The following is a 72,089-nucleotide window of genomic DNA, read 5'->3' on the forward strand; positions in this document are numbered from 1 at the left end:
GAGATACATAAGCACGTAAGGGGTCCGGAAGGGCTCTTGCGCTTGCGGGCCCGTGAAAACGCAGAAGCACGCGCCAGCCTTTAAACCAAAACGAGTCCGTCGATGCAACTGCTTGGCCTTCCGTGGTTGCAGTCGCAGGACTATAATTCGGCCTTTAGAGGAACCATAACAAATCGCGGGAGTTGTTTTTTTCCAGAGTTTTTGGGTCGGTAGACATGCAAGATACCCAAATTAACGTGTAGTAGCACTACAAAAGTGGAATTTTCATAATATGTCCCCTTTAATGCTTGGAAGGGGAGGGTGAGGAGAGGCGATATCAGCTGCAACATGCAACCTCACCACTAGATGTTACTAAACCCCACACACTGAACCTTTAAGAGCAGTTCTTTCATGAGACACGATGAGGTGAAAGACAAAAAGCAGAGAGGGACAGCGGAGTCTGTGTACACACCTGTAAGATTCTTTTTTTTCTTTTTCGGTCTCGCATTCAAACCTTTCTTATTAATTTTCTCTTTGACAGGCTCATCATGGTTTGCAGAGCTCAACTCACACAAAGGAGCTACTTCTGAATTCCTCTTTTTGTGGTGTTGAGGCTCCTGACTGCTGTCCTTGTCAGCTCTTCTTTTCTTTTTGTCAACCAGCTGTAGTGTCTGCTTCTCAAACAGGTCTGGTCTCTGTTCTGTCAAACTCTGTTTCTGCTTCTCTTTAGCCTTCTGCTGCAGTTTAGCAAGCAACACCTGAGACTGAGATTCTTTTGAAACGCTCCCATCTTCCTCCATTCCAAGATACCTGTGAGCAACAAGACAACATTTTTCAAAACTCATATCTTTAAAACAGAAAAGTTCAAGTCTCCAACATCATTTTCTGTATTTGTGCAAGAGGGTTTGCCTTTGAAGGGTCAGTCACTGCTCTGTGAGGCTTTGAAACATCAAACATCAATTAAAATTAATCAAATTGTTAAGATGCCGTAAAAAACGAAAGTCATTAAAAAAAATTGCTTTAACTGTGTTCACACAATGTGGTGGAAAAGCAGAAATGAGACCAGAAAATCTTGGCGACGAACAGGACAGTACATTAAAGTTGAATCTAACAGATATAAAACACAATAAAAATGTTGATAGCTTTTCGAACTTCTTAATCCTAGAAAACATACAACATACAATTAGTAACACCATCACTAACGTTGGGTACATTTTACCCAATAATATATTAATGTACAACAATACATGGCAATTTGAAGTACTCTTCTTTTATTTTCCCCTAAACAACATCTCATAAAACGATAAAAAGGTATCATGGGGGGACCCTATAAAACGGCTCTAAAATTTGTGAAAAATAAGGGAGTCGTTATGAGAAATTCCCTAAAAATTCAATGATAGAGCTCGGAACTTGTTCTTCGGTCCAGCCGTTCCTGGGACCTGTCCGGTGATGGTACAGTCTCCCTGCATCATTTACAACTTATATTATATTCAAACAGGGATTGAAGCGGGGAAACTAGCCGACCTTCTATGACATAATTGAGCAGACTGAAGCTACCCAAGGACCCACGCCACTCAGACAGCAGCAACATAATGAAAATCCCATGACCACACTAGCGTGGGTAAAAATCACCCGGCTTTAGTGTAATAGAAACCTTTAATGCAAAATACTTATATCCGCCAGTATCATGCAGTATATGGTCTGAAAAACAAGCGATGTGAGCACAGAAAAAAAGCCTACCTGTTCACAATAAACAGAGACATGTCTGAAGCGAGATGAAACGCTCCTACTGAAAAGCTCCAAGTGCTTGTTTCAATTACTTTGAAAGTTTAAATTGACTAAATATTCTCTCCGTCCAGATTCGACGTTTTTTAAGTTACGTAATAGTCAGCCTTCATAGTCCCAAATTGCCTCGTGTGTTGGTTTGGTTCGCTGATTGCGCAGCATGGATTTCTTCTTTGAGGTTTATTGACTGTTGGCAAATAACGAATTGGTACATTACCTCCACCAACTGGTAGGGAGGGCCTCTTGCGGTTAATGCTGTAAATTCTTTGTTACTGGGTGCGTTTGACTTAAGGCCAATGTATGCTTCTGCGTTTTGACGGACACGGACAGATAGGACCGCCCTCTCCAACGTGGAACGCCCTCTGCGTGCCTCTCCGAGGCTCCTCGGAGAGCTTTTCGTGCCGTGCTCATTTTTCTAACTATACGTCGAAATGACGGACAGCCCACGGATAGCACTTGGCTGTGATTGGTCCGTTAACGCCAGCATTTCGGAATGGAAACTTCCTGTTCCATTCCCTACATCACAATAAACCAAAATCACAACTACGACTCTATGATTAATGTGACAAGTGTGTTAAGCCAGCGGCGTTGTCCGGCTGACGGTGGCTGGTTAGAGCACTTACAGCATGTGTGTACGGTCACATGAGGTTATAACGAACTTTGATAACGGGGGTAGCGGGCTAGCCACCATGCTAACTGCGGTGGGAACAGCGCAAAAAACCCGCTGACTTTAATCCCACGGCTCATGACACTGTTTCTCAAACACCGTCAGGTTAGAAGCAAACACTTGGTAGTAGCTAGTATCGGGTGTCCGTGCTGACTGTGTGTGGAAGCTGGGGGGGGGGGGGAGCTAGCTGCCTCCGTGTAGCTTCAAGCTGTTGCAGCTTTTGAATTAGCAACGCAGTTTGGAAACAAGACCGGGGAACCGCTGCGCTAAGACACGATAACAAAAGCATTTTGACCCGCTGGGTGTCACTTTATTCAGCAAAAACTGTCGCGTCATCAACATCCTTTTTCTGTTAGTTGCCATCGTTCACTGTGTGTGAGGAGCCGGGAGGATGTAAATAAACCAGCGTGGACTTCTTCTATATACCTCATGAGGTAGGCTTGTCTAAGCTCGACTTCCGTCTCGCCATCTACTGTTCTGGCGGTGAATTGTTTTCACAACAAAAAGGCTCGTAGAACTATAAATCAAAAAGGGTCCGTCCGATCCGTCCGTCCGTCATTCCGAAACGGACTCGGAGAAGCATACTGAGGCCTTTAAGGTGTTTTTTCCATGATAGTGCTATCATCCAGGCACGTGCACAGACATTCTGGGGGGCAGGGGCTCAAACCCCCAAAAAAGTGCACCCATCGCCAACATTATTTATGAAATTAAAAATAATAATAATAAATTCATTAATAATTATATAAGTTGATATTTTCAACTTATAGATTTATTTGTGTTAACAAACTAACTCAAATTATTAAATTGAATAAATAAATGAATAACAGGCAAAACAAGGCCAACTGACAGAGTTGAAGCATAAGCAGCATTACACTAATAATATACCACAATATACCTCACCAGACTGTCATGTAGCTCATCTTAAGATCTACCTTTCGTTTCAGTAATTACGATTTTAAATGAAACAAAACTAGTGAACTTGTCTAATTTGTAGAACAGTAAAACTGCCTTTAAATTATCTGCCTGCCTGTCTGCCTGCCTGCCTGTATCTCTCTCCCTCTCTCTCTTCAATAAACATGACAAACGTCAGTAAACAGCTGAACAAGGCTTTGAAATCACAGATTTCTTGAGTTTTTATTTTTTAGGAAACGCCGGACCAGTTGCGACGTAATGTTTTCAGCGGCGCTAATGTTGTGGTTAATTTATCACAAAACAATGTCGGGGGATTGCACAAACACCGTCATTACCTGTTTGTCTGATGCTGCGGGTCAGAGAAGAAGTAGGCTGCAGCCGTTTGACCTGGCAATCAGCACTGCATGAGCACTAAAGGCCGAATTATAGTCGGGTTGTACGCACGCACGCATGAACGCAAGACACGCAACACGCCCCTTTCGTGCCCTCTGGCGGCTTGCGTGCGTCCGCCAATTTTTCTAACTATACGACAAAGCGACGCAAGCCTCACACAGCCCGCCAGGCTTGTGATATGTCTGCGGTCGCAGGACAGTCGCAGGACTATATTTCTGACAGTCGCAGGATTATAATTCTAGTGAAGGAGGAGGAGGGAGGGGCGCGGCGGGGGCTTGTGAGCGCCGCGGAGCATGTCAGGGCGAAATTCTCACAGGAACTCAAATAAATTTCCCGCCGTCAGATATCAAAACACATTTTGGGGGGAAGTGATGACAGAGAGAGTATTTTTATTCTTAAATTTTGATGAATGAAGAAAAAATTGGGCTCCAGCAGAAGGGGCACTTTTCTCATCCAGGGCAAAAGGGCAGGTGCTTGAGCACCACTAGGGGTTCATCTGTGCATGACTATATGCAAGAGTTTGTTGAATTCATAGCGGGTATTTCGATGGATTATGATTATAAACCTATGGCTAAAGACTTCTTAAATCTGAGTTGGCAAACTGGCTCAAAGTGTAGATTTTCCTGAAAATATTTCACACTTGACTATTACAATGAGTCCATTCAGAAATTTCCATACGAGTGAACAGACAAAGGTAACCGTCCTCATGCTGTTCCCAGGACAGTCATGCTTAGAAAAAGTATTGGGGGAAATGGGCACGAAAAGAGCCTTCCATTTTTGGTTGGACAGTTGGTGCCCCAGATGAACCAGCCTGGCTGGTCATTTTGGACCTTAAAAATATTGTCAAACTAGTTGTTGCAACAGTGCACATTACAAAGTCCATTGCTTTCCTTGAAGCCAATATTTGGTACCATAGATATAGGTTAAGAGAGCTGTTTCCATGAAAGTATTGCCCAAACATCACTTTGTGGAACATTATCCACAGCTGATCAGATTTTTGGTCCAGTAGTTGGGATGTGGACGATGATGCAGATTGAGGCGAAAGTATTTTCAAACAAGTGGTTTGACAAACACGCTGCTTTGAAAACTTACTCTTGTCCCTTGCGGTTAAGCATCAGTTAATGATGGCATATCACTTGGAGTCAATCTCAGCCAAATCATCCATTTTGACTGTTTCAGCAAATTCAATTCCTGGCGTTGACGTTTTGCATCAAGATGTACAGAAGGTTCTAAAGCGGAAATACCCTGATAGCACTCACATTCAGCTCACAAGGAATGCATCTGTTAATGGAGTTAATTACATGGGTGGGGTTTATAAATACATCACAGCTGAAGCAAATGAAGGATCATTATAGAGTTCCAAAACGCTAAAAGTATGTTTCAACTCCACTTTAGGCCATATAAACTGTCAGAACAATAACAAAACAATATTATATAGGGGTTGAAAAATTGTGACATGGCTATCTTAACAAAATATACTGTTACACACAAATACTACATCATGCATTTTCTGTGTTGATTTTATGTATCATTCAACTCTTAAAGAAGTCACCCGAAGCAGAAACTTGCTCTTTGAAAAACCTTTAATTGATAAATTCTTAAAATCTTTGGGGGGTTGAATATTTCTGATTGCAACTGTACAAGGTTAGATAATCGTGATTTGTGTTGTGTTCGTTCGTTATATGAGTTAATACACTAACACTTTAAATAATGGCAACAAGAGGGCTGCCTCACATTTCATGCAGAAGGACTATTTTTTGAAATTTTCTGATGGAAGTCATTTAACATCTCCCTGTGCTAAATAACCCTAATTTTGCCATTTATAATACAAATTCTTGTTTAAATCTGTCAAGATGTTAAGAGTTGTGGATGATGAGGACCACAGAAGACTTGATCTAGCCACTGGAATGCCAGAAACTTTAGAAGACTTGTGCAATACAATTCGTGAAGCATTTTGTATTGAAAGGGTCTTTCGCATTCAGTTCATGGATCCTGATTTCTGTAACAAATTCCTGAATGTTACATCAAAACAAGACATACAGGACCGAAGTACAATCAAATTGGTGTATGTGGTAGCCCTAGTCCCTGCAAACTATTTGTTTGAGAATCAATCTTCTTCATCTGGAGCACCATTTAGCAGCCAAACATCTCTCAGTGTTTCTTCACAGGACACATCATTCCCAGTTGATTCGGATAACAATATCATTCTGCCACATTCAGACACTGAACTCACTTTCCAAACAATGTAGAGTTGCAGCTTCAGCATGGAAATGAGAGCTTCAGAGAATCTACCACTCAACTGAAGATCACTCCAGGGTTCGAATCCGACATTTTAAAATAAAAATAGGCTAATTACAGGACAAAGATGCGAGCCGTTGGCTGTCCAGAAGTGAAGGCTTTGAAAAATAAATCTTGTGACTAATGCTTCCCAGCCAAAAATGGAAATGAAAACTAAAAAGGTTGAAGTCAACTTTTTTCCTTCACTCCCCGCTGGTGAGATTGAAGAAAGTAAAGAAAACTTGAGACTTGAACTGTTGAATGATTTTAGATATAAAAACAGTGAACCACATGTCAGACAAACCATGTCAAAAACATTCGCCTACAGAATAAAAGAAGTGGTGCAGGTCCAGACTTTTGCACAACAGGTCTGGTCTCGGATTCTCAATAACCACAACACAGTCATGTTAATCATTTCCATCCATCATAGGGAGAAGAGAATCTGGGTTCAGATGTGGTAAGCTCTTTAGTTTTAGGTGGGGGCTTGATAATAATCATGCATTAGCCAGATTGACAAACTACTGTCATGTGCTGAGTAGCAGAAATGTTCAAGATATGCAAACCCGAATGGGGAACATGAACCACATAATCATGATACAAAACAATGGGTGAAATTTGTTTTATCTTTATTTTCTGTCATTCTTTTTCCCAATAATTTGTCTTCAATCTTGGGAGCAACAGCGGCTACAGCCTTGAGACAGCCAATCTTGCCAACAGGAGACAAGCATGACGGATGGTATGCAACAGGAAGATAATGACACTTGCGTTTCTGCACCAGGATGTTTCTGTACCATAACTGTTCTTCTCACAAACCTACAGGCAAAATGGCTGCCTGTGGGGGGCTAAAAGCCTTGTCCATCTCCTCTGTCCATTGTGATGTGGTCGACACAGCCTGCATTGTGGCGGTGCACACGATGGAGTCCTTGGCAGCTTACTCGTAGATTCAATGTTTGGAATAGTTCGCAATTCCCAAGAACAAGAGCATTTCCTTTCTCTGTTTCAGGCGGAGGCAATTGTTCAAGACTTAAACTCTCTCAACTCACAGTGCAGTAACACTGGTTTCAGGTCTCATTGCAAACATCAATGCCACTCAAGCTGTTAATGTTTGTATTAGGGTGATGGATAAAACAGTAAACAAAGCTTTAAAGTGTAAAGGGATATAAGGTCAAATTTGTAATTCTTTGATTTAAATAGTGTTTATACAAAATGTTCTGAGTAATGTAAGATAAATTAAAAATTTGTATCTATTTTGTAGAAAGCACAGTGAAACTACAAGTTTTAAAAGGATGATATATATATATATTGTTTTTTAAACAAAACTTTAGGATTAGTTGTTGAAAAGTTAAGTGATTCATTCAAATTCCATTATAATAGTTTGAAATTGGTTATTTATCAGCATTGATTATTTATCAGCATTTGATTTTAAATTTTTCCATTCACAGACTTAAAGACTGAATATTCCAACTCTCAAATTCATTCAACCAAATCACCAATAAGCATGAACTTTAGGTTAAATATTGTTTATTTTTTTCAAATGCAAAAATACACTGACTTTTGTTACCTTATTCTTTATCTGCTCTAGTTTCTTTAATCCCCTCTGATTTTGATCAACATAGGACCCGTGGTCGCCCCAGAAACCAACCAACCACTGGAAAACAGATTTAGTACAGACGTAGCACACTAGTACAGTGCATTATTACATTATTAATATACAAGACTCTCGTTGGGCATGAGGTCAGTCGTCCAAGAAAAGACGGCAGGCAACTCCCCTACACACACATACTGGCCTTTGATTGTGTGTTCTTTTTTTTACAGTCAAATAGCAGAAATTTTGCATGTTGTCTTTATGATCTTGTCAAGCTCTGACACGGTAAGGCAAATCTTTACTTTAAATTAGCAATTTACCGTATCGTTGCTGAATTGAGATCCTGTTTCTTAACACCAATTGCTATGGGAGTTTTCTGGAAGCTGGTGAATGGAGAACTCAGGCCGCAGCTGATGCTTTATGCCGAAGATTTTAATGTAGACTGAAACTATTTACAAACGCTAACACAGTAACATAAGCAATTGTCCCCCCCAAGTCTGAAGATGTCTTCCACAGCATCTCCATATATCTTCCTCTACTTGCATCACCCATTCTAACAGCACATCCATTAATGGCTAGAATTGCTGTCCCTCTCTATGTTACATGTAGGTGTTTGCATCCTATTTAATAGTTAAGCCTAAAGTATGCATAACTAAATCACATTGTGTCCTTGCATCTTGACACTGGTGAAATATGCAAAAGAGTTAAAGTCGGTGAGAGTTGAAGTTGGTGCCTCTCTGTCTGGAGCATCTGAATTAGATATGAAAGTCCCTCAACGTAGACACTACAGTGCATTGTGAGTTGGCCCTTTATCTATAACCTGACCTTTGGTACTGCTTAGAGAGCGAAGGGAGTATCTGTGGAATTTAGACAGGCATTATTCTCCTGTACAGATATGATGTGTAATATACAATATACATGAATATATACTGGCATAGACAGTCATGTGTGAGGATGTTAAAAAATTCCCTAACAAGTATCACTACAGTCAGTTTCATCCCACTGTCGAGCAGATCTTGTTTATGAAATATATGAAACACTATATAGAGTAAAACAAACTAAAGTAAGATTCATGTGGACCCTAGCTGACAGCTGCATTGAGGGAAATTAAATGGCAGACTCTCTCGCCAAACAATGCACTTAATAGGGAAACATCCATCAGGAAAGTGTGAATGTGGTTTAGGGGAGGAAACTGTGGAGCGTGTCATCTGAAAATGCCAAAAATATAACACAGAGAGAAAAACTGCAAAAGAAGCTGAGGAAATGTGGGGTGGAAGAGTCAAACCTGAAGAATGTGTTTAATATTGGAGAAGGAAATAACTAAATATTGTTTGTTTTTTTAAAAGACACTGGCTTACTAAAGAGGATATAGGTTTAAGTTAGGTTTTTGGTTTTGGTTTTGGTTTTGTTTGTTTCTATGTATTTTTCCGCAGACCAAACACTGACCCAAATTCCAGCAGGGTAGGTGGCGGTAATGCGCCTTTAAAGTTAGGTGCCACCCGCCATTAAACAACAAAAAGCATATCTATGATCAAAAAGAAGCAGAAGAAGAAGAAGAAGCAGAAGAAGAAGAAGAAGCAGAAGAAGAAGAAGAAGAAGAAGCAGAAGCAGAAGAAGAAGAAGAAGCAGAAGAAGAAGAAGAAGAAGAAGAAGAAGAAGAAAAAAAATTAAGCAGACGGCTCTGTTATCCACTGCTCCTCCCTGCAGACAGGCAGACCAGAGTAGCTATCTCCGATTTAGTCGGGTGTCCAATGTGGTCACTTCCTGGATAGACTGTTTTTCTTCATTTTTTTTTAATTTGAAAAACGCATATTGGCAGACTTCAGTCCACGAACCAAGTATACAATTCAGCCATCGGATTCCTGCGTTATTACTTTATTATTTTCTTTATTTGTTGGTTAACAGAGAGGAGATTGGTTAACGTTGGTCACGATCAAAGTTGGCGAGAAGCTAACGCTAACGGTAGGGCTGTGTTTTACTCAAGCCATGTCCGCTTCTGCTGGATGCTCCCCGGCGGGCCATAGCTCAGGCCCGGGCACCGGAATTACCATATTTCGTTGGCTAGAAGTGCTGGAGAAAGAATTTGACAAGGCATTCGTGGACGTGGATCTCCTGCTCGGGGAAATAGACCCAGATCAGGTCGACATTACGTACGAGGGTCGGCAGAAGATGACCAGCCTCAGCTCCTGTTTTGCTCAGCTGTGTCATAAAACCCAGACGGTCTTCCAACTCAACCACAAACTAGAGGTCAGCATGTCATGTGCAATTCACGGTTAACGATGCACTGTACTGATGTATCATGGAGACTGTGCGAGTCACCCTCGCACAGGCACTCTGACTTTTGGCATCCTGGTCCACTGATGTATTCTCACTTATCTGTCTGTTGTCTCTCCGGTAAATGTCCTCTTGACTGAAATATAATGGCCCGCTGCTGAGTGGAACTCTAAAGCCACGTTAAGAAGGCACATACTGCCGTCCACTGGTAGATATCTATTCCTTATTGTCCTATTGTGCCATGTAAAAACGCCAGGCCACTCATATTTAACAGGTGGAGATCCTGAGTAGAACATGAAGGGAAGTTGTCCCTGGCTTGATAGAGAGGCAGGTGAAGCCAGCCATATCTGCTGCTTGATAACTCCCAGTCTGATCTTAACAGAGCCCCTGAAGTCCCAAAATATAGTATTTTGCAATCGTGTGTGCACAAGATAAGACAATGTCTTTTGGGACTTCAGTGGTTCCAAGGATCCTCTAAATAAAGATGAATACCTTACAATATTATATAGAAACCCAAAAGTTCCAATAAACATTTTTCGCTGTGGGGGTTGGGGGCATCTGCCTGAGAAAAGAGAATGGGTGAAGGGAAGAAGCATGTATTAATTAATTTAGTGGTTTTATCCATAAAACTATAAAATGTCAAAGTTGCATTTTCTTTTTCTTTTAAGCATACAATCATCAGTTATGTTCATTGGATTTGAAAACTACAACACCAGCTTTCAGACCCTGGGGACATAGCTGTCATTACAATGTACAGGCAGTGATCTTACAGTGTTGAATTGTTGGTCATACATGTTGAAACCTTGTGACACGAAAAATGCCTCTCTCGTGTGTGTGGAAGGAGATTCACCTATTTAACTTTATAAAGGATGTTCACAATCATTCCTTGCCCTGAGTGATGTTGTTTGCATGACATCCCAAGACATCTGTAAAGCCAGGCGCATGCTTCTGCGATTTTCAGAGACACGCAAGGACGCGCAAGAGCCACTTGCGTGCCCCTTTGCGTGCTTGTGTACCCCTTCTTGCGTGAGTCACCCAATTTTTTTAACTATACGACAAAGCTACGCAAGCCTCACGCAGCCCGCAAGGCTGTGATTGGTGTGCTAACTACATCCTTTCCGGAGTCACATTTCCGGTTTCATGCCCCATAATACCGGCAGAAATCAAGGAAGATTTAGAAGAACGAATATGGACCTAATAGAAGAGCGTTTGGCAGAAGAGATCCGAAAGTATGACCACTTGTATAACCCTTCATTGACGGAATACAAGGATGCGCAGATGGCCTGCAATTCCTGGAAGGACATCTCGGCTAACGTTGTTTTGCAGGTCGACGGTAGCGACGTAAAGAAAAACAGTCGGCGTCAACTACCCACACAAAGAAGGAGTCTCTAAGGTCGTCTTTGACAAAAAACGTTACTCCACCTAGTGTTCTGGCGGTGAATTGCTTTGCAACACGCGCAACCCTTGGAGAACCATAAATTAAAACGAGTCCATCGACACAACTGCGTGAAAAGCCGCAGTTGCGAAACAATGCGCCGGCCATAAGACCAGTAGTGTCCCAGTGCAACAAACTGTCCTATTGAGAGGCCCCTCAAAAGGAACCTTGCTGGGACTATTCTGCTATTTTCAGCCAGAGGTCTGTTGCATCTGACCATATCTACCTCTGGTGTCCTTCCCTAATGAGCCCTATCTTCTTTCCTTCTATTGATCATCCCCTTCACTCTAGGCTCAGTTGGTGGACCTGCGTTCTGAGCTGACTGAGGCGAAAGGGGAGCGGGCGGTGGTAGAAAGAGAGGTCCATGACCAGCTCCTGCAGCTTCATGCTCTTCAGTTGCAACTTCACACTAAAAAAGGCCAAGCTGAGGACTCTGACACCATCAAGGACAGACTGGTAGGTGGGAGAAGGAGATGCTATTAAAGCCTTTAAACTTACTTGATAATATTTTTACATCAGTCACACAATTGGTTTACCCTTTGTATTTATAATTATAGAGCAAGGCTTTTCAATAAATAATTGTGTTTTTTTCCTTTTTTGCTATGACCATTAGTGTGTGAGGTTCAGGGGGCACACTGAACCCCACACAATACACCCAAGCAAACCACAGTCACATTTCTGAATTTTTATGGAACAGCCGCAAGCCACTTTTGTGTGTCTTTTGTAATTGTAACGTCAGTGATCTTGTCATTACTAAAACATCTACTTCATACAGAGGTTGTTTGTTTTTGGAATCCAAGAGAATGTGATGCATTGAGGCTTTCACCAGTGGAGTGATTGAAGTTCCATGGCTTTCATCCCCAGATATAATTTGAACGATAGCTTTTCCCTACATAATTTAAAAATGGCCCTAACGCCTATATATTTTCATATTCACAGCAACATTATCCTAACAGAAACATTTGCATGTAAATATCATTCGACCAAATGTTTCTTTACTGACACTGCTTTGCAATTCAAGTGTAATATTCAATCTTATGGCTTTCACTTTTTTTGAGCGGGATTTCTTGTATGAAAGCTTTTATACAAATAAATCCTTTGGAAATTATTAATATTTTCAAACAACAACAATAATGTGATACGCCAAAAACAGAATGACAAACATTAACCCCAAAACGGAGTGCAAAACATGTGAGATGTGAACTTGTCACATTTGTCGCTGCTGATTCTTTGCTGCCTATTCCTGCTCTCTCATTACTTCAAATATCTTCAATTATGTTTTTTCCCAACTCTGAGGTTCACATTTGCTATATAGCCACCTCTTAATTGGTTAACATACTCACAATCTCTGTCGACTGTATTTCTGTAATCCCTGACTTCTCTCTGGTCTTCCTCTTTCCCCCCTTAAGCCTACACCACCAGTGGAAAAGATGGTAAGTTCAGGGCAAAGGAGTTCAGTAAATATAGAGCTATATAGAGACAAACAACCATTCACACTCACAGTCAATTTAAAGTCTCCGATTCCCCGGTCTACATGTTTTTGCACTGAGAGAAAACCCATGCCGACATTGGGTGAACATGCAAACTCCTCCTAGAAAGACCGCGGCCGAACCTTCACTGTCTGGTCAGAATGGCAGTAACCAATGCACCACTATGCTGCCTGCAGTAACCAATGCACCACTATGCTGCCTGCAAGGCGAAACAGTTTCTATAAATTAAATTACACCATAGAAGACACTCTCAGAAATTACCCCCCAGAAATTGGTAAAAATGTCAACAACAATGTTAATGAAAGTGACAAAATTATAAACCCTGTATCAGCTCCTTTGTCTGGATAGGAACCAAAATTGAGTTATTTCTTGTTCCATATCTGATCCTTTCATCAAGTTTCATGGAAATCCACCCTGTAGTTTTTGCATGATCCTGCTAAAAACACACACAACCTCCTTGTCATTGCTGGCTTTTGTAGCTTGACTTGCCAGTCAGTGATACTTAACTTTCCGTCTCCTGCAGTATTGGCTACTACTTGGTGTACTTGTGTTAAGTTTTTCGTGCACTTAACCAATTTTGGCAAGTGCTGGAAAAACTACAAGCATGTGTATACTGAGACACTCTTGGTTAATGAGGTCATACCACCAAAATTAAGCTCAGGTGCTTTGTTAGTTTTATTCTATTCTCAAATTTAGTACAAATAGGCTACATTTATCAAACTGTGTTCTAATTATCATTAAATGGCAGTAAAACTACATTCATCCGGACAAAATTTCCTATGTTCTGATTTGCAGTGGAAGGATAGAAACATAAAGTGTGAAATTTTGAATTAGAAAACTAAAACACAGGGACTAGTCTTTACTTTTAAGCACTATTAAGGTCTTTAAAATTAAGAGGAGAAAAGTGCTTTATAAAATACAGACCTTTAAAAAAATCTGATGTTTATCTGACCAAAACAGAAGCTAAAAAGAAGATCAATATTTGACTTGCATTTGTTTTCTGGACAGAAACAAAACTAATTAATTAGTATGTTGCTGTGTGTTCGCTGTGTACAGGCATGGTAACAGACTAATCAGATTGGCTTAAAAACATTTAATTCTGGTTAAACATATTTTAACATTTAATCTGAGAGAAATGAATACTGTAGTCTCTAATAATCTTTTCCAAATCACTTTCCCTTTCCAAGTAGAAATTTCTGTGACTCAAGGATGTCTGTTTAAAGAACACTATTGTATGAACTGAAACAAAAGCATAATAATGAAATAGGTTGGTGTGAGTCAAAAGATGTGAAAACCACCTCTTCTATGAGGTGCTTTGTTTGACAACAAGAGTAGCACTGAGCCACTCACCTTGTGCTTGAACTGTGTGTAGTTCTTAATTGTGATGTGCTTCTTTTAGGAAAAGGAGCTGGAGGCTAGTAAGAAGGAGAAATTAGTAGAGGCAACGCTGGATGCTGAAGTGAGACTATATAAGAAGGAAAACGAGGCTCTTCGCAGGCACATGGCAGTACTGCAGGCCGAAGTGTACGGAGCCAGACTGGCTGCCAAATACCTCGACAAGGAACTGGCTGGAAGGTGAGGAGTTGTTGTTGTATCTCAACCACTAGGTTGAAGTTGAGTGTGCTTAGAAGTAATAAGTATTTTAGCTTAACATCAGTAATATCTCTCAATCTCTGTCCATAAAAACACAGAAAATGTGTCATGTGACCATTCGTGTACACTGGGCATGTGCATGCCGATGTAAACAGGAAGCTGATTGTCTACTCTGCAGTTGGTTGCATACTTACAGCAAATACAATCAAAGAGAAACAACAATGGTGAAAAATAAAATGAGGGATATGTTTTCTTGGACTGACAATGCATAATTTTGCTATCACTGCTAGGACTTGAACTGTGACTTATAAAAAGAACCAGGAAGGGAATGGCGGTGACCTCGTCAACATTTCCAAAAGTCTTTGTATTTGTCCGTCTAGACTACAACACTCCTCGATAGTTTTCAAACTAAAATGGGGCCAGCTCTGTTTCAGGCACTTAAAAACTCAAGAAGTTGGCAAAAATCTGTAATGAATAGAAAAAGATTGGAAATGGAAAAATGTATAGACAGGCTGAATTGACAAGCAGTTTTGTATGTTTTTTTTCTTTTAGGGTGCAGCAGATCCAATTACTAGGCCGTGATATGAAAGGGCCAGCACATGATAAGCTATGGAACCAGCTTGAGGCAGAGATTCACCTTCACCGTCATAAGACTGTCATCCGTGCATGTAGAGGTCGCAACGATCCTAAGAAACCACTCCCCTCTCCAGTGGGGCATGTGAGTGTAAAACTTCAGAGCAAGTGAAACTGTTGATAACTTTTATTTGTGCTATCAAATTTGCGTTTATGTGTGAATGTAATTACAGAACCCAGACATACTGAAGAAAACCCAGGGGGTGGGCCCTATCAGGAAGGTGGTGCTAGTGAAAGATGATCATGAGGGGCTGGGAATCTCTATTACAGTAAGATTTTTTTTAAATATTTAAAAAGATGAAAGTTTTATTTCCCTTATTGGCTGTGACAGCCTCTTGAAGTTACACCAACGATTTATTTTAAGCAGCCACCAATTCCATGTATTTTGATGCAAACATGAATACAAGTGAAAATATAGGTGTCAAGATATAAATTAAGCCTCTTACCTTAAAGGAGACACATTATGCTTGTTAATTTCAATGTGGCTAAGTACTTTAAAATGAATGCAGGCTCTAAATTTGAGAAAACACCTAAGTTTCTTCATACTGTCTATTTCTGCAGCTACTTCTGACGTTCTCTCTCTGAAATGCTCCGTTTGCGGTCCCTTCCCCTCCCTTGCACAAGAAGCTCATCTAACTGATTACCCAGCTTGGTTAGTCTCTTGTTAATGGTTAACTGCTTCCAACGCATATCGGAAGTGTCTCAACCATTGCGCATTAGCGAAAGTAGGTTACAGGCTGAGCTGCTGATCTGCTAAGGCTAAAAACAATAGTGATGAATTTCTAACTAGGCCAGTTTAACAAAGAGTCTGTCTATATAACGTCGCTAGAACTAATCCCATCCATGTTTTGATGGACAATGTGAACAGCCAATGATAATGACAGTGCTGCGCCGAGCCTATAATGTGGCTGGAATAGAGTTACACTTACATCAGGATAGGTTGACGCACACAGCACAGAGGGAAGGAGTAGCAGCAGCACAGCTGCTAATATTTGTGCCCCTGTACAGAGGTGGACGACTCTGCATCGATGCAGTGACTGAACATAAACATGTTTCAGCTATATTCAAAGTTTCAGCCATTTCCACAGCTAAATAATTACAACACCGCTGCTTCAGGACAAATGCTCATTAAGCATATGTCAGAGTCTCTGTCGGAGTCTGTGTCCTCCTCCTTCCTCCTCTGACCTGCTCTCACTTTACACTAGACCAATAAACACCATCACTGATCACAAGTTATAAGGACACATACAGGAATGAAGTTTACTCTGTGTTTGTTTTAGTTGCTCTAGAGTTTATGAGACATGTTTAAACCTGCTACACAACACGAGACGTGAAGTGCACAGTCAGGACTTCAGGGTTAAAGTGACCGGAACGATCCACATTCATGATCTGACTTTATCTATTAGTACGTTTAATAATCAGTTTGTATTAGGAGGGACAGAGACAAGCAGGGACACACACACACACACACACATACTAACACTCCTGCAGACAGAATTTCCTACTGCAGTTTATGATGCAGCGCTTTAAACTTATTGATGCAGAAGAAGCGACGCCTCGTTTATCCAGGAAGAGAAATATGAAAACATATTTCACTAATATCACAATATCACTAATGTGATGATTAAAAAATCATAGGAGCAAAGTCACTTGTGACCAGCGGAGTAATGCGCCTCAGTGGAGCCAATTTAAGTTTAGATAATATAGAAGCTGTACCCGAGGACAACTGATACCATCTTTGCAGTTATGATAGCCTAGTGGAGTTCCCAATGAGATGGTTTGCGGAGGGTCTGCTTGGCATCCCACATTGTAGAACATGCCAATAGCTGGTAGGTGTTATGGTAAATGATTGCATATATATAACGCATTTCTAATCTTGATGACCACTCAAAGCGCTTTACAGTACAGTTTCCCATTCACACACACATCAGATTATCAATCAAAGACACTCTTAAATCCATCTCCACACAGCAGTCCTTGGGGAAGTAAGGGGTAATATTTTTCAGGAAGAGTATTGAAAAATACGTTTTAACTGCTGAATCTTCGACTCATCATTGTTTGAAATTAAATACAGGGAAAACCAAACCCTTCTTGTCTTTGTTAGGGGCGTGCCAGAATCAGAATCAGGTTTTATTGGCCAAGTAAGTTGCACAAACAAGGAATTTGACATGGTGCAGTGGCTTTCAGTGTGCTTACATAGAATACACATCACAACACAAAACAATACAAACAGTACAAACAGTGCGATGGTCTAAGAAAAGTAAAGTAAAGAAGTGCAGGGATAAATATTGAACGGTATGAATATTACAGTTATGCAGTGAGGGTGAAATAAATAATATAATTAAATATAATTACAATATAATATAACTTCGGGAGTATTTGTACAGTGGTTATTAAAAAAGATCCAGGGTTATTGCTGTGGAGTGGATTGGCTATTCAGAAGTTAGAAGGCGAGGGGGAAGAAACTGTTTTTGTGTCTGGAGGTTTTGGTGAACAGAGATCTGTAGCGCCTCACAGAGGGGAGGAGATGGAATAGGTTGTGTCCAGGATGTGAGGGCTCTGCAGTGATCTTTCCTGCCCGTTTCCTGACTCGGAGATGTACAGGTCTTGGATGGTGGGCAAGTTGGCACCGATGATCTTTCCCGCAGACCTGACTGTCCGTTGGACTAGCATCTAGGCGTTCATTATGCTGAGGATAGGCAAAGTGATGTCAAAGGTGGAGACGTATTACAGAAAGTGATGAGGAGGTGTCTCGGTGTTTCAGCTCTGCTGCTGACTTTTTAAATAGTTTAAGTTATTCACACCTTCTCTTCAAACTATTTAACCCACTGGAGGAAAGGGAAATTATGAAAAGGCATAATATGTCCCTTTCAAGGTAGAGAAATGATCTTGGAACAATATCACCAACCAAGTGTGATTATTTTGTCTGAACCTATCGATTAATTTATCATGAGATGTTTTTTTCATGTGGTTAACTATTCCCTCTATTTTAAGCCACGGCCCACTCCATTTAGCTTCATGATTAAATTACTGTAGGTGGATACTTGCAGCCTTTAATGAATGCTACAGGGCTGTTGAGGAATTGGAGGAGGCTGTTTGTGGCTAGGTTTGGCCCATTTAAAATACAGAACCTTTGTGTTTCAGGTGGTAATTAGAGTGGCAATTGTTCACTGTCTGAAGGCATTTTAGAAAAGGAAAGCAAGCAGAACTGTTGACGTTGAGAGGAGCTGTGAGAATAAAACCAACTCTGACAGTATATTTCATCAATTCATATCTGCAAACAGAGACCCTGTAAAAGTACAGTCCGATTTGGTGTGAAATACTGTGAAGATAGACAAAAGCGTTGGCACTCCTACTCGACGACACATTTACCATTACTCCGACATACAAAAATGAAGACAATTTATACATCTTGTGCTGTTGAAAGTATCTGGAGCCAAAGTCTGTTGATTTCTAATCAAAATGTTACTTTTTTATTTGGTCCATGTCTTATTGACTAGCATGGAGGAGGCAGGGTTTATGACCTGAACTGCAGCCAACTAAAATATGTGTTGGGTACATTTTTGAGAGCTGTCATGATGTCATTGGTTAACACAGCTGTCAGATTACTAGAACATTCCTGACATCAACATAAAATTGCCTTAAAGTTGATGCACTCTTCCAGAGGAGTTAAGAGTTGTATGTGTTTTCATCAGGGTGGGAAGGAGCATGGTGTTCCCATTCTAATTTCAGAGATCCATCCAAGTCAGCCTGCAGACAGATGTGGAGGTCTGCATGTTGGAGATGCCATCCTTGCTGTCAACAGCATTAATTTGAGAGATGCTAAACACAAAGAGGCAGTCACTATTTTGTCCCAGCAGGTAATATACTGGAGGTGCGCACACATTTTCAAACTACTTTGTATGTCTTAACATGCTCATCCTGAATGTCTGTGTTAGCAAGGACAGATAGAGTTTGAGGTGGTATATGTGGCTCCAGAGGTGGACAGTGATGATGAGAATGTGGAGTATGAAGACGACAGTGGCCATCGCTACCGACTTTACCTGGATGAACTGGAGGACAGCAGCACAGCGCCAACCATCAACAGCTCGGCATCATTGCAGGGTATGTATTACAATCTTGGTTTGAACACTAATGAGATGTAAACAGACCCAGTGTTTAATTTATAAAATACATTTTATGTTTATTTAGGGAGCTTAACAATTGTGGTGCTTTCAACTACATATGTTGGATTGCTAGAGTTAGTGTTAAACTTATACCACAGATGGTGCAAGTATAAAGCTTGTTTATAGTCAGACGAGCCACAAAAAATATATGAAGTTCACATTTGAGAGAGATTCAACCTCAAGCTTACTCGTGTCCTGCTTATTGTGTAGATCGATAGATAGATAAACTATGTCTGTCAGAAAGTATCCCTTTGACTGGGCTCAAATTTTCACACATAAGTCACATTTTAAAGCCCATGGTACATAAATAATAACAACGCTCAACAATATACTCACTAGGTTTAAATGCAGTGTCTTTTTTTTAATTGTTCAGGGTGGTTATTGCAGAGGGAAGGAAGTATTTCTTCTTCTTTCATGTGTGATTTGGGGATTTTTGCCTGATGGAAGTGACAGGAAGGGTTTGGGGAGTGGGTGAGATGGGTCCTAGTTTGTCAGTGAGGCTCTCTTGATCACTGACCGAGTTTACAGTTTAGAAAGAAGAGTTTGGGGTCAACCAATTATTTTTACTGGCCCGATAAGTTAGACAGAAGTTTTGTTTTGTGTTTGTTTGCGAGGGTGTACCAGGAAGAGATGTTGAAGGTGAGAATAGGTAAAAATGTCCTTACTGATGTTGTGCACTCAACGGAGCAGATTGAGTCGTGTGTTAATAATATCCTAAAATATGACTGAATGTGTGTGTGGAAAGCGGGTTAGGAAAGGGAGAAAAACAAGAGAGCGAGAGAAGAAACATGCAACAAGCAATCACCACCAAAGGCAATATGTGGTGATTTTACCACGCAGTAAACTTTCGAAAGATTTTGAATTCAAGCAGCGCTTTATGACTTCAGGTGTTTCCCTGAATGAATGCGGGCACCCTCTTATCAAGATGCTGAAAACTCTAGCTCAGGTTTCTGGGGTTACATGTAGGCTAGGGCTGCTCGATTTTTGAAAAAATCATAATCACGATTATTTTGGACAATATCGAAATCACGATTATTCAAACGATTATTAATATGTGCCCTTATTCTGAAGTCTATGCTTTATTCTTTAAATGACTGTAACCGGAAGTACCAGTCACTTCCGGTTCCGGTAAATGTAAATGTCCCCATCTGCCCCCCAACTACAAGCACACAGACAGAGAGAGAAAGAGAGGGGTGGGGGATGGCTATGAGGACCATCATCATGTACCCCCGAACCCCGACATTGAACGGGTTACATACAACAACAAGCGGAGAATCGCGGGCTGACTGGGGCGGAGAAATGTGGGTCCGGTGTGAACAGCCAGGCAGCTGCGCGCTTGAGAATGGACGCTGCGCGGCAGCTACATTGTGTGCTGCTGCTCCTCGTGTTCCCATACAAGAGGACTTTTTCTAACCTTTTAATATGGCTGTCCTCCCTCTGCCATTTTCAACTCGCGCTGTTTTTTAAATACCGCCGGTCACCACTTCACGGCTGCTTGAGAGTGAGAGCCAGAGTACAAACAAATATAGGTAAGAGCATATTGATGAATCCAAGATTCGTGAATCAGCATTCATACAAACAGTTTAAGCACAGATCTGTGCGTACCCACTGTTAGCATATTAGGCTCATTGAATCCCAAATTTCTCCTGATGGCTGATTGATGTATAAGAAAGTGCTGCACATACAGTTGCAATCATAAATATTCAACCACCTCACCTCAAAAGACATCATAGTGATGTGGATGAAAGATAATGACAGTAAATTACAAAAAACCTCATTAAACAACAAAAGTTAAATTATTGATACGTATTTGAGTTATTTTGACAACAGAAGTTGACTTAACTTTGAAGTTCAAACGAAAAATGTAACTCCTTTAAGCTATGTGCATGTGCAGTATTATTCAACCCCAGCTTCAGTACTTTGTGGCGCATCCTTTAGCTTTTATAACTTCTAACAAACGTTTTCGGTAAGTGCGGACAAGCTTCTTACACCTCTCAATCAGAGTGTTTGCCCATTCTCCACGTGCAAAAGCCTCTAGCTCAGTGATATTTGATGGCTTCTGTGCTGCAACTGCCTTCTTTAAATCCCAAAATAGATTTTCAATCAGATTTAAATCTGGTGACTGAGAAGGCCACTCCAAGACGTTCCAGGATCTTTTTCTCAACAAAGCTTTGGTTGACTTTGAGGTGGGCTTTGGATCATTGTCTTGCTGAAAAGGCCAATGATCACCAAGGTTTAATATGTCAACAGAAAACATCACATTCCTCTTTAAAATGGCCTGGTATTTCTTGGAATCCATGATGCCAGGTACATGATCAAGATTGCCAGATCGCTTGTCCATATGTCCAAACAGTTCCAGTTTGGTTTCATCAGTCCATAGAACTGTCACCCAAAACGTCTTATCCAAATTCCTCCTGGCATATTCTAGTCGACTTTTGATGTTCCTTTAGGTCAAGAATGGAGTGCGTCTTGGAGTCCGGCCATGAAGTCCTTGTTTATTCAGTGCATGTCTTATAGTTGCCACTGAAGCACTTGTACCAGCCTTCATCAGGTCATCCTGTAGGTGTCTTGTAGACACAGGGGTTTCTCTGAGTTGTTCTGACTAGGTTGCTGAGGCCCCTTGATGAAATGTTGGGCTTTCTTCAATAGCCAGGCAGGTTTGCAGCTGTTACATAAGTTTTAAACATCCTTATAATGCTTCCAATGGTGTCTCTTGGAATATACTATTTTTGGGAAATCTTCTTATACCCAAGGCCCTTCAGGTGTGATGAAATAATCTCCTCTCTCAGCTTTTGTGGAAGCTCCTTTGTCTTTCCCATGATTGCAACTCACCTTGAATACCTTCATGGATGGGATTTATATATGCATCAAAGCTGAAGCAGATGAAGGATCATTATAGAGTTCCCAAAGGCTTTATTATGTTTCAACTCCACTTTAGGCCATAAAAGCTGTCAGACAGCTTTAATAACAACAATATTATATAGGGGTTGAATAATTGTGACATGGCTATCTTAACAAAATATTCTGTTACACACAAATACCACTTCATGCATTTTCTGTGTTGATTTTATGTATCACTCAACTCAAAAAGAAGTCATCCGAAGCTGAATCTTGCTCTTTGAAAAACCTTAAATTGATAAATTCTTAAAATCTTTGGGGGCTTGAATATTACTGATTGCAACTGTAGATGCACTGTATGAATGTGTGTGTACATGGGTGGATGGCAAAACTGTTCTGTAAAGCGCTTTGGATGGTCATCAGACCTGTGATATGTGAAATGTTTTAATACACAGGAGATTAGAAACAAAAAATAAGACACACCTGAAATAAGGCTGGGCGATCGATTATAGCACCATTAGAGCTCACTCCATCCATGTTTTGACAGACAGCAAGAACAGCCAATGATAATGAGAAGAGCGCTACGCTGAAACAATCCTGAGGCTGAAATCGAGTTACAGCCACGTCAGATTAGGTCAGGGATCGGCAACCTTTACTATCAAAAGAGCCATTTTGCCACCTTTTCACCAAATAAAATGTTTCTGGAACCACAAAACACATTTGATAACACAGCTTATAAAGTTGTATTCATAGTTATACTATGACAAACTTATGATCATGAGTATAGTTATTAATCGATGGTGTCGGATCATGTCTGCATGTTTGTCCGGTCATTTTAACACTGACTGAGTAATTTTTCATGATTTTTAAATGAACCCTCATAAACTATGGAGCAAATCAAACAGGTCCTGATAACTATTGATGAGTGGTTATTGGTTAAAGTGAGCAGGTCAGAGTGGAGGAGGACACAGGAAACTCAAGCATGGTACAAACCATCTGCAGCTTCTGCTCTGATCATTGAGCAGCAGCGCAGATTTTTTAAATTTTTCCTAAATGAACGTTAGAGACGTTCACTCTCTCTGGAGTGGACGCCACTTATGTTCATGTTCATCATTTGAAAACTGATTCGTTCAGTTTATTGAACGCGTCGTTCGTTCACAACATTGTACAGGGAGCCACTGCAGAGCGTCTGAAGAGCTGCAGGTTGTAGGCCCCAGGGTAAGGTTGACTCACATAGAGTGTAAGACAAGAAGCCTGCAGCAGCAACCATGCTAATGTTTTGGCTACTGCTGTACGTAGTGGGAGCGAGATCAAAGAGAAAACTAGAAAATTCCTCCTGCCGAGAAATTTCGAATGGGTGCCTAGATTTTGCCAGTTCCAGACAACGAACTTCATACACACTAATACAGGAATCTGATGAAGAGCCAATCACATTGTAGTTCAAGAGTTTCCCCCTGAAAGACAAAGAAATGAAAATCAATGTTTAATACCCACCAAGAGATGGGCAGTATTTCTATTACTTGTATTTCAATTACTTTGAGTATTTTGTAATTTGTATTTGATGGGGCCGATAGAAAATCTAACGTAATTTGTAACAAAATACTTTAGAGTGGGGTAATTTTGTATTTAAAATACCCAAAATACTTTCTCCACTAATCAAAAAACAATTCACGAGTTCACCCATTCTTCAAAATGCGCTGGCTACCACCATGATTGTCAGGAGTAAGGAGGTGAATCCACCAGTTTATGCTCCACTCAGCTGAAGATCTTGGCCTATTGGCAGAGAGTGAAACAGCTTCCTCCAACCTCCAAGATGATGAGGAAGATGACTTCTTTGTTTTCTCAGCTGAAGAAACTCAAGCCCAGGAAAGACAGGAGATCATAAGCCACAGCAAAGCTGAGTTAAAGACCTGCTTTCTCTTCAGCAATACCCACTTATCAAGGTCCTTTTTGTTCAATTTAACGATACCCTCCCCTCGTCAGCTATGATTGAGAGACTGTTCGCGTTTGCAGGACGTTTGCAGATATTCCATCTGCACAGGAGGCGGTTAACAACAGAAATATTTTAAAGTCAGTTGTTCTTAAAGGCAACTAAACTGGCTACTCAGTGGTTGGGTCTCAAGAACCAAAATGGAAGGATTATTATGTCATAAAGATATCAGTGTGAACCTGTATGAGACACTTAACACTGTAATATAGAACTATGTGGCCCACCAGGCCACTGGCCAATGTAAGAGAGAAACAAGTAGGCTACCATGCCACTGGTCAAGGTACAGTAAAAGAGAAGTAAGTAGGCTACTCACTTGTTAAGTTACCTGTTCATTTTTGTATTGATTTACTATTTACCTTTATTTTTATTCATTTTTCTGTCCAGAACTTGATGGACAGTAATTTATTTAGGCTCTTTACCTGTGAACAACTGGTTTTAGCTCTATATTTTGCTTTTATAGTATGCATAGGCCTAATGTGTGATGCTATTCATAGGTGATGAATATTTTCTTGTTGATACAAAGCCAACGTTTATGGGCTGTCAAGTTGTTTGTTTTAATAGCTCTGCTTAGTTACACTGACATTCTGTGACTGTCCTTAGTTTTTTGGGGGTTCACCAGAGCTTTTGGTACATTATATAGCCCAAACCTGAATGCTCTGCTATACCAAATTTTGAGAAAATCCAGAAAAAGTATTTCCTATATTTTAAAAACATGTTTTGTATTTTGTTACATTTTCTGGCACCAGTATTTTATTTTTAATAAATTTTGATGTATTTTTGCCCTTCTCTGGTCCCACCTACACTGGGACTTGAACTGGCCACCTCTGGGTCTCTATCCCTCTGCTCTACGCACTGAGCTGCCTACAGTGTTGATCATCAACTGTGAAGTAGTCTATAAATAGATCTCACTGTCCCACTTTCTCCCTCTGGCCCCCCTCCTCAGCGTGTGTGACTTCACTAACGACGCAGCTGTGACACAGAGACAGTGAAAGATTGGACCTGAGGAGAAGGTCCTGTACAAAATGCTCTAATTCAAAATCTATAACTCCTATCCGTGAAATGAATCACAAGGCTTGGACGAACAAGAACATACCTATATTATTGGTTAGAGTCAACAAATGAGGCCCTACGAGCAGTTTAGAAATGTAGCTTTCATTCCAAATATTGTCCTTCGAAAATGTACATTGACTTCAATGGAGCAGATTTATTTCCACACTCTAGCTCTCTGCTCAAACAAATACTTGTTACTCAAAAACTATAAGTCCTATCTGGAAAAAGAAAACATTTTGAGAATCACAAGGATTGACACTACAACCAGATATATTTATGCGCCAGAGCTAAGAAATGGAGCCGTGGGAGCGATTTATGTTTTATTTTTCAGTTTTAATCTTTTCAGAAAAATCTTCAAGATTAACATGGGGCTCCAATGAGAGAAGGATCCGGAAATAATTCCTTGTTTCTCGTTGCGGATATAAGCACATGTCCGAAAGATTTGAGAGTGACATGTCTGCGATGGAAACAGTCTCACCACCTCAAATATCAAAAAATCATGTCTGAGGACCTCCGTTTGGGGATCACACTTCATTTTCACACTAACCACTAGGTTGCTCTATCCCTATCATTTCATACTTACTAATACAGGAATCTGATGAAGAGCCAATCACATTGTTGATCAAATCATAGAGGGTTGTATATTTAAAGAGTTCAATAGTCCCCTTCTGAAAAACAATGTTGGAGTCTTGCCATCACCGGGACTTGATGTCACCACCTCTGGGTCTCTATCCCCCTGCCCTTCTGACTGCACCACCTATAGTATTTATTAACACCTGTAAAGTAGTTTATAAATAGATCTCACTGTCCCCTTTTCACCCTTTGGCCCCCTCCCTGTGCGTGTGTGAGTTCACTAACGACGCAGCTGTGACACAGAGACAGTGGAAAAAATTAGGCTGTACGAGCAGTTTAGAAACGGACTTCTCATTTCATAAATCTCCTCCGAAAATGTACATTGACTTCAATTGAGCAGATTTATTTCCACACTCTAGCACCCTCATCAAACAAATACTTGTTACCCAAAAACTATAACTCCTATCTGGAAAATGAAAACATTTTGAGAATCACAGGAGTTTACACTACAACCAAATATATTTATTATTCGTGAGAGCTGATAAATGGAGCAGTGGGAGCGATTTACGTTTTATTTTTCAGTTTTAATCTTTTCAGAAAAATCTTCAGAATTAACATGGGGCTCCAATGGGAGAAGGATCCGGAAATAATTCCTAGATTTTTTGATGCGGATATAAGCACAGGTCCGAGAGATTTGAGAGTGACATGTTTGCGAAGGAAACAATCTCACAAACTCAGAATCATGTCTGAGGACCTCCGTTTGGGGATTTGAGAGCAGTTTTAGTGACGAAAAAAGGGTCTAAAAACACTGATTTGCAGCTTCTCGGTCTTTTGGTAGAGAGAGCTTGAGATCTTTGAGCGATCTGTTGGACGAAATTCTTATAAAACACAAAGCACACCATTCGACGTAGTTCCGCAGGTTTATTTGTGGGTCTCGTGAATTTGCGACAATCTGTAGTAACAAGTATTAGTTTGATGACGGTGCTAGAGTGTGAAAAAATGTCTCTTCCATTAAAACTAATGATAATTCTCGGAGAAGAATTTATGAAATGAGAAGTACGTTTCTAAACTGCTCTTACGGCCTGGCCTCACTTGGTGCCTGCACCACTAGGCACCCATAATAACTAGAAATGCATTATAAAGACAGGTGTGTGCCTTTCCTAATCAAGTCCAATCAGTTTAATTAAACACAGCTGGACTCGAATGAGTGAGTAGAACCATCTCAAGGAGGATCAGAAGAAATGGACAGCATGTGAGTTAAATATGAGTGTCACAGCAAAGGGTCTGAATACTTATGACCATGTGATATTTCAGTTTTTCTTTTTTAATAAATTTGCTAAAATCTCTACATTTCTGCAATGAAACAAAGCGTGAAAAATGTAAAGGGGTCTGAATACTTTCCGTACACACTGTACATGAGAGCGAGGGCTCACAGATACTATTCTGTGCACTGGTATCATATGCCCAGTCGTAGTTTTTTTGTGCGCAAGACTAAACAAAGGCCATATGGGGGCCACATTCTGGGACTTAATTTGGTGAGTTAATCTTTAGGACATTTACGCTGCCTCATACCTTCTCTTCTCCAAGACTGAGATAAGAGTCTCAGTCTTGGAAGGTCCCAACAGGAGCAGAGCATCTCTCCCGAAGGTTGCAGAATGCTAGAAATGCTTGTTTGGCAATACAGGAGCTACTACACCCCATAGTGAGACATAGAACGTGTGTTAAAGCGATATGAGTGAGATACCTCCCCAGACAACCATTTTTGCTTGGGCTGATGAGAAGAGGTTGTTTTTGTCCAACCGCCTTGTTTATGCCAGGTGGAAGAAGAAGAACTTGGGTTATGCATCTAACCTTGAGTTAAACAGATTGATAGGTAGGTATTCATTGGACAGTTTTAGTGGCTGTCATCTTGCATCATCAGCATTCAGACTGTGTCTTAAAGGATACATATTTTACAAAATTTTCAGGTTCGTACCTTGAATTTGGGATTCTACTTGAAAAGGTTTGATTGCTCTAATGTTCAGAAAATGCTTCAGTTTCCTTATACTAGTTAATTGGTGCAGCTCCTTTGATGCTTGGTTTTAGCTCCTGCCTCCTCTCGTAAAGCCCAGGTTCATACCTTGAATTTGGGATTCTACTTGAAAATAATAATAACAAACAGGTTGAGAGGAAAGAGGCATCTTGTACAACAGCAACAAAAGTTTTAAATCGTGCCCAACTAAATTCTTTGGATGGTTCACTCAGTGCATGGTTTGTTTTAGGTTAACCAAGGTTAGGTTAGGAAGCTCTGTTACCAATAAGAAACTACAGTGTAGTTCTTAGAAAGTACAATATAACATTCGTTGAAACAGTGTAATGGAACAATACCTCCTCTCCCCCTCAAGCCTAGACACCATTATGTAACTGTTTTATCGTCATGAGAGATGCTTCTTGTCCATGTTACTTACGAATCTGTGTCCACTCTGCAGTGCTGGAGAAGATATCACTGAGCAGCGGAGCAGAGAATGGAGATACTGGGATCTCCAGTGAGACCCCTTCAGAGGAAACATCTTCAAAGCCTCCTGTGACTGACTGTTCCTACTAGAGGCTCAGCAAAGGTCGTTGGTATATAAAGGTAATGAGATTGGTTGGGAAAATTCCTCTCTAAGAACTGAATCAAAGAATTCCAAAAAGAGCCCAGTGAGGGACACGGGGAAATAAACAGGAGGTGTCTGTTTTTGCTTCTTTCTCTTGGTTCTGGAGTGGTGGGATTAGGGCATTTAGCCTTGGGTTGTGGCAAAGATTAGGTCTTAAAGGTCAGCAGACTTGTTAGCTATGTAGTGGGGGAGTGATGAGGAATAATGTGTAGCATTTTTGGAGATATTTAATGGAAAGTGGTGGTTATTGCTAGGGAGGCCTTATATGAGAAAAAACAGGGGTTAGATTTCACTAAGCTATCTTGTTGGTACAGTTACTCAAGATTCAAAATTTCAGGGAGACACTTCAAAAGTATTTGCATCAGTCCAGTGGTGACCCGAGGAGAGTGTAAAATATATCAAAACTGAAATTAATGGGAAAAAAAAAGATTTGTAATGACTCGATAAAATATATCAACAAAGTTCAAATTTAAAAAACATCTGAAGTAAATATTAAATGGAAAAATTCTGTTTATATTTGCCTGCCATCACGATACACATATTAACCATTTGTTAAAAATCTAACAATTTAGTAGCAATCGTTTTTAGTCCCTCTCATTTGACATAGAAATAGAGGGCTTTCAGGTGAGAATTAATTCACCCTACCAAAAAAACAGTTGCTGTAAAAAAGACAATTGTTTCTTGCCTTATGGATTTGTTTCCTTCATCATAAAGGGTTGATCAATTTCATTCTGGGGTTGCAGCCTTCTATTCTATAACTAGTCAGTGCATACCTAGTGTATTTTTAATAAAGTAATATCCCATACTACATTCATTAAGACAGATTCCGTATAAAGTCAATAAGAACCAGTTCTTGGCAAAGCAATTTAATAATGAAGACTGCTATATAACCATTTGGATAGAAAGGAATAGGTCTAGATATTTCTAAAGCATAAACATTAAGAAAGCATAGTATACAACATTTAATGCTTGACGTTGAAATTCCTCTCCTCTTTCCTAATGGTCATTGTAGTTATTGGTGACCGCACTTGTCATACGAGTTTATGACCTCATAACCCATTGCTGGTATTGTATCCTGTTAATGAGGTAGGGAGGATGTTCCACTGATATTATCCTGATCACAGCTTTCTAACCTAGTTCCATCCCTAACATGTGTTTGCATTCTGTTGGATATACAGGAGTGAGCACAAAATCACTCGAATGATGTAATGTAAGTGAATGCAGTAAATTTTTATGATGGGGTCTTTCTAGTTTACATGTATCGCTGTATACTTTGGTATTGTTTTCCATGTGTATCACAATTTTATTTTGTAACACTTTATATTGTCAAGAACACGTTACAATATAATGCAGAAAATGCAACTAACTGAATTGTTGTATCAGCGGCTCTCTGACACCCATCTTACCAGTGTACTGTTTATTGCAAAGGTGTTCAGTTCAATATTTTACTTTACTCAAGTATGTGTCCGCAGAACTGGTAGCTGCCAGTGGTCTGGCCAAAATGAAGTCAAGTAGCTTGAATCCGTCGTAAGCTCTTACTCTATGACCTAACAGTGTTGACATGTCCAGTTATTTACCTGTTTTTTTTTTTTGTCTATTCCTTTGCAGATTGATTTGTTTCTCTAAACTCTTCACATGTATGATGTGCATCTTTATATATTTATGTTCAAGTTTAACATTTTATTTAGCCTTAAATAAAGTTTGGTTTCGATTTGATTTGTTTGTAATACATTCTAAGAAATCCTTTCCTTTTAAATATTCAATTTGATTTCACTAGTTAAAGTCACCTCAGAGTTTAGAAAATATATAGGAATATTAACTAATCTTGCAAGCAATATTGAAGGGGACCATGTTATTTGGACCTAGAAAATAATGGTCCCAAAGGGACAGAAAAGAAATTACAGGAGGTGATTAAAGCTCTAATGAGCAGTTTGTGAACCGCTTGTGCAGAATCGTAGGAATAAAATTTTATAAACAGTTCAGCGAGAGCCACGTGCGAGGGATCCTTCACTGGAAAAAAACAACTCCCGCAATTTGTTGTGGTCCCGCTATGTCAAAAACTATACGCTAGAGTGCGTCGAAATGGGATTACGACCAGAATTTACGTCACAGTCAGTCTACATGGCATAGCGCTGGAGATCTGGCGGAGGAGGAGACCGGGGTAAGTTACGAGCCACAGCCACCTTCTCAGCTCGGGGCGACGGGTGTTAGCTGGGAAGCTAGCCGAGGGGGGACGCTAACCAGCCAGGGAACGGGGTGAGAGGCGGAGGGTTGGCCGAGAAGCAGAGCCTGCGGTTGGGGTAAGTTACGAGCCACAGAAAACAGCTGTTTTTGTGGGGCTTTGTTAGAAAATAGCACCGGAACGTGTTCCAGGACCCCCCCCCCCCCCCCGGTCTCCGGCTACAATGTGCCCGTGTTTGTACGCTCGCCCAGCGGAAAGCCTCTCCTGCGATGCCCGGGCGGCGAGGAGATGGGGGGAGAGAGCTGCACCTTATAACTTTTGTGGCCCGCACAGATTTGCTCCACACCCCCCGAGCTGCACGAACCGGTGCCGGTCACCAGAAGCTCGTTGCCGCCTCCGTCACTCGCTTTAAAATAAACTCATACCCGGGGTTTTAAGTGCATTTGGACGCAAAAGTTGCAGCAGTGTTAGCCTCCAGAGCTGTAGCCCCTCCACGATCCCTTTGTGTGTGTGTGTGTGTGTATTTGTGTGTGTATGTGTGTATGTTAAGGATGGGCATAATCAATCGACGATCGATGAATTGATCATTAAGAATTTCGTCCATGACGTTATTTTTTCATCGATGAAAACTATTGCAGGTTCGCTATGTGGCAGGAGGTCGGGATATCCGAGTTGCCCTGAACGCAGCACAGCGAGGATGTTAGCAGATGAACAAACCCCTGGATGAGAAAAGTGCCCTTCTGCTGGAGCCCAATTTTTTCTTCATTCATCAATATTTAAGAATAAAAATGACTCTCTCAGTCATCAATTCCCCCCAAATGTGTTTTGATATCTGACGGGGCATTTATCTGAGTTCTTGTGCGAATTTCGCCCAGACATGCTCCGCGGCGCTCACAAGCTGGGGGGCAGGTGCTCAAGCCAAAAAAAAAGGGCACCCATCGCCAAAATTATTTATGAAATTAAAAATAATAATAAATAAATAGAAAACACAGTAGGATAGTTTCAACTTCTATATTTATTTTTGTTAACAAACTAACTCAAATTATCAATTTGAATAAATAAATGAATAACAGGCAAAAACAGACAAAACAAGGCCATATTGAATAACCAAATATGTTAGGGTTAGTGATGTGATGGACTCCTCTGGACTAGGTAGGGTTGTTGATTCTCACTCATCTTTTTTAGAAGTTGATGGCCTGATCCAAGATAAAAGAGAGCTGCTACCCCGAGCTGCTTGCTGCAGTTCCCTGTCCTTCTGCCTTTGGCGTCTCTCTTTTCTTGGCATTATGCTGCAAATTTTCTAAATGAGATAAATCAATGTTGCGCATAATTATCAAGAGTGACTTACATAATCTCTATAAAGCTGACAACACAGTACACACAATTTAACTGTTTTCTGACAAAGTAAGAGTAAACAGCATTACACTAATAATATACCACAATTTACCTCACCAGACTGTCATGTAGGTCAACTTAAGACCTACCTTTCATTTCAATAATTACGTTAAATTATTTTAAATGAAACAAAACTAGTGAACTTGTCTAATTTGTAGAACAGTAAAACTGGCCTTAAATTCTCTGCCTGTCTGCCTGCCTGCCTGTCTGTCTGTCTTTCTGTATCTCTCCCTCTCTCTCTTCATTAAACATGACGTCAGTAAACACATGGACAAGGCTTTGAAATCACAGAGTTCTTTGTTTGTTTATTTTTTAGGAAACGTCGGACCAGTTGCGACGTAATATTTCAGCGGCGCTAACGTTGTGGTTAATTTATCAACTAACAACGTCGGGGGATTGCACAGGCACCGTCCTTACCTGTTTGTCTGATGCTGCGGGTCAGAGAAGAAGTGGCTGCAGCCGTTTGGCGCTCAGCTGCATGAGGAGGAGGAGGAGGAGCGAGGCGCGCGGGGGGGGCTTGTTAGCGCCGCGGAGCATGTCGGGGCGAAATTCTCACAAGAACTCAAATAACTGCTGTTAAGTTATCTTGGCTCGCGCAGTGTAACTTGGCGTAAAAAGTATGAGCGTAGCGTCTGTTTAAGTAGTTTATTCTCATGTGCACCGGCTCTATTCATCCGTCTCATGCACAGGTAACAAGGTAACTGACAACAAACGTCATACACACAGAAACCGTAACACCTCTAATAAACGGGCAATACTGCTACCGTAAAACAATGAGAAGAGCGTTCTCTATAATGATACTTTAACATCCCCACTCGCTCTTATCTTATAAGGTTGCATGAAAACAAAAGTAACAAAGTGTTGTATCCTTGATATTTAAAGAAACAAAATACTCTTTGCACTCTTAAGTACCAAACATGTTTCGTGCAAATCTTTTTAACTTTAGCTTAGTAGCTGGCTTTGTAAGGACATCAGCAATCATTTGCTCAGTAGGACAATATTCCAAAATAAACTTTCCATTGTTCACATTTTCTCTGATAAAATTATACTTAATGTCAATGTGTTTGCTCCGTTGTCTGTTGACTGGATTTTTGGCTAGTGCTATGGCACCTTGGTTGTCTTCATACACCTTTGTTTGTGCATATTGGTATACGTCTATACCCCTGAGTAGCTGTTCTAAATAGATGCATTCCTGTACAGCTGATGCTAAGGACACGTATTCAGCCTCACAAGTGGTTAAAGCTACTGTCGGTTGTTTTCTTGTTTTCCAGGATATCAAAGAGCTTCCCTCATTTAGACTGAGACAATAACCCGATGTACTACGCCTATCTACTGGATCTGATGTCCAGTTAGCATCACTGTAGACTCTTTGGCCTAGTTTTTCTGTGTCATTTCTCCTGAAACATAATCCCTGTTTTGTTGTATCTTCGAGTAAATTAAACTTCCCACTGCCTCCCTGTACTTTCTTGGTTCTTTCAGTTTTTCTGCGTCTTCTGTGTATCAAGTTTTGATTCACATGGAGTTTCTCTAGCTTTGCAATCCTGCATCCCAAATCGATCGAGAATTTTGCTCACATATCTCCCCTGTGACATTTTGACTACACCATCTGCTTGTTCGAAGTCTATGCCCAAGAAATGTCTCAGCTTTCCCAAATCTTTCGTTTTGAACCTTTCAGTGAGTATTCCCTTCAAATTTTTCTGAAAATGTTCGTTACTAGCTGCTATGACCAGATCGTCAACCCATATGATTAGGATTACTTTCTCGGTGAGCTGTTCTTTTGTATACACACAGGTGTTAGCTGGGTTCTGTACAAAATCATTCTCAATTAAACATGTATGCAACATAGTATTCCAATTCCTCCCTGATTGCTTCAGACCATAGATAGATCTTCGCAATTTACACACCAGTTTCCCCCTGTTTTTGACTTTTTCTCATAACCCTCAGGTTGCTCCATGTAAATTCCACGGTCAATTGGGGCATGCAAGTAAGCTGTTTTAACGTCCATCTGGTGTAGGACTAGGTTATCCTGTACAGCCTTTTGCATGACCACTCTCACACTTGACATATCAGCTGTGGGTGAGAAGGTTTGCCTGGTGGCAACTGAGTAAGGCTGAAAGTCTCATTCTCCTCCAGGGATTGCATCTCCTCTCTCATGGCATTCGTCCACTGCCTTGCTTTGCTTGATGCAATGGCGTCCTGGTATGTCACACACTGCTCTGTAACAAGCGTCTATGCATTTGTTTAGTTTGTCCTCCTTGTCCTCTGTCTCAAAATCCTGCAGATGAGCTGGTCTCTTTTTAGCTCTCGGTGGGTACCTTCTCATCACAGTCTCTGTGGCCTCACCTGGCTGTCTGTACTCAGTCTTTTCAGGTGAGGTCTCACTAACATCATTTTGAAAACTCTGACCTGGTACATTTTCCACATTTTCATCAACGACACTCTCTTCGCTGTTGTCAATAGTAGAGTGTATATCCCCGTATTCTATGTGTGACTCAGATGTTTGGGTTTCCCTTTCTTTGGTTGTTTTAGTGGTGCATTTCACCAACTTATGCTTTTAGATGTCTCTATGCCTCTCTATGTCTGGATAGTATACTAGATAGGCTGGGCTGTTTTTATCATAGCCTAGGAAAACACCTTGCTCACATCTGGAGTCCAATTTGCTTTTCTCTTGCTTGTAGGCAAAACACATCGATCCGAATTTTTGTAACTTGGATATGTCTGGTACCTTGCCAGTGAATAGCTCGTATGGCATTTTATTTGTATGCCGACTGTAGCATCTGCTTCTCACATAAGCTGAGGTCTGTACAGCGTAGTTCCATAGCTTATCTGGTAACCTGCTTTCTATCAGTAGGCATCTGCTCATATCATAGAGTGTTCTCCACCCTCTCTCTGCAGTGCCATTTTGGTGGGGTGAGTATGGCGCAGACGTCTCATGTCTAATCCTATTTTTTGTTACCAGTGTCTGGAAGTCTCGACTTGTAAACTCAGTCCTGTTATCTGAACGGATACACTTGACTTCTCCATAAGGAGCTATGTCTGCTAAGAATCTTTCTGTGGCCTGCACTGTATCACTCTTGGACTATAGAAAGGGTTAGGGTTAGGGCTTGTATAACCCTATACAAGCATAGTGCCTGAGTAGTCGTCTGTAAAGGACTGTGCATATCTGGGTCCTTCTATGCTTGGTGTCCGCATGGGACTGGCTAAGTCAGTGTGGACTAGTTCTAGGGGCTTCTTTGCCTTCCTATCTGGGTCCCTATTTCTTGTCTGGGTGAACTTTCCCTGTGTACACACATCACATAACTTATCCAACCCTACTGCACCTCCCTTAATCTCCATGCCCTTCACAACACTTTGCAACCTTTTCACATCGTCATAGTTACAATGACCAAATATTTCATGCCATGTTTGCATATCATGACATACTTTACATAGATCAACATCCTTCTCAACAGGTGGTAAGTAATACAAATTTCCATTCTCATGAATATCAAACCTGCTACTATCCTTGGTGATCATGCGACTGTTCCCCTTCTTGAAGGTGATTGTCGCTCCTTCATTTGTTGCTCTTGCCACTGAGAATACGTCATTTGGATACGATGGCATGTAGAGTGCATCTCGTAGCTGCGCTGTGTGTTGTCGTCCTGCGCTGTCTAGAAGATGTATCACCGCCGTTCCTCTCTGTTGTGCTCTTCCACTGCACTTGCTTCCGTCTGCTAACTCCACTGAGTGGGTCTCTGGCTGGAACAAGTTGTCGAAGCTCTGGAACTTGTTGAGGTCATTCACGATGTGGGAAGTCGCCCCCGTATCCACCATGATGCCTTTTATTTTCACGTTACCTGGTGGTCTTTCACTCTGAACATATTTGGCCATGAAGAGGTGGTCTTGGTCGTCATCTTGTCCCCCCTTTTCTTACAAAGTGATTGTGCATGCATATTGTTCTTACAGTAATTGCACCACACTTTTCTGTAACACTTTCTCGCCATGTGTCCCTTTATTCCACACTTGTAGCAAGTAATGTTGGCATCTTCTTCTTTTCTGCCACTGTGTGGCTTGCTGTGGCCTCCGCCCTGTCTTGTATACGTTTTCATCACATTATCTGTAGTTGGTTCTGTCATTTTCATTTTCTCTGACTCTTCATAGACTCGTAGTCTTCTTTTGAAGTCTGCAAACGTGACGCTGTCTTCATTTTGCGTCACATGGACGGCTAGCGGCTTGAACGAGTCTGGTAGCCCGCTTAGCGTCATGGCCACGATCAGTCCATCACTCATGGTCTCTCCTGCCTCTCTTAAGGCTGTAATGATGTTCTCTGCTCTTATTAAATAGTCACTAACAGTCTCATTGTCTGCCATACGAAGCTTGGTGAGAGATGTGTATATATTTATAATCCGTGGCTTGCTCTTCCCAGAATAATGTTCTTTGAGTATACGCAGGGCTTTCCTGCCATCATCAGCAGCCTCGTGTCTTACTAGCGATAGGCTCTTGTCATCTATTGGCCTTACCATCTCGGCGTAGCAGTTGGCATTCCTCCGTCCGTCTTCGTCGCTCGCTTCATCTGGTTCTCTTAAAATGGTATCTTTTAACTTCAGAATATGAAGGCAGCTTAGGAATCGAGTTTCCCAAAGGTCGAATTTTTCTTCAGACCCATCGAGTACAAGCTGGGGTGCTGGAGCTTCTGTAGCTCGGTTAGCGATCTTAGCTTCCCGCCACTTTCTTTTAGCTTCTTCTTGCTATCGCGTAATTCGTCGCTTTAAAACAATTCACGCTCGCTTCATCTTCCTCCCTTGGCCCATAACTTGTTAAGTTATCTTGACTCGCGCAGTGTAACTTGGCGTAAAAAGTATGAACGTAGCGTCTGTTTAAGTAGTTTATTCTCATGTGCACCGGCTCTATTCATCCGTCTTATGCACAGGTAACAAGGGAACTGACAACAAACGTCATACACACAGAAACCGTAACACCTGTAATAAACAGGCAATACTGCTACCGTAAAAAGATGAGAAGAGCGTTCTCTATAATGATACTTTAACAAATGCCCCGTCAGATATCAAAACACATTTTGGGGGAATTGATGACAGAGAGAGTAATTTTTATTCTTAAATATTGATGAATGAAGAAAAAATTGGGCTCCAGCAGAAGGGCACTTTTCTCATCCAGGGCAAAAGGGCCAGTGCTTGAGCACCACTAGGGGTCTATCTGTGCACCTGCTGGTCGGTGTGTGTCGGTAATAACTACCGTTCGCATCGCCATTACTGATGGTATCTTGCCTCCGGGTTAGCGGAGCTAAGCTAACATCACTTCTAACACATCTAAATAAAATACTAAACAGTACTTACCACAGAAACGAAAGGGCAGAAAGACGTCTGCACCATGTGAGTGGTGCGAGGATTTGTGTAGTTGTTTGTTGTTGTTTTCGTCTCTCCTCCTCCCCTTCTCTGTTTCCCTTGGCAGTTGCTGTGAGCGCTAGGGGCGTGGCTGGTTCCCTGCAGCGGACGAGGCGCACCTGCACTCAATCCCAATCATCCCCACTATAAAGATCTGGTCCGCTCAACAAGCCGGCGCCAGATTATTCCATAGATCTGGGTAGTTGTCTCGCTGATGCTCTCAACCTTCACGTCTTGTGTTATATCGTGGACTAATTCCTCTCTCTTGCTTGCTCCACGCAGAACCTCCGTGTGCCTCTTCGCTCGGCTGTCATCCTCGCCTCTCCGTTGATCCTCCAGCCAGCCTGCACCCTGCCGCTCCAGCCTGTACCTGCCTACAGTCAAATAAACTGTTACCTTCTTTTCACTACCTGCTCCTCCGTGTCTGCTTTGGGGTCCGAACACCACCACAAACCCTAACAAGTGGAAGCGTTTCCTCTGTCTCAGGTGGTGTTAACTGACCGGGGATTAGCCTGTTAGCCCAGGTAGAGCCGAGCAGGCAGCAGGCTAGGAGCGGCAGTCAGCGCACTGACTGTGACGTCACATGAATTTCAAACCTCTCTATCGCTTAAACTAGGGAGTTAGAAAAAAATTGTCATGAAGGAAGAACCTCGCGATTGAGACTAAAACCAAAGTTTGAACCATGCTGTAAACAGGTTTAATTCTGCTCTAAAGTCGGCCTTTTTAACATGGGCATCAGTGGGACTTTCTGTTTCTTGGAGCCAGCCTCAAGGGGGCACCCAGCGAACTGCAGCTTTTTACACTTCCGTATCAGCCTCATCGCTCAGCCCAGGATGTTGCCCCTTGGTGCCATCTCGAGTTTGTTTCATAATGTAAAACAATGTGTTACAAGGAATGAAGTCTAATGAGCCTTTCTTGACTTATGTAGTTTTATAACGTTTATAATATAGGTAAAATTGTTATTTTACAGATCTGACAAGGGGGGTGAGAATGTGATGGTTGCTCATTTCATGGTGATAACAAGAGTGGGGAACAGAAACTCTCCTATTACCGGAAGGAGTGTTTATAACCAGAGGTGGGGAGAACAAAAACGGCTACTCAATGTCAATCCCCCAAAAATATTTTTAAAGTTCCCAACAACAATCCTTTTTATTTAATTCATTTATAGGGATTTTGTCAGGCAACTGAAAAAAAAAAAAAAAAACTTGAAATACATATACATACAGTGTTTGGAGGGTTACTTTTGAAATGTGTTTCACATGAAACACTGTGAATGAGTGTGGCATTCAAACAGTAGTGCTACCTAAATTCCATCATCTTGTGTCGTGTGTGGATAGGTAGGCTACACTGCGTGCATAGTCTATTATAGTGCAGATACATGTTTCAAATAATGGGTGGATGGGAAAATAGCAATGCCTTTCAAATTTCAGAGAGAATAGAAAGTTACTTTCCTAAGTCATCTAATGATTTTTTTAAGAATGTAACTGTATTCTGAATACCACCAATTTAAATTGTAACTCATATTTTAAATTCTAAGCACGTACTCTAAATACATATATTTCATAACTCCCAAAAAAAGTGTTCGGGGATATGTACAGTCTCAAGTCCATTGGTGTTTTGATCTGGCAAAAATTGTCCTATAATGATTGCTTTTACAATTAAAGGATTAATTTTAGGTGAAAGGCGAGATGTTATGTTTTATGGATAGTGATATAACCGATGTATCGGCCGAACATTGTTAGCGGCCGATATTCCCCTCGTTTAGGCACACAGACGATGTTGACTTCAATGGTGGGATGTAACTAAATTAATCTATTACAAGTACTGTACTTCATCCTTCACTCCACTACACTTTAGTTACCAATTGCTTTTCAGATTACAAGTTTTCATACCCTGCAAACCATGCATCCCCATAAATGGTGTTTTTGTGTGTTTGTGATAGATTTAAGGATTACAAGTTCCTTTATAGGTGGAGACAATGCTCATACTTCTGCACCTATGTAAACTTTTCCGGGTTTAGCTGGAAAATGTTACAAAGCTGCATGAAAAGTTTTGACTTTTTAGAGATACATGGTTCTCACAGGACATGCTACAAACATATGAAGATGTTATTGAATGTCAAGTTGTTAAAATTAGCCCAACCTTAAACATCTACATCAGTAAAATGCAAAATGCACATTAATGCAGCAGTAATATTAATCCATAAACTTCATATAAAATTGTATTACACTGACAGGGGACATTTTACTGAACAATGATACATTTTACTTTGATACTTCAAGTACATTTTGCTGCTTTTACTTAAGTAAGTTTAAAAAATTGTATCTGTAGTGGAGTATTTGCAATGTGGTATTAGTAATTTTACTTAAGTACAAGATCTGAGTACTTCAACCACCACTGAATGACTTCACTTTGTAAGCAAAGAAATCTGTCTCCCTTCTATTATCTTGCATTTGGGTATAAAGTAACATTAATTCCTTGTAGTTTATTTTTGGTGTGTGGGTCGTGACATTAGCAGTTGCATCCTATCACGCAGCACTAACGATCCTCATATTAATAATTATGTTCTATAACAATTTAAAACCTTTCTGAATTCAAACTGGCTGAGTAGCTATGAAGGAACATAACTCACTAAGTTTTGGGATGCTTTCAACATGGCACAAGTTGACGTGAAGTTGAAACGACCACTCAGTAATTAGGAAATGTTACCATTAGCTTATGGCAGAACGGCATTACGTTTTCACAGAATGTTTCATCAAAATTTGTCATCCACAGAAACTATGTTGTACCATCTAAGTAATCATCTAAATTAAACGAATTGTTGTTTTCTTTAGCCTAGAATGAGCAATTTATATTAACATCGGGAGCATGTCCTCTCTACGAAGGCCACCATGTTTTTTAGAGTAGACCAGACTGGACAAAATAAACACCCATTGGGTTTTATGACAACTCAAGGCTACCACAGGTTTTTCTTTCATGTTTGGAAGGGGAGGGTGAGGTTGGGGCTATTCAGCAGTAACATTCAATTTCACCACTAGATGTCAATAAATTCTACACACTGAACCTTAAATTCATCTTGACGATAAATTTGGAGGCTGGAGTTTGTGTTGCTGTATTACCTGTTGATCTCCAATTATTTCTGTCTAAGGAGCCCTTCTTTAGCATTCACCAGAGTGTTAACAGGGTAGGAGGTCAAGGTCAGCATCTGTTAACATCCACAATTGCAGAGTAATTTATTAAGTAATGTAGTGACTTTACTATCCTCTGTAAGGAATAATGATTTATTTTCATCTCATTCAGACATGATGCACAACTTAATCTCACTGTATGATCCTCTACATATGACAGATACACTCAATCATTTCAACCTCTTACTGTCTTGGATGACATTTACGATGACAAAAGTTTGCATTATCTTTCAAGATATTGAGAAGTTTTCCATCTGCCCGTTTTCATTTTATTTTGGCAGTTCGGATCGACTCACCAAACTCATGGTATCCCAAGGCAATAAACTTTGCCCAAGCACCCACTTTAAGCTATTTGCTACACAGAGTAAAAACAGAGGTATACTGTCCACAGTTTTCAAACTTTATCAAACTTTCTGTCTCATGATGTGGGACTGTCCTCCAGCTTCAGGATCGCTCTGTCTGATCCCTCCCAGTGTCTGTCAGAGCTTATTGTGACCAAACTCAAAGGCACGTTGTCCATGACTAGCACAGAAGTCCAATAACAAACGACCGCTCGGGTTCAGATCAGGGAGGCCGTTCCTCCCCACCACGCCTCTCCAGGTGTCTCCATCGTTGCCCACGTGGGCGTTGAAGTCACCCAGCAGAACTACGGAGTCCCCTACTGGAGCCCCATACAGGACTCCATTCAGGGTCTCCAAGAAGGCCGAGTACTCTGAGCTGCTGTTTGGTGCATACGCACAAACAACAGTCAGAGTTTTCCCCCCTACAACCCTTAGGCGCAGGGAGGCGACCCTCTCGTCTACCGGGGTAAACTCCAACACCGCGGCGCTCAGCCGGGGATTTATGAGTATCCCCACACCCGCCCGGCGCCTCACGCCCTTGGCAACTCCGGAGAAGAATAGAGTCCAACCCTTATCCAGGAGTACGGTACCAGAACTGAGACTGTGCGTGGAGGTAAGCCCCACCAGATCTAACTGATAGCGCTCCACCTCCCTCACAAGCTCCGGTTCCTTTCCCCACAGCGAGGTGACATTCCACGTCCCCAGAGCCAGCTTCTGCCGCCCGGGTCTGGTCCGTCGAGACCCCTGACCTTCGCTGCCACCCATGTGGCTGCGCACCCGACCCCAACGGGTCTTCCCACAGGTGGTGGGCCCATGAGATGAAGAGAGGGGGGGTGCCACGTAGTTTGTTCGGGCTGTGCCCGACCGGGCTCCGTGGCAAACCCGGCCACCAGGCGCTCGCCATCGAGCCCTCCGTCTGGGCCTAGCTCCAGACGGGGGCCCCGGGCTTCCTCCGGGCCGGGTCACATCTCCTCTTTTTCCGATATTCATTGAGGCTTTTTGAACCATTCTTAGTCTGGCCCCTCACCTGAGACCACTCTGCCATGAGAGACCCTACCAGGAGCACAAGGCTCCAGACAACACAGCCCTCAGGTTCACAGGGACACGCAAACCTCTCCACCACGATAAGGTGACGGTTCCAGGAGATTCATCTACCTGAATGAGAGGAAGAGAAAGGGAAGTTTTCTGGCCAGCAATAGTTTAACACTTACGTATGTATATTCCAGGATACATTACGTTTGTACCAGGAAGAGAGATTCTTATGTAAAATAATTCCTTCTCGCCTTCAGATTTTTCCTTTCATTCCCATTTTGTCATCTTCCCAATTATCCTAATTCTGTTCTAACCTGGTTGATTCCTGGTTCCTGCTTATGTCACTGTTGCAATGACGATGACTCATCTCCACGAGAGCCCTTTATTCCAGTACCACTGATCTGATGCACTGCTTTAGGCATGTGCACCATCTGCTCAGTCAGCCACATCTGGGTAAGAACATCAGGCTGAATTGGGGAGCCTCTGTCAGACTGATAACCCAGTGGTAAATCTGCTTGTTTGGGTAAGCTGAGGTCATTAACCCGCCCACCTCCTGGACCCAGTTTCGTATCTAGTAAAGCGCTATAGCTCCTGTCCGGACCGATGTGTTTTACCAGGGAAGACAGAGCTGAGGAGAGGGACAGGCCTGTTTCCAATCCACTGAATGTACTGCTGTGGTGGTTGCACTGGTAGCAGGGGCCACCACCTGGTGAGCGCAGAGTATGGCAGTGCACAGAGGAAGATCACGGTAGATAAAGGTCCATATTTGAAACCAGGGGGTCATTTTTGTACTCATATAGCAGGCCTCGGTCCAGAAAGCCCTGTGAGGACCAACTCCGGATGAGCTGATGTTCCTTCATGTTCAGATACCTTGGAGCACCCAGGTGCATCTCAGGCATAAGCAGCTGAGAAGACCCGCTACAGTGAACTGGGCTGCTGGGGGGAGGAAGGTATTCTAACATCTAATTTGCACTTAGCATTTTGAAGCTGGAGGATACCATATTTGGATTTGAGGACTGAGCTGGAGAGGTACAAGGGGTGGGTCTGAACTCTAAACCTGAGGACTATAAACACTCCCATGACTTACAACACCATGGTCCCAACTGCGCCACGAGAACTGTAACTGCTAACAAAGTTAGCTTTCATGATCCGAGGTAAATTTTATAGTTAAGTAATCTAAAAGCTAGTTGTATACATGTCCATGTTACATTTCACAGAGAAGTTAGCGTGCGTGTAACACATATATATATAAATGTATTTTATATAATTGGCAGAACATGAATAGACTTCAGGATGGATGTGAGCTGCTATATAAACTGTCTGAGACTTGAGATGAATAATGGCTCCTTGTCTGTTTGCACCTTTCGTCCATTACATTCATTGCAGCCAAACTACACACTGTTGCACTGAACTCATTTTAAATGTAAGAACAGCCTCTGTTCCTCCACCCAGGTTGTGGACTTTAATCTAACAGTGCATAGAAGGCTGCACCAAGTGCTGTAAAGTTTTTATTAAGTACTACTTCACTATTGTGCTTTTTCAATTGTAACATTTCTATGGTCATTTAGAAGGCAAAAACTGGCTGTTCTTGCAGGAGCTCCAGAGAGAGGTTGTGGTGGAAATCTGGAAATGATGATCGCACAACAGACCTGTCCTTGTATATTTTAAATATAAGAAGCTTCAAACCTTTGCAAAGGGGTCAATACAGAGACATAGTCACAAAGAGTCTGCCTAAGATTGACAAAGTCTCTCTCTCTGTGAGAAGCTTTTATGCTCCCGATGTTATCTTGTAGGAAGGAGATGAAAAACAGATGTCCTAAGCATTGATAAGGTCTGCCTCTAACACAATGCTTTAATGATTGTTTTGCACTTTGGATGAGTTTATCAACTTTATGTCAGCACCCTGCAGTTTCTCACTCTTAGGTAAGCAGAAAGAGAGCAAGATTCCATAAATTCCATTACAAGGCAGAGAAGGGGAAATGGAAATACTGCAGTATTTTTTTTTATTTCCAACACTGATATATAACCTAAGTGTGCAAAAAGCTTAAATGAAATCCCAGAAAAGTGTAAAAAATATGGGACCTTTAAGTAAAGACTCAAGCGTTAGTGCTGTCAAACGATTAAAATATTTAATCGTGATTAATTGCATTTATGTCATAGTTAACTCAAAATTAATCACGATTAATTGCACATTTTTATCCTAAATATCCCTTCATAAAAAAAATTTCTCCATAATTTTGTTTTTTCGTTTTAATGCTATTATCAACATGGAAAAGTGGATTGGCTTGCTTTATGCAAATGTTTTATTTTATTGAAAAACAACATTGCCAAACAGGGCGGTACAAAATAAAATTATAAAGTGCACATTTCAGGTAAACAAGGACTATACACCTATAGTGCAGTTAAACAATGGCATAATATTTCTTTTTTTGAAGTTTGCTGTGAACATAGCAGTCAGGCCTCTTATTTCAGAAACAATGAACCGTAACAGTTAGGTTACCAATAAAAGGTAAGCATACTACTTCTCAGCTTTCAGCCAGCTACTCAATCAGACAAGCAACAAAATAACAAACAAACAAAATACACAGGCAAGTGTCGGCCTACTTTGAAATAAATTAATGAATAAATAAATACATTTATAAATTAATGAGAAGTACCCTATTTTGAAATAAATAAAAACATATAGCTGCAGCCTAATAGCTTAACAAAATATATTTTAGTTGGCGAAATATTAAAACAAAAAGCGAGAGCAGGTCAGACTGGAGGCGAACACAGATACTGAAGCTCGGTAGAAACCAACTGCAGCTTCTGCTCTGATCAAGAAGCTGAGGCGCTTATCTCTGAGCATCTGAGACCAGAGAAACTCTGTGTTTTCACTGTTTCCATAGTTAAGAAGCAGTCAGTCAGTTACTGAGCGGCTGCTTCACGTGAACGAGCTCTGATCTCACTGTGTCTCTCTGAGCGAGTGAGCAGGGGCAGGGGGCGGAGCCCCTGGACCGTTGCGCTATCTGGGAGCACACACACAGACACACAGAGACACACAGACTCGCCCGCTCCTGGTACTTCATGACAGCCGGAAGTGTGAGAGTTGGCAGCTCTGCGTTAATCTCTCGACAAAAAATTGACGTCGTTAAAATGGATTTGCATTAACGCCGTTAATAACGCGTTTAACTGACAGCATAAAAAAATTATACAATGTCCCTGTTCCCAAAAAACAAAGATCCTCTGCCTGAACGACTACCACCCAGTAGCACTCACTTCCATCATCATGAAGTGCTTTGAGCGGCTAGTCCAACACTTCATCACCTCCTCCCTCCCTGACTCTTTGGGCCTTCTTCAGTTTGCTTACATGCCAAATAGGTTGACTGCAGATGCACTGTCCTCTCCCACCTGGACCAGAGAACGCTGTTCATTGACTACAGATCAGCATTCAATACCATCGTGCCCCTGAAACTCGTCACAAAGCTCAGAGACCTTGGATCCTGAACTTCCTGACGTGCAGACCACAGGCGGTGCGGATAGGCAGCACTACATCCTCCACCCTGACTCTCATCACCGGTGCCCCCCAGGGCTGTGTGCTCAGTTCTCTCCTGTCCTCCCTGTTCATGCATGACTGCGTGGCCACCCGCAGCTCCAACACCATCGTTAAGTTTGCTGATGACACCACTGTCATAGGCCTGATCGCCGGCGACAATGAGAAGGCCTACAGAGAGGAGGTCAGAGCCCTGACATCTTGGTGCCAGGACAACAACCTCCATCTCAACGTCGGTAAAACTAAGGAGCTGATCGGGGACTACAGGAAGAGACAAGGAGTAGAACAAGCCCCGCAGCATCCGGGCCCGCACCACCAGGCTCAGAGATAGTTTTATCCCACAGGCCATAAGACTTTTAAACTCTTCCAAACCGTCATAATTCCACCATCTCTGCACCTAAGCATATTTAGACCATTGCATTGTGCACACACTTGCACTATTTTTTACTTTTTTTCCCCTCTAATGTATATATGTATATATTTTAGATATGTATATTTTATTTATATTTACATTTTTATATTATATTTTATCTTATTTTTTTATTTTTTTGACTGCTTGTAATATACTGATCATTCCCATAAGAGAGCCCCTCCTCCTCTCTCCTTTTCCCACACAGGTGCTGCTCGTTCCATCAGATGACTCGGCGGAGGAGCGCACCTGCACTCATCACCCTCTGGCTATATCTACCCTGGCTGTGCGCCGGGTCATCGCCAGTTCGCCCTTGTCACTACCGTGGTAGATACTCGTTTTCGGCCCCTCAGTCTGTTTCTCCTGTAGCGATTATCTCGTAACCCCGTGTTTGTTTCTCCTGTCCTCCAGGACCCCGTCATCCTGCTCACCTGCTCTTCCTCCCCTCTGACGATCTCCCGGAGTTATCAGGAACCCCCTCATCCTGCCCTCCTGCTTTTCCTCCCCGCTGACGAACTCCCGGAGCTATCAGCACCCAGTCATTCTGCATTGTCCCACGATCAATAAACACCCTTGAACGCACCACCTTCGTGCTCTGTGTTTTGCCTCCGCTCTGGGGTCCTTCCACCCGACCTGAATCGTAACAGCCTGTGACCCAAGCATTTCATTGCAAGCGAATGCTTAATGTAATATGACAATAAAATCTTGAATCTTGAATTGTAGGATTGTCACCCAATACATCCCAATAAAAAATAGAACAATGAACGTGAACTAATTCATTTTCATCTGCATGAACTGAACTTTGAATTAGTTTATTTTAAGTGTGAACTGGCACATCACTGAGTATAACTATATAAAACTTTATAAGCTATGTTATCAAATATGTTTTGCAGCTCCAGACAAATTGTATTTGGTGGAAGAGGGGGCAAAATGTATCTTTTGTTAGTAAATGTTGCCAACCCCTGCCCTATATATTGAGGAAATTGGTATTGTCTCAGGTGGGGTATTCCATTTCCCCACAATAGGATGGGTATGTAAGGATTTCTTGTATCTGTATAAATGTATTTAATACTCAATGGTTATATTAAAAGGACCCATATTGTGTAAAATACATTTTCTTGGCTTTAACTATCTGACATTTTTTGAAGGGGGTCAGTAGGTATCCTCAAAGTATAAAAACAGTAACTCCGCGGATTTTTTCACTCAGTCTGTTCTAAGTCATATCTTGTCGCGTTTTGTACTTCCTCGCTGTATGATGTCATCATGGAATCACACTCTTCTCTCAGCCTGCCACCCAGCCGGTACCAGTCGGGACTTGGAACCCACCACCCCAGCTCCCTGCTCCCAACCACTACCCCTCCTTCCCTCCACACCGAATGCGACACCAAGCAGCTTGTTCGATACCAGAGGCTTACTACAACAAACAACACTGAAGAAACACTGCAGCGTGGAGGGATGCAAGGAAGATAATGTGCTGTGGACATTCCTCTTCAGAACGTTAATATTCAAGACCAGTGGTTATGCTTTATTTCTTCTGATATGCCATGTCAGTGTGCTGGGTTCATTTCACCAAAGACTTTCAACCTACAGCTCTTCAAGGATACAGCTGTTCCACACTGCTCACCGCATGCTCTTCATGCAGCAGTTCAGAGTAACATCGACATTAAGAGGGAACTTTGTAACAGGGCTTGATTACTTCCAGCGTTTGTTTGAACCCTGCATTTTCAACAATAGAAAACAGTCACATGTCCACTGACATAAAAAAACAACAATGACGATCGTTACTACGGAAGCGTATTGCATTCATTTGATAAAAAAAATAAAGCGCTGTTTTCTGAGATCATTATCTCGGGAAAAGGCGTGACCTCAGTCCTGCCTGAAGCTCTCACCCGCATGGAGTAGGGTTGAAGCAGCATTAGCCTAACCCTGCAACAGTGCTAAATCAAGTGCAACGGTGTCGATACAGGTAAGGATGTCTTTTATCCGCATGTAACAAAAGAGAGCGAACAAGAGTGACAGCAACCTGTCTCCCTTAAGGCACGATCCAGCTAGCTGTGTTCAAGCCTCTGTTTATAAACCTATCTAGTATTTTGATGAAGTTTCATTTTGCATGGACGTTTCGCATTGAGCCCTTGTTCAGCGTGCTACATGTAACTGTTAGACAGTCTTTTGTTGGCAACGTTTCTTGTATTAGCGCCATGAGGTATAGCGTCTCTTAAGACTGTCAGACTATCCTTCTGTATAATACATTGATGCCCATCTGCAGATGTAGAATAAAACTTCCAGAAAGACATTGTAATGACTTGTGCTTGACTATTGAGAAATTCCCATGACAATCTGGCTGTTGTTGGCAGGATCACTGATGTGAGAGGACATTCTGGATCTCAAAGCTGAAGGTAATAGTGCACAATAGAGTCTGAAAGACTCTTACCTCAACCTCCCTAAACAGTTTGGAGACGTGGGGACTGGATGCTGGAGAGAAGGAGAGCCCTCTCACTGAACTGATCAAGCGAACCGAGTACGACAAGCTACAATTTTCTTTCTGGTAAGTAAAATTCTTGTTTTAGATCTTTAGAAAAAGGTCAAGGGTTAAGAGATCCACTCATTTAGTGAGGAACAGACGTGTTTGCATGTCAAGGTTTTGAGTTACAAAATCGGTGTAGGATCCAGGGGCGCTCCAGGTTGGAACCTTTCAGGAAAAAAAAAAGGTCCAAATGTTAACGGGTTTAACAAGGTATTTGTAAATGTATGGAGTGTTTATTTATTTAAACACACCTTTAAGTTTAAGCTCTGACGTCAAGTTCATGATAAAATAACTGTTATCATAAAATAAGTAATAGCATTTCCAAGTATTTAATACCTAGAGGCGTATTACTAGAGAGAAGAGTGTGTCTAGAGATTTGAATGATATTTCTCTAAAAGTATTATGATGCACTAAGGGTATTAAAAAAAAAAAAAAAAAAAAAAAAATGGGGAAAAGAGGTTTTCTAAAACCTCCTATTTAGGAAAAGTAACTAAATACAAGATATAATTGGGTTTATTAAAGCTAAAAAGGAAAAGAAAATAATATCAAATCAAAATTAAAATAAAAAAATAGATAAATAAAAGAAATATAGATAAAATAAATAAAATCTGCCGTATCAGTACATCTTTTGGTCTGCAAAAATGGGTTTAAAAAGCAGTAAAGAAGGAAAGAGGAAAGTTTCTGTAAATGCACCTCAGCCTTCATCTCCTAATTTTCAGTACATGGAAACGAATTACGGCAAATGTTGTACTGAACAATTTAGTGAATGGGTTGGGGATTGTGGCTTTCCAAGCACAGGAAGTTTGAGTTTGAACCAGTTACAGCAGCTCAAAATTAAACTACTAGTTAAAGAAGAACGGAGTAAAGAAAATAAACAAAAAAGGAAAAAGAATGAAAGAGTATTTGTACCAAACTGGCCCGCATATGAATGTTGGGTAACAGAGGCAAATATCAGAGATAAAAAACAGAAGGTAGGGACTGATATTATTTCCAAGTCTCAGTTTCTCCGCTTAGATCCGGATCTCGACTCAGCTCCGCCACGGGGACGACCACAGCCGGCAGCGGTGCTGCACGATGGCCCGCCAAAGGCTCAGCCGCAACCGGTGCAGATGGCGCAAGCGGCAGTTCCAGTCGTCTCTCAACTCTACCCAGACCTCGACCTCCCTGCGGCGGAGGGGGAAGACAGCCCTCCAGCGTATAGCACGCCATGGTCGGCCGCTCACACTCCAAACCTCACCCGAAAAGGCACAGCTTATGGTTTAAAAACACCCGTGCAAGCACCAATGGTGGAGGTGGCTGCAGGAGATGGAAACACTCAGCTGATTTACAGACCATGGACATTCACCGAAATGAAGGAATCTACCATTTCATTTCTCCCACAAATTGTAAATGGGGCAACACAGTATGCAGTGCAATTGGAAGCTTTTTGCAAACAGTTTAAACCAACTAGTACTGAACTGCAGAGACTGTTGATGACGCAGATGGGGATTCATTATGCCAAAGTAACGCAAGTTTTACCCGCACGGGAGCGGAGATGGGTGAATCCAGCATGGGGCCATAATGATAACCATGAATATAGGTGAAGAAATAAGACGACAATTTCCCGCAAGAATGGGCATGAGTAAAATTTCGATGTGTAAACAAGGTGAAGATGAGACTGTGACCGATTATCTCCACAGGCTCTCAGTGATTCACACCGCAAATAGTGGCCTCGAGAAGCCGAATGCAATGGGGCGACAGAATCCTATCATCCCGTGGGAAGCTCACTTGAGAGATCGCTTCATCCACGGCATCAAACCGGAGATCAGTGAGATGGTGCAAACAAGCTGCATCACTTGGGAGTCTGCAACTCTCGAGAAGGTCGAGTTGCATGCCACCCATGCCGAAAAACTCTTGAACAGTAAGACAAAGAAAAATACTTCTGAGTTTACAGAGAAGCTACAGATGGCACAGCTGGCAGCTTATCAAACACAAGTCCGCGGGCAAGGGAGAGGTCGATGGAGGGGAAGAGGACGAGGAAGAGCTGACGCTTGCTTTAAATGCGGAAAAATGGGGCATTGGCCGAGAGAGTGCCCTATGAATCAGCGCACACAGTGCGATTGACTGGCGGCGGAGCTGGGGACAGATACGGATCCAGGTGTTGCAAAACTGGAGAGAGAGTTACAACCCTCACAGCTGTATCGTAAGAACACTGACACACACACACACCATGTAAATTAATGTTGGACACAGAGCAGATGATTAGGAAGGCTATTAATCATTGTGAGATTAAACATGAGATGCATAAAGGGGGGCTCATTGAGCTTTATGCTAAATGTTCACATGATGCATATAAACAAATGCCAGAACATACGATTGTAGTGAGTGGTAAAGACATCACATTTTTGGTAGATTCAGGGGCCACAGAATCAGTCATTAAATGTGAAGAGTTTGATATTACTCCTAAAATGATTGCAAGATATCTCAGAACGATGGGAGCAACTGGTACTACAGTGACAGAGAGATATACTGTACCATTGTCTTGCCATGAAGAGGTTGAAGGGAGTTTTAAACATTCATTCTTGCTGTCACCACGGTGTCCAGTAAATCTTATGGGTAGAGATTTGATGTGTTCATTGGGCATTATGTTAATCTCAACATCACAGGGAATAGTCGTAACTAGAGTTCCACAAACATCAGTGTTTGTGAAGTATGGCAAAGAGGATTTGATATATGCATATCAATGGAATATTCCAGACTCTGCTTTTACTGCTTTAAATAACACTCTTCTGCAACAGGCAGAGTCACTTAGTACAGACGTATTAACAGATGTTATGACAGCACAAAGCTTACATTGTAGAGCACACATCTCTGTTGGAGCAGATCATTTGTTCGAGAAAGACTGGTTCAGAGAAGGCCAGGTTAAAGACAAACTTAGGTTGGATTGGCTATACTGGAACAATAATCATTGTGTTGTATCAGTAGCTCTGACTGATTCACTCAAACAAGATTTGTTTGAAATGCCAAATTCTTATCCCCATGTTCCACTAATCAAACCCAGACAGAAAGAATGGAAGGATTTGGAGACTTGGACCAAAAGGTGTAATGCAGCTACTGAATGGGAGAAAACATCTGATCCTAACATTGAGTTTCACAGAGGTCTGAAGGTGAATCATAAGAGATTGCCTGCAGTGATAAATGCAATCAGGAGTGTTGAACTCATTCCTGATAAAGAATTTGTCAATGATAAACATACACCGCAAATAGGAAAACCTTTTGATATGAGTGATGAAGGATTCAGTCTTGTGTTAAACATAAATGACATTCCTGAATTGAAACAGGTACCGTCATGTGTGTGGGCTGAGCATAAATATGATGTGGGTCTAATCAAAGGAGCAGACCCCGTCATAATAATCCCAAAATCATCATATAGACCATGTCAAACTCAATATCCATTGAAAAAGGAGGCAGTGTAAGGTATTAAACCAGTCTTTGAATCTCTTTTAAGGGCTGGTGTGATAGTTCCATGTGAAAAATCACCTGTTCGAACACCTATTTTTCCTGTTAGGAAAATGAAGGAACCTGGACAACCACAAGCATGGAGATTTGTGCAGGACTTGCCAGCAGTGAATGCTGCAGTCCAGGCTCGTGCACCAAATGTTCCGAATCCTCATACTATTCTTTCACAGGTTCCATCTGAGAGTAAATGGTTTTCTGTGGTTGATTTGTCAAATGCATTTTTCAGTATTCCCATTCAACCCGACAGTCAGTTCTGGTTTGCATTTTCTTTTGAGGGAAAAATGTACACATTTACACGCCTTTGCCAGGGGTTCTGTGAGTCACCCACAATCTTTAATGCAGCATTAAAGGACAATCTGGAATCACTGGAACTACCAGGAGGTAGTGCCCTTTTGCAGTATTTGGATGATTTAATGATCTGTTCCCCCACAAAGGAGACATGTGTACAGGACACAGTGGCTTTACTCAAACATTTAGCGACAAATGGTCATAAAGTTAGTTTAAAATGCAGTTTGTTTCGGAAAAAGTTACATTTCTGGGTCATATAATCACTTCAGAGGGTAAAACCCTCTCATCCAAACGAATTGAAGCTATTCAAACTATCCCAAAGCCGGAAACAAAGAAACAAGTCATGAGTTTTTTAGGGATGACTTCGTATTGTCGGCAGTGGATTCCACATTATGCTGAAATAGAGGCACCATTAGCAGCAATTGTGTATGGAAAAGGCCTCACTGCAAATAACAGAGTCACTTGGACAACTGAAGCTGAGAAAGCGTTTGTTGATTTGAAGTTAGCTTTGCAATCTCCTCCGACATTAGGCCTACCAGACTGTACCAAGCGTTTTACACAGACTGTGGATGAAAGAGGCGGGTATATGACATCTGTGCTGCTGCAGGACCATGGGGGACGACTAAGACCGGTAGCTTGTTTCTCCTCACGACTTGACTCTGTGGCAGCGGGACTCCCAACTTGTCTCAGAGCTGTAGCAGCGGCTGAGAAAGCTGTGATTGCATCACGTGATGTTGTGGGTTATTCTGATCTGACGTTACTGGTGCCACATGCTGTTTCAATGATTTTGCTTGAACAGAAAACTTCTCACCTTTCAACAGCTAGATGGCTCAGGTATAATACAGTGTTACTTGAAATGCCAAACATCACTATTAAGAGGTGCACTGTTCTTAACCCTGCTACTCTCCTCCCTACACCAGGTGATGGAGAGCCACATGATTGTGTTGCAGTAATAACTGAAATTTGTTCTCCAAGACCAGATTTACAGGATATACCGCTGATAAATGCAGACATGGAGCTGTTTGTTGACGGCTCAGCATCAAGGGATCCAGCAACTGGTAGAAACCAAGTGGGTTTTGCAGTAACTACTTTGTATGATACAATAATAGCTGAACCACTCCCATCACAGTATTCTGCACAGGCTGCAGAATTAGTTGCGTTGACTGAAGCATGCAAATATGCAAGAGACAAGAGTGTCAACATCTTCACTGATAGTATATACGCATGGGGGGTGGCACACGATTTTGGCAGACTTTGGGCTAATAGGAAGTTTTTAACCTCTACAGGTAAACCCATCACACACCATACCCTAGTTGCTGCTCTTCTTGATGCTGTGTTGCTACCTAGACTGATTGCAATCTGTAAATGTGAAGCGCACACTAAAGAACTTGACTCAGTTTCACAGGGAAATGCAAGGGCAGATATTGCTGCAAAGACTGCAGCAAAACGTAGCCTGCCGGTGAATGATGTTTTTGTTTTGAATGTGCCTGTGACACCTAATGCTGATTTACAGGAGCTGCAAGCACGAGCAACACCAGGGGAGAAACTTGTTTGGAAGAAAGCAGGCTGTTCTGTTTCTGAACAAATTTGGTGTGGCCCAGATGGAAAACCTTGTTTACCGAAATATCTGTTTCCTCATTATGCTAAGTTGATACACGGTAAGGACCATGTATCAAAAGGGGGAATGCAAGCAGATATACAGAAGTATTGGTTTACAAAAGGATTTTCAAACTACTCAAAAAAATTCTGTCAGAAATGTGTGATTTGTGCTACAAACAACATAGGTAGAGGTATCCAGACTGCACAAAGTGCACATCCAGCACAGAACGAACCATTTGATCATTTACAGACGGATTTTATTGAGCTAACACAAAGCGAGGGAAAGAAGTACTGTCTTGTTGTGGTTGACATGTTTTCCAAATGGGTGGAGGCTTTCCCCACATCGAAACAGGATTCTTCAGCAGTGGTAAAGGCGCTGCTCGGGGAACTCATTCCTCGGTGGGGAATTCCAAGAAAGATATCCAGTGATAATGGCACACCATTTGTAAGCGCAGCTTTAAAGAGTATTTGGGTATCGATATGAGACAACATTGTGCCTACCATCCGGCCAGTGGAGGGGCAGTCGAAAGAGAAAAAGGCACATTGAAAAACAAACTGGTAAAGTGCTGTGAGGAAACAGGGCTGACTTGGACAAAAGCGTTGCCTATTGTTTTAATGTACATGAGATCCAGGGTGAGAAGTAAGAAAGGTTTGAGTCCTTATGAGATTCTCTTTACACGTCCAATGGAGACAGGAATCGGTCCTGTTAAAAGGCAGCTTCCTCAGACCAGTCAATGTGAAGATGAAATGATGCGATATTGTGTAAATCTTTCCTCTGTTCTCTTTGATATCCACAGACAGGTGAAAGACGCCCTACCAAAATCCATAGACGCCGAACTGCATGATCTGAAACCATGAGATTGGATTGTGGTGAAGGACCTGAGGAGGAAGAACTGGAGAGCACAAAGGTGGAACGGGCCATATCAAGTTCTTCTCACCACACAGACGGCAGTGAAGGTCGCGGAGAGGGCAACCTGGATACATGCAAGCCATTGCAAGATGGTACCCGAGCCAGGGGAGGATTCTTCAGGACAGAACGTGCGTTGATGTCAGCAGGTGTGCTTTCAGCCTTCGATTGTTTCGTGCCCACAAGTAAAGGGATGTGGAAATCATCGGAGCTACACGTCTCTAAAATTCAAAGAGAGGCGACACACTGATTAAGAAGTTGACAAGCAGAACACTGCTACTATTCAATGGCGCCGATGGACAAACAGTGGCATCTGATGGGACGGCTGGTGCGCGGTTGGAGGGAAGGGAAGTGCTCCCTGTTCTTGCTGACTGTCATCTTCGTCCTACCACTGCTGCTGTGGAGAACAAGCCAAAACAACTCGAGCATAAATGAAATAACTGAAAGAGAACTTTCGTTTGATCTCTCTGATGAACAAATTAAACCTGAAAATAATGCATGGTATGAGTCCATGAAGGTAATCGCTAGAAAAATAACTAATGAGAGCTGTTATGTCTGTGCACAACTTCCTCATGGTGTGGGTACTACTCTCCCACTTAAGACCATCCCACTAAACACCTCAGAGACATTAGGAGTACTGATAGCTTTCACTCAGGGGATTTCACTAAAGAATAGGAATGTGAGAGACATGACTAGTACCCTTGAACTACTGAATATCAGTGTAGTTAATTATGGGGGTTCCACAGCACGATTCTGGGATATGTCTTTGGTGGCAGATCAGGAAATTCACCAACCTGTGATGACAATAAACCCCACCGGACAGTTAGGCACTGTTTGTTTTGCTAGACGATGTTTTAAAGCTGAGGATCACTATCTGGGAACTTCACCATGTAAGCAAAAGGTTGTAGCTACTTGTGGTTTGATATGGGATCGGGGAGCAGCAGGAACATGCAAATATAACGTACCATTTGTTGCTCCGTTAAATGTAACTAATACCATCAGTTTACATAGACCAGGTTATGACAACCCGGTTGTTAGAATACCTTCTAGTGATGGGTATGGGTCTTTGAGGGAACATGTGTGGGTGTGTGGGAAATATGTTTACCAGTCACTCCGACTGGGGTGGTGTGGGACTTGTTATTTCGCCAAATTAGTACCCTCTGTTACTTTGTTATCTAACCTCACCCACTTCCATACAGATTATGCTCACTATTATGTGCCATTCAGACATAAGCGTTCCACATTAAGAGTGTCTCCAGGAGAGAAAGGATTCGGAGGACTTTTCCCCTGGTGGGGAACTGTGAACAATGTACACAGGATAGATGAAATTGCTCTGGAACTGGAAAATTTAACAGCTTTAGTGGGAGAGGGTTTTTCATCTCTTTCTCCAAGTATTCAAGGTATCAGAAATGTGGCTTTGCAGAATAGAGTGGCTTTGGATTTGATGCTCGCAAGTCAAGGGGGTGTTTGCCACATAATCGGAACAGATTGCTGCACATACATACCGGACATTTTTGATAATATGACACATATAGTTTCCCATCTAAATGACCTATTCTTTGAGGAGAAGAACAAGGACTCTCAAATTCCTGAAGGATGGGATTGGGGGTCATGGTTAACTCTAACAGGTTGGAAAAATGTATTGTTTAAATTTTTGACGCCTATTCTGATTCTAACCCTAACCCATTTTGTGTATTAGTGTTGATGGTATGTTTTATTGTTCCTTGTGTTAAGACTATGGTTACATCCCTAATTAAGTCTATGATTGGACAATATGTTCAACTTTCTGAAACTCATCCATCTTGGACACTTCCCTTTCAGGATGATGAGATGATTTGAAGATGTTTAGAGGATGTTGAGCCCTTAAGGCTCAAGGGGAGGATTGTGATAGAAATTTTACTATTAGGGCAATGATTGATATGAGGAACTACTTTGATGTTTCGAAAGATAACAAATGTTGCCTGAGAAGTCAGGGTTGCACTCAAACCTGTTATATGACTTCTTCACTGACAGGGTCACCAAACAAAGACTTAACAGAACGGGGAATTTGTGGTTGTAAACATTGGGAAAGGGATCTTGAAAAACAGTTTTACATTCCAAGGGTCTGGGAAAGAGTAGGTGACAGGATATTGGTCACCTATTGCTTAACATGAAAGAGGTTGATCAATGACATTTGTCTCCTCTCTAGGAGGGGCTTGGAGATGTATAAAGTGCTGCGTTTCTTGTATGTCATTGCTCATTGTATGAAATCTATTCCATGGTCTTGTACATTGATGCCCATCTGCAGATGTAGAATAAAACTTCCAGAAAGACATTGTAATGACTTGTGCTTGACTATTGAGAAATTCCCATGACACACTCATCCTATGATATTATAACATGTTTAATTTATGGATGATTATGCAAGAATAACCAAAGTGTGTCAGACCACATTCAGTCATGCTGCATAGTTCCACTATGAGGACGAATCTGACATATTTCGCAAAGACAAAATCTGAGATGTTTACTTTCAGGACTGCCCCAGTAACCTTGCTGAGATGTATAATTTTTCCATAATAATAAATGAAAAGAGATGATATGAAGCTCAGAGGAGAGATGTCAATTATCAATGAGTTCATTGCTATTCATTACTTATAGACAATACATCTGTAAATCATTTAAACTGAATATATAGTGTTATTTTGCTAAGGATGGGTGCTCACATTAAATCACTGATCCAGTAGAACAACTTGTGATTATTAAATATGGGCATATATGTAAGCCCGTAAAAATCTGTAAAGCTCAATGGCTTCCTCTGGAGAGATGGGTGGATGAAGACTGTTTTCTGGAGTCCCTGTGCCTTATCGCCCGCAGATCAAGGGCCACCGCTGTGGCCACATCATCATGGATTGCGATTTGTGGATCGCGTGTCGGACGTCGCGGCGGCGGATCCAGTGTGGTGGATTCTATGTCGGTCCGGCTGATCATAGTGGGAATGACAGATCCTTTGTCACGTTGGAGTGAGATAATGGTGGTGGACCACGACCGAGGTGGCAGCTGATGATGGATCCTAACTGGCGGCAGTGGACAATGACTGTGGACTATAGTGGATCCGATCTTGATGGTGGTTCATGATCTTGCTGGCTGCTGACCATAAACTTTGATTGCAGCAGAACTGCTTGATATATAGTATTGAAGTTATCCTTCAAAATGTTTACCCTCATCAATGCTGCTAAAACCTGTATCTTCATGATGTTTTCTTATACTTGAATTCTATTGCACGTCTGTCCGCCCTGGGAGAGGGATCCCTCACATGTGGCTCTCTCTGAGGTTTCTACATATTTTGAACCCTTTAAAAGGGTTTTTAGTAGTTTTTCCTTACTCTTGTTGAGGGTTAAGGACAGAGGATGTCTCACCATGTTTAAGCCATGAGACAAATTGTGATTTGTGAATATGGGCTATACAAATAAAATTTGATTGATTGATTGATACTTCTTAAGGTACTCCCTAGCACCAAATAGTTGGGGTAGGGTGTACATGATCACCGAATGTCCTCCTGTGGACACCGCATTTCTGCAAAGGCGAATTCTGTGGGTGTTCCAGAGGTGAACAACATCCTGCAGTTCTCTCTAAATATAAGGGAAAAGAGTGGGGAAGTGAAAAATTAGTTAACGTGGCTAAATAACTGCAAGCAAAAAAAATTGTTATTGTCCACAATAGAGCAGGGGTTTTCACAACATTTTCATTGCATATATCCTGAAAAGGGTCCATGTTAATCCTCCTCGAAAATAATTAGTCTTCATATGTGAGGATTTTTGTCCCAAGCCCAACCACAACTTTCTGCAGTGGGGGAATTTCATTACATTTACTCAACTACTGTAGCCTACTAAAGAGACAATTTAGGTTGTTGTACTTTACTTGAGTATTTGCATTTAGGGTATTTTGTGCAACTTTATTCTTTTACTCTCCTACATCTAAGAGGCAAATACTGTCAACTGAAATTGTCTGACAGCCTTGGTTAGTAACTTTTCAGATTCAAAACCATCTGATGGCAAAACTATCTGAAAAAACACCCCTCTCTCACCTCAGCGCTTTTAGTGGGGATCGTGGTGAGGACGAGACACAGATGACCCGGAACCGAGAGAGAAAAGCACGACGGCGACACAGGATCCCTCCTGTGGTCAGAGGCCAATCTCTGTCTCCCATGCAATGAGAAGCACGCCATATACCCGAACCCACACCCATTAGTAGCTGGAAATGTCCAACAGTGTCAAGTGCCCAAACACTGACATGTTCACTGGCCTCCTTGAAAACTCGGTTACTTAAACAACAATGCTTTTAACTCAGCTGAACTCTATTCTTAAACCATAAACACATTATCTCAGTGAACATTAACATTTAATTCCAGTCCTTTTTACTATTCTGGGTATGTTATTGGTATGACATATTTTTTAAGGACCTCCTGTGGTGCTTAATTTTTTTAACAGTGGAATTCACTTTTGTTGCTGGTAATATAGAAGAAGAACCTCAAACACATGCTTAACATATGACACCATGGACAAATAATGTATTAAAACTTTGAATTATAGGCTTCATTTCAAAATAAAAAAAAAGGTTTTCTTACTTCTATTACTTTGAGACATGTGAATTGTACCAGTCTTTTGTCGAGGTAGTCACCAGTGAAGTGGTCAGACTCTTTTAAAGGGGACATATTATGCCCATTTTACCACAGTTGATAGCTGGTTGGTTCCTTGGGGTCTTAATGAAAGGTCTGTAACATTTTTTGGTCAAAATACCACAAGGATCATTTAAAACAGCACCCTTTTTACCCCGTCTAAACAGCCCTCCTCAGATTGAACTGTTTTGAGTGCCCCGCCCCCCTCGCACCGCCCTGCTCCCCCGTCACTCACACACACACACACACACACACACACACATCCAGTTTCACGTCTTAAATCTCCCCTTAGCATATTTAAGGTTGTTAAAATCATTTTAAGTCACTGTCCTACACATATATTTCTGTATCTGTTTGTTGTGTTTCTTCATTGAAGCTACAATTTTCAAACTACTACAACTTCTGATAAAGATGTACATTATTTAAATACATGCATTAGATATGTGTGTATACAGTATATAATTGTATGTGTATATTTATTCATACAGGGCATATATTCTGAGCGCGCGCACACACACACACACATACACACACACACAGACAAAGGGATCGTGGGGGGCTACAGCTTTGGAGGCTAACACTGCTGCAAATTTTGCGGCGAAATGCACTTAAAACCCCGGGTAAGAGTCTATTTTAAAGCGAGCGACAGAGGTGGCAACCATAGACTGTATATATAGATGGACGGAGGGTCCGTGACGTCACCCATTGGTTTCTGCAGAGTGAGAATGAGGCTAGTAGGAGGCGTTCCCTCGGCGCCATCTTGCTGGTGCTTACTCCTCCTCGTTCCTGGCTAACAAATCAATGGGCAAGAGGAGGAGTGAGAGTGAAGACTGACAGCCGAGCGATGCTCGCGGAGCTCAGCGTTTTCAGGTTAGCTCAGGGCTAAGGAGCTAGGCTACATGCTACCCGACGCTGCTAACCGGTTAGCGCTGTGCTGTAGCTGGTCCGGCTGGTCGCGATCTTTACGAACTCTCTAGAGGTAAGTAACCTTGAAACTACAGCAACAAAACCTATTGCTTTATCTATCATCATAAACATATGCTTACATGCCTCAAGTGTTTTTTAATATGTAATTGTTATAAAAATTACCGTTTATTTAACTCATCTAATGAAAAGATTGAAGTAAGTTAACTACAGAGTTGTGTTTGGTTGTGACTTGATTTTAATAAGTTAATATCAATACACTAAATTAGGGATGTCCCGATCCGATATTGATATCGGAAATCAGTCCGATATCAGCCAAAAAAGTGAATATCGGACTTTATCGGACTGAATCTAAAAACTCCGATATAAGCGCTCCGATATAAGCTGTCCATTTACCGCTCCAGGACTTCTATAATAGGTGACTCTGGTTTGATCACAGTCCAACACAGTAGGTGGTAATGCCCCTTAATTAACGTTGGTGCCGGCCGCGGAAGAAGAGCGTCTCTGATCCAGCATGCACAGCCCACGTGATCGCAACAACGACAACGTGTGTGCCTGCAGCAAGGTGTAGTGATGTCGGCTGTGTGGAAGTATTTTACCGTAAACTCGGACAAAGACGTTGCAGCTAAATGCAACATTTGTCAGGCGCAAGTGTCCCGTGGAGGGACAGAACCGGGAAGGTTCAATACAAGCAACCTCATCGCACATTTGAAAAAACACCACAAAAAAGAACATGAGGATTTTCGCGAGAGCAGCAAGGCGAAGCAACAAGCCTCTGGCTCGCTTCAGCAACCCACGCTGGCCGAAAGCTTTGCAAGACGTGACAAACTACCACGGGACAGCAAAAAGGCAATGGCCATAACAGAAAAGATAGCCCAGTTTATTGTGCTTGATGACCAGCCCCTGTCGGTGGTGAGTAATGTCGGGTTTAAACGCTTAATGGAGCACCTCGAACCTCGCTACATTATTCCTATAGTTTTTGTTGTTTTTGTCCCTGCCCACAGTTGTTTCCAACATATGCTGACAGTAGAAAAATAACTGAAGTGAACTTGAATTGTTTGCACTTTAAAATTTAATTTATTCTATTCAATTGTATAATGATGTTGGTAACCAGTGGTTATTTTGCACTTTAAATATAACATTTTGTTTTCATTGGATTTGTTGAGGTAATACTCTTATGTTGAAGGTTAAAATTTATGTAACCAATTGGTTAATAATAAATGGGTCAGTTTTTCCTATACCTACTGTTGCTGACTATTGTTTTCTGTTATATCACTACAACATCAGTAACAGTAACATCACTTTATCAAGCCTTTTCTAACATTCCACACAACAAAATAAGGAATAAATATATGTATGATTTGTGCCTATATCGTATCGTATTGATATCGGTATCGGCCAATACTCAAGGCTACAATATCGGTATCGTATCGGAAGTGAAAAAGTTGTATCGGGACATCCCTACACTAAATGTGTAAGCTGCATGTGATAGTAACTATGTTTCACAAATGTGCCGATACAGGCTGGTATATCCTCCATTCCCACCTCGTTTATTTAGCCTTTTATGGAATTTTAGACTGAATTGGACAGATTAGATATGATTATAATCTCCACACACCAGTGTTGTAAACAGTTCTCATTAATTATTTTTCCACAGAGGGAAGTGGAGAGACTTGATGTGGACTGTTATCAGCAGCTCTGTGGGAGATTATCACCTTGAATATTACAGATGAGGTAGAAATACATTTTAACTATTTGTACTAAGTTTTTATTTCTTTCAGTACATTACATTTCATTTGGCTGACACTTTGATCCAAACTTACTTATAATGTGTGCATTCAACTATGAGGGTACAAACCCAGAGCCCAGTACATCGGTTCTGTCTGAAATCTGTGGTGCTGAACACAGAATAAACTGTAAGAACCAGTCTTTGCTGGAACAAACACAACACAAAACATTCTTTTATAGTGAGTTTCTTCTTTTCATTAGATGAAGCACTGCAGCACCTGATCTGTCCTCAGCAGCAACATGGTGGAGATCTGCAGCTTCAGGCTGGTCAACACGAGGACGACCTGCACAAGCTTCATCGGCCCAACACTTCACGTTTTCTCCCTCAACTAAAGATGGCCTGCAACTGTTTAGAGTTGGCAATCATTGCTATGTGTCATGAATAATAGATTTAATTTCTATTTTCATTATGGTTGGTTAAAAAAATTATTATCTTTTACAATCTGATTTGATACACTTTAGATAAAAACCCAGTGCTTTATTTTTCTAATTCCCCATAAGAGACAGAATACCGTCAGCACAGCTGAGTCCTTCAGGCTTGTCCGTCCCTAATAAAATGACAGGAAACATAAAAGTATGGCATTATTGTATAGGAAGTGTAACTTATGAACAAAGTTTCTGTCCTAAAAATTCTGTGGATATTCAACTCTGTATTTGAATTAAACAGTGCACTACCAAGACAATGCAGTATGGAGTTCTTCCACATTATCTTTGCTTTGATTGTTTGTAAGGTATGAAAACAGGTCTGTAACTGGAGTCAGTGCATAGGTGATGACACTTAGTGTTCAGTCTTGTTGGAGTCCTGTTCTGTCTCCTCATGTTGGACATCCACTGGTGCAGGCTGTCTGAGTCACCTGGAGGGAAAACTCGAAAACACACCGATATGTGATACACTGATTTTACAAAATTCATTGTAAATAGAGTAGAAATGTACAGTACACAGTTCATGCTAAAATTGTAGTTGCCATGTAACAATCAAGTTGCTTGATAACTCAGAAGTTATTAAAACATTTCTGTATACCCTTTTGTCAATGCTCAAGTGTTGTCTCTCAAGTGTTGACTGCAGAGACTCAGAATCCAGTTCTGTCTCTTCATGTTGATCACCCACAGGTCTAGCCTCTCAGGATCACCTAGATGAAAACTACACGAACAAAAAATATGTAAAAAACAATATCTGTCAGGTTACCATCTTCATACTTAGTTATTTCATATTCATATAGTTACTATTTCATGCCATATTCACGTTTCTAACACACAAGTGAGATAAGTTAAATAGAGTTTGAAAGCAGAAAATTATGGAACACAAACTAAGTATTCACTGAAACCACAGATGACACATCATCTAGTGAAACAAATATATATAAATATAATAACTATTATTATTATCATCTACCCTTGCCAGATGTATATAGCCTTAACATTAACAAATAGGGTTGGTCTCGATAAAACTCATGCTAAAGAGATAATATAGCATCATTTAAGCTTTCATTCCTGTGACCAGGCTTACAGATGTGCGCAGTAGTTTTATGTGACGTACTAACATTGATCGCTGTAACTAATAATCTCCATTTCTTCATTGAAACACTTCTCCACTATGTCTAGAATGCGCACCGGTTTACTGTGTCTAGCATTCACGCTCCATAATGTAGCATCAGGACCGCATCGGGCTGTGCTGCTCAGAGAGGAACCTACAGTCTATGCGGCGAACACAAGCTTAAACAACATTAGCTTAATCTCGACATAAGCTAACAAGCCATGCATCGTGAGCAATGCTACCTGCTAATTATTGCTACGGTTCTAATATATGAATTAAGTAAAAATCGATTTTCACTCACCGGAAGAACTTGACAACAGAGCTGTGAGATGGTCTGTTAGTACAATGGACTGCACAGCAAGCCATGGTTTGTGTCGAGTGCATCGACGGGGATCCGCCGACATGAACCTACGAGTGGACCGAGCAGCTTGCAGGTGGCTTGAGGGGAGCTAACGAGCGGCTAGTGACAAGCTGTGCCCGCATCGTAGCCTGTGCCCAGGTGTCAATCAATAGACCACGCCCCTAATTATGCGTAATTTTAAACATCAATATCGCTTAAACGGGGGAGTTAGAAAAAAATTCACCCCCCTCAGAGTTGTCATGAATGAAGAACCTCGCGATTGAGACTAAAACCAGAGGTTGAACCATGCTGTAAACAGGTTTAATTCTGCTCTAAAGTTGGGCATTTTTACATTGGAGTCAATGAGACTTTCTGTTTCTTGGAGCCAGCCTCAAGTGGCCACCCAGTGAACTGCAGCTTTTTACACTTCCGTATCGGCCTCATCGCTCAGCCCAGGATGTTGCCCCTTGGTGGCAACGAGCTGCTGGTGACTGGCACCGGTTCGTGCAGCTCGGGGTGCGTGGAGCAAATCTGTACGGGCCACAAAAGTTATAAGGTGCAGCTCTCTCCCCCCTCCTCCTCCTCCGCTAGGCCGCCTGGGCATCATTGGAGGGCAACCATTCCAGAAAGTGCTGCAACTTTAAACACAAACTAGCAGCAAGCTAGCATTAGCTCGCTGCTGATACACGCAAAGTATCTAAGTGGCCACAGCGGCAGAGACACGGTCCCCAACACCGGCACGTCCCGGAGCTATCACCGGGACTTCCTGGAGCTAATACCGGGACTTCCCTGGAGCTAACACCGGGACGTCCCCGGAGCTAACACCAGCACCTCCTCGGAGCTAACACCGGGACGTCCCCGGAGCTAACACCGGCACGTCCTCGGAGCTAACACCGGGACGTCCCTGGAGCTAACACCGGGACGTCCCCTGAGCTAACACCGGGACGTCCACGGAACTAACACTGGCACCTCCATGGAGCTAACACCGGCACCTCCACGGGTGGGGTGCCACATATCCCTGCAATACTGCTGTAAATACGTGCACAAGCCACCATTCCAGAAAGTGCTGCAACTTTAAACACAAACTAGCAGCAAGCTAGCGTTAGCTCCCCACAAACAGCTGTTTTCTATTTATACATGCTGCTTCTACCGGGGCGAAACACACACACAGAAGCTAGCGTTAGCTCGCTGCTGCTACCCGTAAACAAACTATGACACGTCTCCGGAAAAAACACCAACACGTCCACCAGAAGCGAGCCGCTGACATGGAGCCAGCAGCCCGCGGACATCACCCAGCGAGCCCGAGCTGAGGAGGGACATGTAGCTCGTAACTTACCCCGACCGCAGGCTCTGTTTCCTCCGCCTCTCACCTCGCTCCCCGGCTGGTTAGCGTCCCCCCTCGGCTAGCTCCCCAGCTAACACCCGCTGCTTCGAGTTGAGGAGGGTGCTGTGGCTCCTAGTTTACCCTTGTTCTCCTCCTCCGCCAGATCTCCGCCTCCGGGGGGTGGTGGTGGTGGGGGGGGGGGGGGGGTCTATGCAATGTAGACCGACTGTGACGTCAATTCTGGTCGTATTCCCATTCGACGCACTCTAGCGTATAGTTTCTGACATAGAGGAACCACAACAAATCGCGGGAGTTTTTTTTTTCAAGAGTTTTTGGGACGGTTGACACGCCAGATACCCAAATTAACCTGTAGAAGCACTACAAAAGCGGAATTTTCATAATAAGTCCCCTTTAAATCCTTAAATACATTCATCCAGAACTGTGCATGTTGTTTCCTTTTTTTAAGGAAACAACATGCACAGTTCTGCTTTCGCAATGCATTGAGCAATGCGAAAGCTAGCTCCGGTCCCATGGTTTTTGGCAGTGACAAATATTTTCAGAGAGTTGGCTTGCTTCCCATACCTGGACACAGCACAACTGATGGATTCTCCCTGGTTGCCTGGTCTTTGAACGTTTTTTCGTGCTTGGTCTCAAAGTGGCGCTTAACGCTGGACGTTCGGCAAACAACATTTTCTAAACATAAAGTGCACACAGCACGGTCCTTATTCAAAACGAATCCATAGTCTTCTTCCCATGAGGGCTGACATGCCCGGGCCTTGAGTTTTTTAGACAGGGGACATGCCATCGCCATTACACCTGACTACACACTTCGCAGAGATCCGTGCGGGAAACTGCGAGCAGCGCCGGCTGGGAGGCTTCTTATTATTATTTAATGCCGATTGGCATCCAGCCTATGGTGCAATACTGGCACCTAGCGGCTGGGAGATGTTAATACAGGCGGCGTGACGGCAAAACCTGTGAACATTTCTTAAATAGGAAATAGACTGCGTGCCAATGATTATGGCTCCCCGTGCCAATGATGGCACGAATGCCTAAGGTTGCCAACCCCTGATCTAGAGCGTGAGCCTCTAATGGCTTGGGAAAAGGAATTCATTTTTAATTTAATCTTAGCTAACCTGTTTTGGACATGTTCGACACATAGACAGCTTTTGTTAGCAAGTTAGCAATATTAGCAAGCACAGCATCGATACCACTGAAATATGCAAATGCATTAGCGAGCTCCAGCTGGAGTTCACAACACGGTTTGGGGACTTTCAGAAGTATAGACCTATGTTCTCTTTCTTGATCAAGCCTGAAAACGTTCATGGACATGAATTTGATTTATCTCTGATAGACTGGTTGGATACACAGGGCATGGAAATGCAGCTGATTGAGCTGATGAGATCAACACTGTCGGTGACTAAGTTTGCAGAGCTACGGAAACAGCTGGAAACCACAGCAGTGCAAGATCACAGAACCTTTACCTTCACCTGCTGGACATCTTTACCAGAGAAGTTCAACTGTCTCCGGAACGTTGCACTGGCTTTACTGACAGTCTTCGGGTCAACGTATCTGTGTGAGCAGATATTCTCACACATGAAGAATGGGCTTAGCCCCTCCCGCAGTCGTTTGACCACTGACCACTCCGAAGCATGTGTGCAACTTAAAGTCACTAACTACAACCCCCAGATAATGGACTTCAGCAAAGGAAAGCAAGGTCAGGGATCACACGGATTGATAGGCATCATTGTATTTGTTGCAGGGTCTATACGTGTGTTTGCATATGTTGCTGTTTGTGCACCTCTTTTTCTCTGACTCAGTTGTAGATTTTTTCATGAGGTCACATTCTTGTATAGCCCTAGTACTGTTGTTTATGTTTGATCTGCTTTTATCCACTTTGGAAAATTCTAATGCAATACTTTTTAATGACTTACTTAAAGCAGTGTTTTGAAATGGTGTGAATGCAATCTGTTATGGGGTGGGGAAATTCTGGAAATGAGTGTGGTTGGTGGGTTAATGCAAAACCTATTGTCATAATGTGAAACTGATTCTTTTGAGAGTTGTTATATATATATATATATATATATAGCTAATATGGACAGAAAAAAATGTCATGTTTGTTTGATATATGAATGTTGTTCAATAATAAAACTTAATGTTCAAAATAATGTTGATATGGCACACTAATTAACAAGAAAATTTCACATCGGCACTTGTTGCTGACCCCTGCTCTAGATGGACGCTTACTATGTAAAATAACTCACCGGACTGATCCGATTCAAATGACTATCTCCAAAGAACATACATCTCTGAGCTTTCACCTTCTCGACTCTCCATCACACCCTCTCAATCTGGGTTTTCCATGGCTCTCCAAACATAACCCCCACATGAACTGGGTCACAGGGTAAGTAACAGGTTGGGACAGGAACTGTTCTTTCACCTGCATTCGCACTGTTTCTATCTCCAAAGTATCCCACTCCTCTGATGTTTCATCTCCCAGTTGTCTAGAACTTCCTGCTTCTCGTTCTGCTGTCACCTCTCCCCGCACAGCTTCTTTGGACTCTGATTTCCCAGACCTCTCCAGAGTGCCCCCATGTTACCTAGACCTCAAGGAAGTCTTCAACAAGACTCGGGCTACCTCTCTACCGCCTCATCGACCTTATGACGCCTTGCCATTGACTTGCTACCAGGTAGTTCACCCCCTAGGGCGCGCCTCTATTCTTTGTCTTCCCCGGAAGTAAAGACTATGACCAAATATATTGACTCTTCCCTGGCGGCAGGACTTATTCGGCCGTCCTCCTCTCCTGCCGGAGCTGGGTTCTTCTTTGTTGCCAAGAAAAATAAGACGCTCCGCCCCTGTATTGATTATCGGGGATTGAATGAGATTACTATTAAGAATCGGTATCCTCTTCCCCTCATCTCCTCTGCGTTTGAGCTACAAAAGAACGCTAAGGTTTTCATCAAGCTGGACCTGAGGAACGCCTATCACTTGGTGAGGATAAGAGAAGGGGATGAATGGAAGATGGCCTTTGATACCCCCAGTGGTCACTATGAGTACCTTGTGATGCCATTTGGTTTATCTAATGCGCCAGCAGTATTTCAGGCGTTGGTTAACAACGTACTCCGCGACATGTTGAATAAATATGTCTTTGTTTATTTGGATGATATCAATCAATCAATCAAATTTTATTTGTATAGCCCGTATTCACAAATTACAATTCATCTCATAGGGCTTTAACAGGGTGTGACATCCTCTGTGCTTAACCCTCAGCAAGAGTAAGGAAAAACTACTAAAAACCCTTTTAACAGGGTAAAAATACGTAGAAACCTCAGAGAGAGCCACATGTGAGGGATTCCTCTCCCAGGACGGACAGAAGTGCAATAGATGCCAAACATCATCAAGATTAACGTCTTCAAGATTAAAGATTAAAGTCTCTAGCAGCATTTGATGAGGGTAGACATCCCGAAGGACAACCCCAACATGACATGCCAAGCAGTCCCGCTAAAAATCACAGTCCATGGTCAGCAACCATCCAGACCACGATCCACCATCCAGACCAGACGCCACTCCAATCCTCAGTCTCCATCCACCGCCCCCCACCAGGACCCATCACGAGCCACCACCGCGGTCCTGGTCCACCGCGGTCCTGGTCCACCGCCCGTGCCCAATGCCAACGCGACACAGGGTCCGCCACCAGCACCACGATCAGCCCACATAACTCCGAATCCGCCACACTGGATCCAACACTGTGGCCCCCGGTGCGCGATCCACAAACCGCAATCCATGGTGCGGCCACAGAGGCCCTGGATCTGCGGGTGATAAAGCAAAGGGATTCCGGGGAAGGGGGATAGGGATGGAGAAGAGGAAGGAGAAGCTGGAAAGAGAAGCTCCGTGTGTCATGTGTCATAAAATAGAAAAAGTTACGTTCTTCCGCACTAATTAGCTCTAACTATAAGCTTTATCAAAAAGGAAGGTTTTGAGCCTACTCTTAAATGAAAAGATGGTATCTGCCTCCTGAACTGAAAGTGGTAGATGATTCCACAGCCGAGGGGCTTGATGGCGGAAAGCTCTGGCTCCTACTCTACTTTTAGAGACTTTAGGGACGACAAGTAGGCTTGAATTCTGGGAGCGGAGTGCTCTAGTGGGTTTATAAGGTACTAACAGCTCTTTAAGGTAAAAAGGCGCTATATTATTAAGGGCCTTGAAGGTGAGGAGAAGAATTTTAAATTCTATTCTAGATTTAACTGGAAGCCAGTGTAGCGATGCTAATACTGGAGAAATGTGCTCTCCTTCTCTTTGTTCTCGTCAGGACACGTGCTGCGGCATTTTGGACAAGCTGTAGAGTCTTTAACGACTTACTGCTGGAGACTGATAATAATGAATTACAATAGTCCAGTCTCGATGTAACAAAGGCGTGGACTAGTTTTTCTGCATCTTTTTGGGAAAGGACATGTCTAATTTTTGAAATATTACGCAAGTGGAAAAAAGCGGTCCTAGAAATTTGTTTTAAGTGACTATTAAAGGATGAATCAGGATCGAAAATCACTCCCAAGTTCCTGTTTCATTGGAAGCAAGGGCAATGTCGTCTAGCGCAGCTATATCATTAGATAATGTATCTCTAAGGTGTTTGGGGCCAAGTATTATAACCTCTGTTTTGTCTGAGTTTAATAAGAGAAAATTGCGGGTCATCCAGGTTTTTATGTAGTTTAGTTAACTGATTACTTTGTTCAGGTTTTATTGACAAATGTAACTGGGTGTCATCCGCATAGCAGTGGAAATTTACCGAGTGTGTCCTGATAATGTTTCCTAGTGGAAGCATAAATAATGAGAATAAAATTGGGCCGAGCACAGAGCCCTGTGGAACACCATGGTTAACTTTGGTGCGCACAGATGACTCATCATTAATTTGCACGAATTGGGAGCGATCAGAAAAATACGATTTAAACCAGTTAAGGGCGGTTCCATTAATGTTAATTAACTGTTTGTGTCTTTGTAATAAAATTTGATGGTCAATTGTGTCGAATGCTGCACTGAGATCTAACAGAACGAGGACAGACACAAGTCCCTGATCTGAGGCTATTAAAAGGTCATTAGTGACTTTTGCCAAGGCTGTCTCTGTACTATGATTGGCTCTAAACCCCGACTGAAAGTCTTCATATATATTATTTTCCTGGAGAAACTCACACAGCTGATTGGCTACAACTTTTTCTAAGATTTTAGACATGAAGGGGAGATTAGATATTGGCCTGTAATTGGCTAAAACCTCTGGGTCTAGAGTGGGTTTTTTGAGTAGGGGTTTGATGACAGCTATTTTAAAAGACTGTGGTACATAACCTGATGATAATGACAGATTGATAATGTTAAGTAACGAACTATGAATTAGGGGCAGAATTTCTTTAAGTAATTTTGTAGGAATGGGATCTAAGATACAGGTTTTCGGTTTAGAACCTGAGATTATTTTGGTAAACTGATCACGGGTGATCAGAGAGAAGCTGTCTAAGTAATGGGTAGGATTCTCAGCCGTTTCTGAGATCTCTGTTGTTGGGAGGGTATTAGTGCCAATTGAGGGCAGGAGATGGTTGATTTTATTTCTAATAGTTTGAATTTTATCATTAAAAAAGGTCATAAAGATATTGCTATTTAGGGATCGAGGAATACTGGGTTCGGTGGAGGTGTGACTCTCTGTCAGCCTGGCTACAGTGCTGAAGAGAAACCTGGGGTTGTTTCTATTCTCTTCTATTAGTTTCTCTTGCTTTGTGGAGAGCCTTTTTATATTCTTTAACACCATTCTTCCAGTCTATGAGGTTTTCAACATGGTTGCTGGAGCGCCACTTCCTTTCTAGTTTTCTTGATAATTGTTTTAACTCATTTGTCTGGGAATTATACCACGGAGCTAATTTACTATGTTTGACATTTTTCTTTTTTTGGCGCTATTGAGTCTAATGTTAATCGTAATGAGTCTGCAGAGCTATCAACGAGGTGGTCGATCTCAATGGAGCTCAGGTTTTTAAAGAATTTGTTGTTTATATCTACTGCTAATACGGGTTTAAATGTAATTGGAATTATTTCCTTAAATTTAGCTACAGCACTATCAGGTAGACATCTAGAAAATGAATTTTTTATTAGTGGCATATATTCAGTTATTGAAAAATCAAAGGTTGTTAAATTATGGTCTGATAGAACTGGATTGCGCGGAAGTACTGTTAAATTTTCAATTCCGACACCGTACGATAATACCAAGTCAAGTGTGTGGTTACAACAATGAGTAGGTTTGTGCACACACTGACTGAAACCAATAGAGTCTAGTATTGAAATAAATGCTACGCTAAGGCAATCTTTATTATTGTCAACATGAATATTAAAGTCACCAACAATAATAATTTTATCGGTCTTTAGAACTAATTTTGATAAAAACTCAGGGAATTCCTTTAAAAATTCAGAATAAGACACCGGAGCACGGTAAACTACAGCAAATATGATTGGCTGTTGGTGGTTCCTAGATTGGCGTGGAAGACTAAGAACCAGACATTCAAATGATTTGTAGCTGAGTTTAGGTTTAGGATTAATTGATAGACTGGAGTTAAAAATGGCAGCAACTCCACCTCCTCGCCCAATTTCTCTGGGAACCTGTGAATTTATATGACTGGGGGGAGTAGATTCATTTAGACTGACATATTCATCAGGATGCAGCCACGTCTCAGTGAGGGACAATAAATCTATGTTGTAATCGGAGACTATTTCATTAACTAAAAGAGCCTTTTTTGACAGGGATCTAATGTTTAAAAGACCACATTTAAAAGTCTGGGTTTCCTGTGTTGTTTCAGAGGTTGTTTTAATTTGTATTAGATTTTTGTGTGGAGTTCTTGCTCTGTTTTTGTTTAATTTCAATAATTTAATTGGATGGTGAACAGACACAATCTCTATGGGGTTGTGTGACTGATCCAGAGGGAGCGCAGAGAAGTGTTTAGCACT

General features: G+C 41.8%; 3 protein-coding genes, 1 long non-coding RNA gene and 1 pseudogene across 6 annotated transcripts in view; 2 read left to right on the plus strand and 3 right to left on the minus strand.

Moving 5' to 3' along the window:
- ddx51 (DEAD (Asp-Glu-Ala-Asp) box polypeptide 51) overlaps positions 1–1,949 on the minus strand; it is a 10,531-nt gene extending 8,582 nt beyond the window's left edge. Inside the window, exons 1-2 of one of the 2 annotated variants that reach the window (XM_053445495.1) lie at positions 1,720–1,949; positions 551–789 (exon numbers count right to left, since the gene is read on the minus strand). In XM_053445495.1, the coding sequence (XP_053301470.1) occupies positions 551–789; positions 1,720–1,742 (262 nt within the window). In that variant the 5' untranslated portion in view covers positions 1,743–1,949. Of the gene's footprint in view, positions 1–451; positions 790–1,719 lie in introns of both variants that reach the window. The other variant, XM_053445494.1, reaches the window with a different exon arrangement.
- Positions 1,950–9,057: 7,108 nt separating this feature from the next.
- On the plus strand, positions 9,058–29,992 carry gopc (golgi-associated PDZ and coiled-coil motif containing). Of its 2 annotated transcripts, XM_053444849.1 has the most exons (9): positions 9,058–9,845; positions 11,599–11,763; positions 12,717–12,740; positions 14,197–14,372; positions 14,943–15,108; positions 15,197–15,292; positions 18,719–18,883; positions 18,962–19,127; positions 28,109–29,992. In XM_053444849.1, exons 1-9 carry the CDS (start codon positions 9,585–9,587, stop codon positions 28,222–28,224), a joined length of 1,335 nt encoding a protein of 444 aa, XP_053300824.1. In that variant the 5' UTR covers positions 9,058–9,584; the 3' UTR covers positions 28,225–29,992. The 2 variants fall into 2 exon arrangements, with proteins under 2 accessions (XP_053300824.1, XP_053300825.1); XM_053444850.1 differs by lacking the exon at positions 12,717–12,740 and having other exon boundaries at positions 9,060–9,845.
- A 1,463-nt stretch (positions 29,993–31,455) lies between these two features.
- LOC128460388 (uncharacterized) lies at positions 31,456–32,334 on the minus strand. Its single transcript, XR_008342201.1, has 2 exons — positions 32,271–32,334; positions 31,456–31,758 (listed from the first exon to the last, which is right to left on the minus strand). It is a non-coding gene; the product is annotated as an uncharacterized LOC128460388 (long non-coding RNA).
- An 8,015-nt stretch (positions 32,335–40,349) lies between these two features.
- Positions 40,350–42,757, minus strand: LOC128460585 (uncharacterized; annotated as a pseudogene).
- A 4,837-nt stretch (positions 42,758–47,594) lies between these two features.
- Positions 47,595–56,792, plus strand: LOC128460372 (uncharacterized). The gene is made up of 3 exons (XM_053445546.1): positions 47,595–47,702; positions 48,091–48,281; positions 54,443–56,792. The coding sequence occupies exon 3, from the start codon at positions 54,839–54,841 to the stop codon at positions 56,249–56,251; it is 1,413 nt and encodes a 470-aa protein (XP_053301521.1). The 5' UTR covers positions 47,595–47,702; positions 48,091–48,281; positions 54,443–54,838; the 3' UTR covers positions 56,252–56,792.
- Positions 56,793–72,089: the final 15,297 nt, after the last annotated feature.

This window comes from Pleuronectes platessa, chromosome 17 (genome assembly GCF_947347685.1).
Source record: "Pleuronectes platessa chromosome 17, fPlePla1.1, whole genome shotgun sequence".
NCBI lineage: Eukaryota > Metazoa > Chordata > Actinopteri > Pleuronectiformes > Pleuronectidae > Pleuronectes > Pleuronectes platessa.

Coding starts and splice junctions, on each gene's coding strand:
- gopc (XM_053444849.1), top strand. CDS start 9,585: ATGTCCGCTTCTGCTGGATGCTCCCCGGCGGGCCATAGCTCAGGCCCG. Junction 11,764..12,716: donor ACACCATCAAGGACAGACTG/GTAGGTGGGAGA, acceptor TCCCCCCTTAAG/CCTACACCACCAGTGGAAAA. Junction 18,884..18,961: donor TCACTATTTTGTCCCAGCAG/GTAATATACTGG, acceptor TGTCTGTGTTAG/CAAGGACAGATAGAGTTTGA.
- LOC128460372 (XM_053445546.1), top strand. CDS start 54,839: ATGGCGCCGATGGACAAACAGTGGCATCTGATGGGACGGCTGGTGCGC.